At 36.5% G+C, this 71,658-nt stretch overlaps 2 protein-coding genes across 2 annotated transcripts; one reads left to right on the top strand and one right to left on the bottom strand.

The window, feature by feature from the left end:
* The first annotated feature begins 22,491 nt into the window (after window positions 1-22,491).
* LOC129281757 (neurogenin-2-like) lies at window positions 22,492-31,293 on the top strand. The gene is made up of 2 exons (XM_054917670.2): window positions 22,492-22,801; window positions 28,374-31,293. The coding sequence occupies exons 1-2, from the start codon at window positions 22,790-22,792 to the stop codon at window positions 29,352-29,354; spliced, it is 993 nt and encodes a 330-aa protein (XP_054773645.2). The 5' UTR covers window positions 22,492-22,789; the 3' UTR covers window positions 29,355-31,293.
* A 7,308-nt stretch (window positions 31,294-38,601) lies between these two features.
* On the bottom strand, window positions 38,602-47,839 carry LOC135157457 (ctenidin-3-like). The gene is made up of 3 exons (XM_064112808.1): window positions 47,645-47,839; window positions 38,832-39,000; window positions 38,602-38,606 (listed from the first exon to the last, which is right to left on the bottom strand). Exons 1-3 carry the CDS (start codon window positions 47,837-47,839, stop codon window positions 38,602-38,604), a joined length of 369 nt encoding a protein of 122 aa, XP_063968878.1.
* Between the last annotated feature and the right edge of the window lie 23,819 nt (window positions 47,840-71,658).

The following is a 71,658-nucleotide window of genomic DNA, read 5'->3' on the forward strand; positions in this document are numbered from 1 at the left end:
ATCACAATGAAAAAAGGTTGGTTTTTCAATATTTGATAGAGACAAGGGCCCCCATTCCAGAAACAGAATTCCTTGCATGTGTGGTGGCGATAATAGTATTTGTGATTATTGTCTTTTCATATTCAAGTCATTAGGTTCTTGCTTTTTGTCCATTATTATCAAATTTGCCCATTTTGAGTAACAACACCGGCCGTCGCACCGAGTTTTCGTTTTCCTAAAAAATAAACTTTCGTTTTTCTAATTTGAGCAAGACCGTGGTCATTCGGTCTGACAAGTCCATACAATACATACAAACTATGGTTTTATTATTAAGAGTATTACGGTGGTCTTTGATAAGGCCTCGGGCTTAAATTATTGTCATGGCAACCATTGAAATCCAAATATGAAGGCTTCATGACTTGGAGGGTAAAAAAATGCTTGCGGCTATTTTGAAAAGTTTGGCAGGAGAAAAAAATAGTCGATTCCGGAAAAAAAATCCAGAAATATGAATGATCAGATTAGCCTTGATCATAACTATAAACCGTGCCTTTAAAAGGTGAATCGTAAAAAAGACATTCAAAAGACTACAGAAATACTAATTGTTTAGTACTTTCTTGTTTTTAAGACCGAAAAGGGTTCATGTGAGGGGGGGGCTTAAAAGGTTAGAGTCGTTGAATTAATGATATACCATTTAAAACATTTATTTTTTCTGAGCTGTGAAATGCCGGTGGTCTTTGTTACAGAAGTCACATATAGTGCATTGGGAAATCACACATATTGCGAGTGAAATGGGCGTGAGATTGGTATAAAAGAACATGATATAAACACAGCCGTACGACCCCTGGCCGATGTCCCCCTTCTCGCCGGGTGCCACGCAATGGCGCACTGTTGCGCGCGGTACATACCGCTGTCACGAAGGGCGTGTGTCCATACGGAGAATTCACCTTGGTTTGATTAGCACTATATACTACGATTTTCTCAATTTCTAAAACATGTAAACTTAATAAACTTTTTTTTAAGTTGCATTGATACATCGCTCTCCTGTATTTGTTTAGATTATAATTGTAAAAGGCGAACCACTTCATCTATTTCATACGTTAATTAGCAAGTGCAATAGAGGAGATATTATATGAAAATTAATTACAGGCACTATAACACCATATTATTCAATTAAGGATACAAGTACGTAATTTTTCAGGTAGTAGAGAAATCAGCCAATAAAGCGTTACCTCTCAGTTTAGACTTTCCCATTTATGGTATACGACGAGGAAAACAATTGTTGAATAAGTCCTATCAATTTTTGATGAAAAATTAGATGAAATTCCATTTCAGGATAAATCAGACGATGTGTTCGTATGGACACATCCAATGTGGAAATAAAAAGAGTATATGGAGTATCGAACTTTGCTGCGGTAACAAGTAAATTAAGAACGGGCACCGCCGTTTATAAGTGTCAGAGGGATAGAAATTTATGGAAATTTGAATATCTCTAAGCGCACCATATTTGCTATTCAACAAAACAAAATTAACGTACAGATTGGCTTATTAAAGTTCTTATTAGAATCTCATTTATGACATGTCGTACGAAGAAATAGGAGAAAACCGATTTTCCTTCATTTCTCTTCTGTTCTTTTTTGGTCAGTAACTTGGGCATTGTCAATAAGCGAAGTGTCCCCCCGTGGATTGACTAATGCACGATGAACACGTATTGTATTATAATTTAGTTGATATTTCTGTTAATACAGCCCCGGGCTTGTTTAGACTGTACTTTTTTCTACCCCGGACCGACCTGTGTGTTGGCGCGGAAGCCTTCCCGTGGTTCAGAACATAACAACTATGTTGCTCTCCAATTGCGATAGCGCCGTTTGAGGTTTTCTATGAACACAGACGAGTGAGCCTGGCGGCAGGATACTGGGAGCGATGGTCTTGTGTCATGCACTTGTCGTTCAGTTTGCGACAAGTACACGGGACCATTAGAGGTGACAGACATGAACAAAGTTACACAACCTTCCCGAACTATTGATTATTAAGAAGAAAAAAATCGTAAATTAGCCTTAAAAACGGACATACTTAAGCTTTTCGACATGCCACCCTTTCACACGGTAAAAAATCGTAATTTGAATGATGATTCCAGTGAAAAATGAGGCTAATGACGAATTTTTAGCACGTGTGAAACCAAACTAGAATCACGAACGCTAATCGCTATCACGAATTCAAATTCTACTTCACTCAAATTACGGAACGAAATTTGCGTGTGAAAGGCTTGACCTTCATAACATCTTTTGGGGGCGGAGCTTACGTGCCCTTTCAAGCACTTCCGTACATAATAAAATTGTCATGAACTCATCGTAGTTTGTATTTGCGATGCAGTGCTTTGATTGACAAGTCACCAAGGACATACCGGGAATTCGAATTCAAATCACAGTTTTCGAGTGAGCGTGTGAAAGGTCCGATGATTCTAAAGACGAATTGCAATCATAATTACTATGATGATTCAATATTCACGTGTGAAAAGGCCCGTGCTCTCATCGGAATAATGTCGCAGGAATGATCAGAACACTATATTATAATGGAACCGGAAATAATGACTCTAGAATGAATAAAAATTGAATTTTACTATGTTAAGGTTGAATCAAAGTTTTGTTTTGATAAAAGGAAGAAATTTTGAACAATTCTTATGCTGAAAAAATCATCGAAATTTCATGTAAACTGATTAATTGACAACATTTTAAAATTTTGCTTTATTTCTCTTGACCTCCCTTTTAGGCTAAGGAACGCCGGTTTTTGTCAAATTATATGACATGGAGAAGGTCAGTAACTCGGCCGACAGAAAATCACATTAAGAACATCAACATCTACTGTATTATTTTAGATGTATAATAATTTGTTCGGAATGTCTAAAGATGGCATAATAAAAATCAATTAATAGGGCTCACCAATTGTATAAACATAACTATTTCAAGATTCTACAAAATGTAAACATCCATCGAAAATTTGATTCTGAAATGTAAATGTCATATAGGGTATAGGGTACACCTGCTATCTTCAAAGGGATTCACGGTATGACTACATATATCTACCATCGATTGCAACAAAAAACATATACATAAACTTAATCTTAGAGGCCTATAGGGCGAAAATAATCGGTGGGGACCTTACTGGGACTATGGTGATATGTGTATGAGCAAGAGGGCGCTTCCTAAAGACTCTGGACATAGTGCGCATAGCGGCGCATCAATCCCTATTCATTCCCTTATCTTCCAACTTGTATAGGAAAGTAAGAAGGGCTTGAACTAATTACACTATGGGTTTTCATTGCGAAATTTCACTTCGAAAATTCGGTATTTTTAATCTCTTTTTGCGTTATAGCATTGTCTGGATGTTTTTATTGCTGTTTTTTAACTACACGCAGATTTAGGCGCCGATGAAGGGGACATTCGTGTAAACACCCATGTGTTAAGTATAGGCCTACATCCTTCTACTTAGTAAGCGAGGATGAAAATAGTTCCATTCGTTTAGAGGGAAAACTTATTATTCGGGGTCGAGAATTATCATCTCCTCTCCTTTGCGGCGAGTAACTTTGCCTAATTTTTTTTTCAGACAAAATTGAATTTTCTGTGCCCCTCCCTCAATTAATTCCCGGATCCGTCTTGACAACGAAAATACAAGTTTATTCAGAATTCACATAACAAATTCAGATATTCACAATTTATTGTCATGCTCAAAGTAAAAATAATTCAACATATATAGGCATACGATTCATATATTCTGGCTGTTGGTACAATATATAATAGATAATTACAAAATTATGGCACTAATTATGATTCAAAATTATACGACCGCAATACGTGATGCTGCGAGAGGACCGCCTCAAGCAGGAGCCGGTCCAAACACCCATCCTGGTTCGACAGGACCGAACAATCACGAACACCACACTACACCATAACACACACCACACCGCACCACAACACTCCATATCACACCTCACATTACAAAATACCACACCACAACGCACTACACAATACAACAGACCACACCACACATCACAAAAACACCACACCACAAATAGTCAAACTTGTATACAAAACGAAAGAAAATCGAATATTCGAAAGGAGAGCGAAAAAAGAATTTATACAAAAGTTAAAGTACGTATATAATCGACAAAAAAATATAGGTTTTAGACTTAGGATGATTATTCGAATTAAATGGACTACAAAATAAATAACAAACGAAATATTTTAAGGTTGAAAGTAAACAATTATTCATTAGATAAAAAATACAATGGGTGGTAATAAGAAAGCCTATAGAACAAAATAATTATGTTAATCGAATAAAATAATGATACCATTAAAAGCGGTATTACCAATAACATTGTTCTTTGAGGCCGATTACCAAACTAATGGAAGCACTTAATAAAGTGTTTAAAAATGATTGTTTTAGAGTCAAATGTGAAAACTTCTGAAATATCAATCGTTAACTATTACAAAGAAAAGAAAAAATTTCACTTTTTAAATTTTTACTTAAAATCATTAAATCCTTGAGTTCATTCCTTTCCTTTGGGATCTATCTCTTATGAATCCAGAGCCATTTCCTATATTCGCCTTCTCTAAATATCTCCAGCAGCTCATTAGACTTTTTCCCCGTCTAATGGTCATTCTTTCATCATTATTAACAACGAAGATTAATATGGACACGCGTTCCAATTCACACGAATATAAGCTATATCGGAGCCTGAAGCGACTGCCTGAAAACAGACGGACCATTGGACATATACTTGTCGGCCAGTCACCCGACGGGAGGACAAGAAAGTTCCGAAACAGATGCGCACCGGAAATTGCGCTTGCTGCTATGTCGTTGTCTAACGCGGAAATCACGTCTTGTTGTCTCGCACAACGAAAAAAAAAAGTTTTGATGTTCCTTCCGCCGAAATGAAGCTGTGAAAATGTGTCCAAATCGGGTATCCATTTAAACAACGATCATGTCACGGTGGCGTAATCGAGTGGGTTATTGATTTCAAGTTCTGTCGCCCGTAGCGAAAGGTTCGACTCCCAACGCTCCCTTGTCCGCCATGTTGTTCTTGACCTCGCGCGTCATCGAAGGTCACGGAAAGCGCCCGGGGGTGACACCCTGTAAATGGAAGTCGGGTACTATTTCATAGTCATGATGTTGGTAGGAGCGAGGCAACCATTGCACCGATCTTCTCGCCACGTTTACCTCCTCTCTTCGTCGAGTTGAGGCATGAAAACGTCACCGTAGCTTTGTAACATATAGATTTAAGTCGATACGCTCGGCATGTGTTGTTCTCTGCCCCCCCCCCCCCCCCATTTTTTTCTTATTCAGCACACTTGACGGTAGATATTGCCTCTCCGCTGTTTATCTTTCCCAGGTCGCCGCGGATATATGCGCTGTAAGAACCCCCAGCTTTGAAAGCTAGAATTACAACCTTCCAGAAAGAAAATGGAAAGAAAGACGATTAGCGCTCTGAGGATTAAATTTTCACTAACAAAAGCCTTGTCATAACGAAGAGTATCTTTTTAGCATGGTATATAACCTTGGCGTTGCCCCGTAACTTATAGCTAATTAGTAAGGCGTCTTTTGGCGGCTTAGCAAGCACTTTTATTCTGGGGCTAAAACGATCGTCATATTTCCACAGTAGCAAGTAATTAAATATAGGTGATAACACTCTTACGAATGAAATAATATTAAACTGAAAAGAAATACAGAGATTCAAAGAGAATGAAATAATGCACGTGTGAGAATACAATGCCTTTGTGCCCTGTAATGTACGATTTTATACAATGATTTTTTTCAATGGAATTGATATTTCCACATAAGGAAACAGAAAGTGAAGGTTACTTACGAGCTAGGTAGCACAAAACGTCGAGGGTAGAATTGAGTCCCCATTTCTCAGCGAAAAAAAAATACAGAAATTTAGGAAGATCACAAAATTCACGGGAAAGGCATTTTTTCAGGCCAAACAGTTTGAATCAATTAAAAAAAAAAACAGTGAAAAATCCAATAAAACAAAACTGCAAAGTAAAAATGTCCATCAACCTTGTTTTCAGTGTTTATCTATTCATGGCCGTACGCAGAGGGGAGGGCCGGGGCAGGCGGGCAGGTGCCCCCCCCCCCCAGAAATTTACAAAACTTACAATTTTTAAGTGAAATTAAAATCCTAGTGCAGTATACCATTGTCCAGTGGAATATTTTGCCCTGACGAAAAGTGGTTTTGATAAAAGCAGAAAAATATAGAAAATACTGGTGAACTGATTTGATGAAATCTATCAATAATTAAAATATTTATGTTCCTTTTTTAGTTTACCATGTCATGTGAGCAGCTCCGCATGATATGTAAATTCCATAAAATCCATTTTTTATTGATAAAATTATTTTCTTTTTCATAAAGGGAATGGAGTTGTGAAGTGTTATGTCTGATGATCATGATATATCCACAACACAAATAAAATCACTTTAATTTTTTTTTTGAAAATAATGTTTTCTTTTATTTATATCACCTGGAGGATCTGATCGTCTTTGACGTCACAAAATCAAAACATTAAAAATTCCTACAACTCCGGTATTCTTTGGTGGATTTTCATCAACATTTTCTCTATATACCGGTAATATTATACTTTTTATGTACCTGTTATCCGCCTCATCCTCGTCTCTTCCGTTTGCCCCTGCTAAAAACCTTTAATTGAACTTCTTAATCGTCTTGTCTTGAACTTGTATGTAATCTAATCAGGGCATGTTACATAGAAAGATGTAATTGACGTTCACAACTAGATTTTGCACACTGTTCACTATAGAGACTAATATGATGGTTTACCTATCGGGGTCGATAAGTATTCGCATCCCAACCGCATCAGCATGATTTTATGAAAAGAAAAACTACTTTAACGACAACAAAAATAATCGTCTTACTTTCTCTTAACCCCCCCCCCCCTTGTCTCTTCCCCTCATTCCTCGCCCTCCCACTCCCTTGAATCACCCCCTCTGTCTCTCTCTCCCTCCCTCTCTTTTTCCCACTCTTTCTCTTTCTATCTACCTATCCATACATCCATCTATCTATCTTTCTATCTATCTATATATCAATCTATCTAACTTTCAATCCATCCATCTATCTATCTTTCTATCTACCTTTCTATCTATCTATCTATCTATCTATCTATCTCTATCTATCCTATATATCTATCTATCTTTCTATCAATAACATCTACCTATTTATTGATATCTCTATATTGATTTATGTTTCTCTCGCCACACACACCTTCTTACTCCAAAATACATCTCTACCATGTATCATGATCTGATAAGCTTCTGTAGAAGGAAAATGTTACCATTTCATACATCATTAATGATTAAATAGTTTCCGAATGCACCTTTGTTAAAACCGAAACCACTGGTTATTGATTACCCGTTAGAAAGGAATAATAATTTCATAAAGAATCATAATAATATTTCCTAAGTTGTCATTCATTGATGAATTAACATCCGAATGACAGGGCACGCGAGGAGTCAACCGCAGTATAACAATATCTCTTATTGATATTGAGGGATAGGAACAAAATACTGCTTTGATATGATTTATATCTTTGTGTGAAGTTGGCACGCGAGAACTTACCACAGATCAACGACGCAACTCTTGAATATATTCCGTACACAGTGTCTAATAAAAAGTTACAAAGCAGAACCCACATAAAAAATTAATGAGTCCACATCGTCAGACGAAAAGAAATATGATACCAGTGCGCCATGAAAATGATTGTAGATTAAGGTGACAACAACGATCGCTAACATGGAAAATGATTATTTTATGATCCTTACCATCATTATAATCATAATCATCACATCACCGTCATCAACAGCAACGTGATCACCTCCATTTTGGAATATATCATAAAAATTAAAACGATAGATATCACAATTAGGTTTGTTTTTAATATTAAAAAAAATCCATGAAATTTAATTCGATGACCGATTTCTGGTTTCTACAAATTAAGGAGAATGAACTCTTGGAACAAGTTAGCTTTGTGAAAACAGAGAAATTAAATAATAAGTTCGGAGATACAATCAGATATATAATATAATACAATTTCCTGAAACCTGTATTGTGTCTTCGGATTTAAAGGAATATAATATGATATGCCGATATAGATTTGATAAAAGAGACAATGTAAATGAAACATGTAGATTAAAAAATACAGAATAAAATTCAAATAAAAAAAAAGTAAAGAAGAAGTGTGCCCAGAGTTTTGATCGCACTGCCAATGGGAGAATCTACATACTATTCAAATTATCTCAACATTTATTTGCTTGTAACTCCAGATTGTTTATCTATTTTTTCTCAAACTTTTAATGAAGATTTTTTTATGTATACAATTAAACTGGTTTCGAGGGATTCATTAACGTTAGAACATAGAATTGCAAAAATGACGAAAATAATTTCGAGTTTATGCTCAAGACATTACTTTTCATATTTCGATTACCAGTTCGTGAAAAAAAACTATTTTTTTTTCTTCAAATGAATAACAATTCGAGTTCGCAAACAGGCTATAAAAGACATATTTATTTACGCGGATTTTAGAACTAGCGCTCTTGCTCATATAATTTCATATAACATATCTGCATTTATTGTATCGTGGCTGTAAACATAACAAACGATAATAAAAGTCGACGCTCCTTTTTCTTCGCTTTCTTTTTCTTATTTATTTTCGTTCGTCGGACACGCGAGAACCAACGCCATGACAAAAGGGGGTATACAGTCTTTGTATTGAGTGTCTCATAAAAATAATAAAGTATAGTTGTGTTGACGGAACCCTAACGTTCAAACTCGGAACCTTAACGTTGAAACTGATAGATTGTTCGATAATCTTTGAAAATGACTATAATTTTTAATCTGTTTGCCATCATGTCCATGTTAAGATATTGATATGTGCTATTTTATCACCTCCTAAAATTGCATGAATATGCCTATACAATGGGCGAATGAGCCTTAAGTGTATTTTGTCTTTCATTCTTTAGTCCTCTTTCATGTTTAATAGTCAGTGTTCTCCCATCTCTGTCACTAAATTGAATATGTGAATACGTTCATATTATTGTTGATACACAATTTGATAGGTATTCAGATATTATTGGACTAATGCATATAATTTGGCATGAAATTATATATGACTCAGATACAACGATGATGTCTTTCCTTTACCCCTGCCATAATCATGATAATATGGTGGCTTCTTTTTTTACGTTTTATTTTACCCGTTATACCATTATGATCCCGCATGTTTACTTCACTTGCATTTGTATGCACCGTCAAATGTATTTCTCGTGTTTTTGTTCTGGGATTTCTTTAAAGGGAGAAAATGTTCCTTTGAAAAACAACAACCAAGTTTTACATGCACCCCTATGGACTATATGGACCTTCAAGAGATGGATCCAAAATATATTCTCAGGAGGTATACCAGTAATTGGTACCTCCCTTGAAAGGTTTCTTTACTCCTAGATCTTCTTCTTTCTTTTCTGACGTAACAAAAAAATGTGTAAATAATGGATTGATGGAACAGGCACGCGAACCTCGCGAGAGTGCCGCATCAGAAATAGGCCCTAAAGAAAAACAAGAAACAAAGTGATAATTGGGTATTCAAACTTAGATAATACCGGGAGAAGATGACAAAAACCTGACTCAAAAAGTGTTGATGTTTGTTATCTCCGAGATGTAAAACCGACATAATTACGATGATGACAGCGACGGAGGACAAAATGTCTGCCAAAAATCATTACCTGTCAACAAAAACAGCATGCCCAGCGGGGGCACCCTATAATTATGACCCATTTTCAAAAGGATTATGGTAAATAAAAGGGCATTTGAAATTCTGCATCCCTCTAATAGTTTAGTCGTCTACGATTGTGTATCTAGTCTTTTCTTCAGGCTTTGCCACCATGAGCAATCAATTATGATAATTGGGATAATCCCATCGAACGGCTGGATTTAAAGGCTTTGTTTGCCCCTCTAAGAGACGTCCGAGTACATCCCTTTGTAATGGACTTATCAAGATTCTAACTGTCCTCAAACTTTATCAAGAGGATAAATGAAATTGGATAATTGGTGATTATGGTATGTGTACAGAGGAATGGACAACATGGATTAGATTCAGCGGGTTTCTTTTGCGTGGTAATATACTGAGAAATAAAAATACCTCAACACAAAATCTTCGTACAACGCAATGCAAACATGTTAGAAATCCGACCCCCCCCCCCCAAAAAAAAGGGGGGGACCATGATCATGAGCACTATTTTCAACCTTGAGTGTAAGTGTCCATGCGTGTATGTTAATTCTCAAAGTTTATAAAGCAAAATGTACTTTGCATTAAATCAGTAATACATGCTACAAAGAAAAGAAAACACTTTTTAGATCTCTGTTGTTTTAATTTGAATTGATTTTTCATGTATGTATACGTGTGAACAGGACTTCAATGAAAAACAACCTCATTGAATCGATTGTTTCTTTTTTTATCCTGTGTAAATATGTTTAAATAAATGAATGAATATATAAGTAAATAAATAAATAAATAGATAAATAAATAATCAATAAATAAATGAGTGTGAAAAAGGAGACCAATGATGCAATTATGTACCCTCCAAATGCAACTTGGGAGCTCCTTCTGGGGAGCAACTTTACACCATTAATGGCGCAATTGTTCACACAGAGGATACAGAGCCGTGCCGTTTAGCAGTTAAGGGAAGCTGCAAATTTGATTCTTGTACGGTGAAACAAGAACAGAAAGGTATATTTGTGACATTAATGGTGCAGATGTGTTCGTAGTGTGTTACCATTAGTGGAGGTGCCGTGGCCGAGTGGTCTAAGGCGCCTGGCTATACATACAAAGTCCGGGGTTCGATCCCCGGCCGCGGCACCTATGCCCGTGAGCAAAGCATTTAATGTACAGTGCTCTTTTATCCTGCTTTCAAATAAATGGAAATGCTAATTGCATTATTGGTAACTTGGTGTGCACTTGTTAAAAAAATAATAATAATACTACGTATGAAATTGATTCGAGATAAACATGAAATTGAGTGTTTGTGATTGAAAACTTTCTTGACTGATACATTATTTAACGTCCTCTTTATTACACTTCAATTAATAAATTATTCATAATTCATGCTTTCATTCAAACTATGAAGACTTTACATAAAACCTACCAAAGAATGAAAAACTTAAAGCTTTTAAAGTACTAATTTTGCGACGTCACATGCGAATATTGTCATCATATTATATTAATTGCATTAGGTACAATTTTCTCAGTGAGTCGAAAATTATATATTTTACATCTGAATTCAAGAAAGTGAGACACACGATTAAATAATTATGATAATACACCTCTGTAACAACAAGGTACTTGTATATTTAAAACCGTTATTACACAATTAATATAAACAATGTAATCAATTGGATAGAATTAGGCCTACATTAAAATGTTAAGGCCTGTATTCTGAACTCGGGTTTAAATCAAACCCTGGTTTAAAGTTGTGGTTTAACTATGGAGAGGCAATAGGGGCACGAATCCCCAACAGTAAACATTCAGTTTATTAACTCATATGACATCCAAATTGTTCGTAATTGTCTGGGAATGATAACTGAAGTATTTTTCTTCGTTATGAATGCAAAATGAAACAAAATAGTTCACATAAGTAATATACGATCAAACATAATTTTTGGCTCCCCATAAATTTAGCACAGAGTTAGACCGTGGTCTAAGTTAAACCTGACTTCTGTATACGGGCCATATAGTTTGATTAAGGAATCTCCTGGTGTGTGGGGTTTTCCTCCTAGTGCAAGATTATTGGTTTGCATTTTGATAAATAGCAAATGTGTTGTAAACTGAACTGGACATCTCACCCCTCAAAATTCGACAAGCTCACAACAGACTCGTCGATTAAATCCGATCATTTTGGAAGTGCGCCATCTATGTTCGGGTCAATGCACAAACGCACTCGCCCTTTTCGTGCGCATCAATTAACTATAGATATTGAAAGAGAGAATCAGATGAAAAGGAATAGAGAGAGGGAGAGAGTGAAATGGGTTGGGGTGAGGAAGGAAAGTCCGGTCGATACTTATTATGGGTGTGTGGCTGTGGTAATTCGCCTTCTGTCATACCAAAAATAAAAACACTCTCTAATTGGTCAATCGGATTTTACCCCTCTCCGCCACAAAGGAGAGAAGGGATTATATAAGGGGGTGAGCTCCCCTTCGTGAGGTAGAATAGTGGTGGGACATCCCCAAATATACTCTGACTTTTTTTTTCGAACCATCGGAATATTCGTCCATGCAATATTTCCTCCATGCAGGATCAACATCAACTTATATTAATCTGAATATTGGCTAGAACTTCTTCTTGTTCCCATCTCAACGCCGAGGGTATACATCTCAGACTTTTTTATCATCATTTTAGTGGGGATTTAAAACAATTATATTTTATTCAACTTTATCAGCTGGATACGCGTTTCTTGGTTTAAATTCGATTTAGCATAAAGTTTATCAGAGAGAAGGTGGCAGAAATCATTTTGTGGGGAAGGAAGACGAAACGATTTAGCAGACGATCAAAAGAGAACAAAACGAATGGGTCAACAGCGCTGTATCAAATTAGAGGTAGGTACTAATCTACAATTCTTTATTTTAATTCTGCTATCTTAAATAAAAATGCAATTTTCTTTAGTGTATGTAGGATTGTATAAACCTTTTTTTATATATACCGATTTTCAATTAACGGTGATAATAAGGGTGAAAGGTAATTTGCTTCTGTTTAAGCAATTTTGTACAATGTGTGTTGGTTCAGCTTCATAGCTCTTTTACATTCCCCCCCCCCCTCTCTCTCTCTCTTTGTATCGGAAAGGACTTTCAAGTAGTACTAATTCATTATTTTTATTTAAATGACGATTATCTTATAAAACTGCAAATTGCTACAATTTTCAGAAAGAACGAAATAGAGGGAGGGGAAAAGAAAAAAAGAAAGAAGGAAAGAAGGAAGGAAAAATAAAAGAAGAAAGAATAAAAAGACAGAGAAATAGTAAAGAATAATAAAAAAAAAGGTATATCTAAAATTCAAAGAAAGAGAGAAAGTGGGGAGGGGAATGAAAAATAAAGATAGACTCGTCGACATGAATGACGTAATTAGAAAGGAAAAGAATGGATAGAGAGCGGCAATTGAGTTCGAGAGAGAGATACACAAATTAAGAGAGCAAGAAGTAGTAAAAAGACAAAGTGGATGTTATATTGGAAAGACGAGAAAAATTGCCATTCATCTTCTTCATGTCGTGGCTCGGTGGATAAGTCTCCGAACTTTGAACCACAAGGTCATGGTTCAAATCCCACCATGGCACTCTCCTTTAGCAAGATGTTTATCTACATTTGCCACTCTCTACCCAGGTGTAGTAAATAGGTGCCCGGTACAGGAAGGAATTCCCTGAATGCTCCAGCATCCGATCAGGATAGCCGTGTTAAAGCCGGGGTAATAGTAGGCAGCGCTTAGAAACATTTGTATTAAGCTCTATATAAATGTCGCATATTATTGATATTATTATTTTAATAAAATACAGAAATCCAACACCGCTCGTGGCTCTAAAGTAAATAAAATCTATCCAAATTCTTTTCTACTCTATCAATAAGTGAAATCATGAAAATTCACCCATTTAACACATTAATTTTTTGACGTTTCCGAACATGAAATGGCGTCCAATGTAAAACTATGTGAATTGGTGTAACCTTGAATGAGAAAAATAAGATATGTTTAAAACTTAATCAATATTTTCTATATCACCAGCGTGACATCTTAGCAATATTTTTGGGGGGACCATCAACAATATTTCGATACTGCTTACCGAAATACGTTACCGCTATATTGGTTAAAACACACTTCATACGCATTGTTTGGGGGGAGAAAATGCATGTTTCAAAACACACTTTTCGTTTCTTTAACGAAATGGAAAATGATGAAATAAGTGTCAGTCCATGGCGTAACGAAGTTTGATAGATGAATATGATTTTAATCAAATTACCTCAACATTGATATCTAAATATTAATTGGAATAAAATCACATTTATCTCACTGTATCATAGTTTCCTTCCCCAGAATCAGGAGTCTCTCTTGACAAGCAGTTTAGCTTTAAGTGACTCCCGCACTTCGTGTAATATTGATTAATATAACATATATTATAATTTTTATGTGGAAATTAATGAATTCAATTAAAATTAAATGTTGTATTACACAATTGGTTATATTGCCATGCCATGAAGCATGCACTTATAGACCACAAAGAAATAATCGAATTCACGCCGACCAATCTTTTGGTGTTGACGCCCTCTAGCGGCGAAAATGCATTTCATATTTTTTGCACCGGAGATTGTGTGCGCAACTGGGACAATGGTGTTCGTGTGGATCGGTGTGTCGAAGTCGTGCCTTGTTGAAGAGAATGTGCTATTACAGTGAAAGTTTGAGTGGGGGTGCTGACATTTTTTATTTGCTGATATCGAAGTTGAAAAGACTTGTTGAGAAATCAAGTAACGGTGTCGATCTCGATAATAACCATTTCTCCATCCGTTCTTACGTACAAAATTGAGGTTTCAGCTAAGTGACTCAATCTCTCTTTATTCTAGATCTCTGTCTCTATCCCTCACTCTATCCTAACTAAAAATACACATTACATGACCTTCTGCATGTTTTTCCTTGTCTTTCATTTATGTTCGTATCTCGCTGCAGATATTGATAAATCGTTTGTTTTAAACAAAATTTTAGTGATTAAAGTAATACGTTTATTAAACATTATTTTGTATATCAGTATTATGCTTATTCTTTTTCATATTCAAATAAATCTCACTGATTTTGATTGTTTTATGCCACTCAATAAGTCAAACAGGGAATTTGATAATAAGAGTACTGAATAGCTTTTAAAAATGGGAAAGACTTGCTTTGCACTTTTGAATGTGGAGATTAGACTTCAATTCATGTTCAATTGATGTTTACATAATTTTGTCATTAATTTTTCCTCAATTATATTGTTATTATTGGACATAATATAGATATTAAAAAGTATTCATAAATAGGTGTTTTGTTCAAATTGACAACAGATTATAATATTAATCATTTTTTAATTTTCGATTTCAAATGAAATAAAACTAATACAAAGAAAGCATGAAAACAAATTTTAAACTCCATTGCAGAAATATACCAATAACTAATTTTTACATATAACTAACCGAAATAAAAATGAGCACAGTGAAAGTGAAGGGTTGAACTTATATTTAGTTTTATTATAAAATAAAATAAATAATGTGTGTGAGGGAGAGAAAAATAACATCGATGAAAACAAACAGAACATGATATGAGGGTTATCTGGGAAAAAAGGATAAAGAAATAGGTTTGCTGTTTGACATTTAGCGAGAGAGTGTGAAAATAAGATGAGGGATTAGGAGAGCTTTCTCTATTCTCAGTTAATTACACGTAAAGTGTGGCCCCCTTTTTAAGAAGAGTACCTACTGGGTGACATCAATGAGACTCAGTCGGGTAGCGCGTTATTTAGGCCGTCCACATCTCTTTCTTTCGTTCGAAAATTTTTCGCACCCTTCCTATTCTTCGTAACAAGGTGAGCGTCAAGTTCTAGTTGATCGAAACAAAAAGGAAAGCATACTTCGTGCGCGAGAGAGAAAGAGAAAATCAGAGCGCGTTCCTTTTCGCATGAGATGTGTATTGGTTGATTAGGTCGGTTTCTCTGTGACTCCACGCGACGATTAGTATTAATGAAGTGCAGTATCAAAACTCTTCCAGGGCGTGAATTTTCTGTAATTAATGCTTTGTTTGCTCTCGACTCTGAGTGCGAACCCTTTGTTGCCATTCAATTTTGGTGATGAAAATAATCGGGGAAGTCGACCCAAAAGGTGTAGCTTTTCAATCCAAAATGTCGCCCCCTTTATTCGCTCCCTTTTGACCTTTTTTCGTCCCGCATTTTGGGGATAGGTGAGTCGCGTGCAAGAGTCAATGTGTACATTCACAACATTCAGTTGACATGATTAGATGAATGGCACTCTCATGGAAGATTATAATTAACACCATTAAATCAATTACAAGGGTTGACTTGCACTACGCTTGCCTATTTTCCAGGGGAGCTCATGTAGTGAAAATGCTTAAAAAAAACTTGTTGTTGATGTCATTATGGACGCAGCCGCGGACTTTCAAACCCGAAGCCCGTACTTTTTATATCTAAAAAATCTAGAATATTAAATTATTCAAGAATTTATGTGACCCTTTCAGGAGAACACTAACATTGGGTACTGCATCAAATTAGTTTTATGTAAATCTCAAAAGAAAATAGTTCCACACAATTTCAAATCAAATATAATCTTCTAAAAGTATCTGACGACTTCCCAATTGGCCAACAAACCTGTAGATTTCTATCGAGGATCGAGGTCAAACTCTCATATGTTGGAGTTTAGGCTGCCAAGACCCTCTATTGATTACACCCCCCCCCCCTCCCATGATGAGAAAATATCCTCAAGATTGACAGTAGAGAAATATAATCGACAAAGCCTTTTTATCCCAATAAACCAAACTACTGTCGCTTAAGAAGCAACACCTGTTAAACGCTAGGTTTGTAGTCGAGCGGAGGCATAGACCTCCCCCGGAGCTGCGGGGTTAGGTTATCGTCACCCTCCCGCACCCCTTATACCCAACCTAGCCACGACTGCCTAGTCAAGCGTATTGAAATGTATACAATGTTTGTCAGGTGGAATGGCCAGGTTTCTTCGTGATTGTTGCCCAGAATTTTGACAGGCGATCGCTGAAAGTTGAGGTTTTCTGTTTCGATTTTGCCCCTAAAAAGTTTATTTGCGGCATAATAGGGATCCCTGGTCCCGTTTGGCAGCCGAGACATGACGGCTGATGGCCAACAACACACGTGCTTCTCCCTGCTTCATATCGTCTTTAGATTAACAAATACACAACGTGCATCCAGTCTTGCCCCATCCCATCGACCATTTTCCTTCGTCAATTTTCTTTTTTTTTCCGGCTAAACCATGAACAGATTAAAAAGAAAATCCCCATATAATACCCGTGATTCCTATAGGAGGTACTAGCACAGAGATCATCCTATTGTTTATATGCTAATGAGCTAATGACGTCATACTAATCTGATGTCTGTATACTCAGTTTTTAGTGTTGATCAAGGCATACAAATTCAAACAAATGCCGAATGAAATCGCCTCAAAACTTGAGTTGATATCAGCTATTTCGAATCAAATTTGTTTCGTATATGATATTTATATGTACAGAATATGGCTATATGACGACATGGGATTGATTACGTCACCCCATATGCAAATGAGATTTGACAGGTGGGTATGGAATAATTTGCATATATTTCATAAATGCAAGTATCAAAGCACGCGTATGCCAAATTTCAATCAATTTGAAAAATGTTTTCTGCTTTTTTGTACATATTTAATATTTCTATATTTTCTTCCAGCATTACATACATACAAAGGAAAAACAAAGGATTTTCCCATATTTGATCATTTATATGCAAATCGACCCCACAATTAGGGGTCAAAGTTGAATTAATTGTGTAAAACCATCTTGCACAATGTTTGGCAAAGTTTGTTTGCCAATAAAAATTTGTTTTCGAGGCAAACGCCCTAAAAAATTACCAAGATAAGTCAAATTTGTTAGGTTTTTTCGAATAAATGCTGTCTTCAACGTGAGTCTGTTTGACGCATATTACGTCATCGTCACCTGATGTAATCATTATGCTAATGAGCATTGGTCACGTGTAAACTGCCTTTAAAAGACGCAATGAAGGGTTGGGTGTGTGTTTATGATAATTTCCTGTCGATTTAATTAGAAAAAAATCAGAAAATATCAGAAAGAAATCCATCCAGCAACTACAAAATGCTGACTTTTGGATATACCATATCATTGCGTATGTGCATGCATATAATAGGGATATATTCAATGACGTCATATGTTAATTAGCTTAATTAGAATGACGTAATATATTTGTATAGGTACCATAAGCATAAGTGTGGAATTTGCCGATGTTTCCTGTCTTAAAAAAATACCCAGAAAGCAAAATTGTAGTCGCGATTTCACGGTTATAAATGTTGACGAGTGTGTGAAATCCGCAAATAACAAATTTATGACAAAGTGTATTAAAATCGACACCCTACGGTTAATATGCAAATTAGGTCGTGCTATACCCAAAACTTGGTATCATTTGAATAACGATACAGCAAAGCATGTGTAAACATTGGCTTTTGATGACATAAAGCTTAGATTTTTGTTAAAAAATTGACAACATTTTCCAAATTTGGCCATATTTTATACACTTTTGCACTTCTATATTACACGTATATTGGTATATGTGGCATGATATGACCTCATTTGACCTTTTGGTCATTCTTTATGCAAATAAATTACGTCACAATACCGTAAGATTAGTGTGATTCTGTCGTATTTGCTAAGTTTGATACATTTATTCGAAAAAATAAATAAAAATGTTTCCCTTCCTCGTGAGTTATACAATTCGTGTTGTTTGGGTGACGAGTTGCCACAAATATAGAATTTCAAAGATAAACATTAAAAAATGGGTGACGTCACCAGTTATAATAGATAACAAAGCGATATCGGATAACAACGGCAATTGTGCTTTGTTAACTACATATAGTCCGCTAGGTATGCCCGGGATTTCAATGCATTTCCACTAATTATCATCATTTTATCATTAAATCTGCAATTTTCTCCATTTTTCATGCATGAAATATCTTCAACATGGCGTCCCAAGTTAACGAGACGATTTTAACAAGGGCAAAATGCCGAGCGCAGAAAACCACGTGATTATGTAAATGAAGCCCATTGTGAAGAATGACTGCCACACTCCCATGTCTCTCGCGTCTGTCAAGAGCAAAAGTGATGAATTTTCCCCATTAATTTTTATAAAAGTGGAAGAAAAAGTTGGCTAATCTGATAAATTTGCCTCGTGAACTGGGCAGGTCGTCACACAGAGCGACCGTAGTATAGGTCTGATGTCTGGCGGTCTGCCGGGCTCGCCTATGCAAATTGTTCTTGATTCCCCCCCCCCCCCCCCCCCATCAGGCTCTCCTGGTATTATATCGCACTATACTTCAGCCGCTCTCTTTGATTGATTTCTTCCAACTTTATTGAAATAATATTTGGAGAAGAGAAAAAATGGACGACTAAAACAGGAAAGATTGGTCGGAACGACGTCCTGACTATTCTCATATTGTGAGGGACCTGCCGTGCCGTCTGCATTGGTTACCCCTGTCGTATGCAAATTAATTGTTGGCTCCGTGCACCTGTTTTCACCCATTTGAACATCGAGAAATTGTTAACATAGGAAATACAAGCTGAAGAAAAGGAACGTTGAGTTTTTTTTCTCTCTTTCTCTAATTTTTGAGGGATGTTTGATTGAAAGTCTGACTGCGGTAAGTCGAACAGATTGCGCATTGCAGGCGGCTTATTGCGCACGCGGCAAACTCTGGCAAAGTGAGGACATCGTATTTCATACTGGTCGAACCTTCCCCAGCAACGATTGACCCCCGCTCAATCAGCGGTCCGTAGAAAAAAAGCACTTTCAAAGACCGAAGCGTGCGACCACGCGGCTATCCAGTCGTTCACAGTCTTTCTGTATTCTCTTTCTAATGACAACTTTAATTAGGCACACTCACAGACTACAGATTTGATAAGTCACCATGAGTTGTAAGAGGATGTAGACTTCTTAAAGTTTACGACCGAATCACTGGTAGTATTTAATTTACTTTTGTTTCACAAAGGCAAGGCACGGCTTGATTTTAAAATCATTGCCGATTGTCAAAAGGGAAAATCAGTGCCAGAGAATTATGTGGCCGACAAGTGTGTCATGTGGCTTTGCTGCGATAAATAAGCGACAGCGATAAAAGAGAGCGATGTGATTTGAGCTTACCCCACGTCTATACGTAAGCGAGCAACTAACAGCCAATGAACACGGTGAAAAACATAAAACCGCGCGAAAGAAAAAAAAAGAAAAGAAAAGAAAAACCCTGGCATATGGCTTCGAGTCGGTTGCTCCTCCCTGACACAGCCCCGGAGTAACAAAGTGACTCCCGGCCATACACTCCGATAGCATTGTCTCGCCTCACCCTTATACTAGAGGACAATAATGTGCATGGCGCAAGCACACTGGCAAAAGGTTTGACAATTTTGTGCCTGCCATTGTTTTTGGAGATGGAATTCTTCGCACAATGGTTTGCACGGTGCAGTAAGGGAAAGGCAGATGGAGAAACGGTGTAAGTAAACAGCCTAGACTGGAGGCGAAGCAGCTTCATGACGCACGACCAGAGTCTCAGCAAGGGTAAGTAAACGCTAGATGACATGAAATTGAGCGGCGGAGGGCCCAACAAATAGACGGCTGCCATTTCAAGACACGTGCACTGAGTTTTGGGTAGGCAAGCCTCTATGCGACTACACAGTAAACATCTAGGGCACAACGCACCCTAACACTGCTAGAAATGATCAGACCGTCCTGAATTTCTCTGGCGACCTCCGCTCCTGAACAATGAACGATCCAACTCGAACGACAGGTGAAATTGTACGAAGTCGACAGATCGCCACGTGAATGATTAATGCTACCAAAGTACCCCTAATTAAGTCTAAAATTTAACCATCTTGAATGAGGAGGTGTTTATTACTCTTTTACTCCGGAGCTAAACCCCAGGTGTAGTATTGTGAGCGAACAGGCAACAGCAACCGATGCACAGATTGAGCACGTCACAAAATTGTCGATTTCCTTCCGCTGATTGCGAGGAAAGTCAATAAATATGACTTAATGTGAGTAAACTGGAGCTAACACCAACCATTTCACCGCCCCACCGCCGAAATCCACCCGAGACTTAAAGCGCCAGGCGAAAAGGGGACCAAAAGCAAGCAGCAAAGTTCTTCCATTTAGAGCGAATCCTGCCAAAACTTTTTCAAAAGGAGCGCGGAAAAAGTTTCGACGCATGCGCATGGCCAGATATAATAGGCTGTGTGTTTGAGTGCATTCTCTGTATAGTGGATCCAAACAGCTCGTGCAGTATACTTCTGTCAATAATTCCCGGACAGACGCACGTCATGGCAAAAGTCGGCAATGATCTTACATGGATAAAAACCAACACACATATTTTTTTCCATCATTTTTTCTCTCCTTTTTTTCTTTTCATCTTTCTCTGATTCTTATCTGATATTTCTATCATGCATTCCCTCCGATTGTTGACGATTACTATTTTTAGTTGCTGGGGCACGGGAAATTGGGGTTATGTCTAAAAGCGGCTGACAGTCCTTACAAGAATAATTGATTTCCCTATAGAAAGGAGGTGTAGTGGTGTACTCGCCGCGTACGCACCTTATTGCTTAATCTCTTTTGTAAGCCTTTGTAGACCAAGACGACTTTGATTGCTCGTTGACATAGCGTGTACGCCGATATGAAAACATTAGAAGGGGCCAACTGCGTCCTTTAGCAGAGACAAAAGATGAATAATGAAGATGATTGATTCGAAGCTACAACAGCGACTCCAGGAGAATATAGTCTGGGGGCGCTATAGCTTCTTATCCAGATCAAAGCTTTCTGAATACTTCACCCTTGAATGTAGATCTTTGAAAGAAATATGAAAAGCTGAGAGGTTAGTGGAAATAGGGCAACGAAGGGCGGTGTCTTCGTGTATTTAGGCACCTAATTGAGCATAACAGTTAGCCTTAGCATGGATGTATGGCTTTAGCCATCAACAAAAGGGAGTGATTATTAGTAAGATCAGACACCCCTCTCGCAAAGGCTTTAAGCTCCCCTCATAATATCAGACAACCTCCCGTCTTGAAGATCTCATGAAACTTCTAAATCCCTGCCTCACACATCATACCGTCATGTCACTTCAGTGATCCTCGCTAATCTCCACTCCATTAAAGTCACTTGCTGTAATATCCCAACTTTTCTAAATCCACCCCCTCTGCCAAATCTTCTTTCATACCGTCACTCAATCAGAAGAAAAAGGGGTCCCTTCCAGACATCTTCAGAGCAGGTTGATCAGCTTTCATCTATGTGTCATTGTCAACGTCTAGGCATTGTCTCTCGGCTAAAACGTGTGCTGGAGCAGCGCCTGTGGAAAAGATTTTTTTTTTCTTAACTCCAGAGAGGGGTAAAAAAAAAAAAAGGGGGGAGGGGTGGGGGAACTTTTCCTCTAATACATCACCTCGACCATTCCCCGCGTGCGCCAACTTACATTCAACCATCTCCTCGTCCTACCAAATCACCCCCTCTCTATTTCTCTCTTTCGCTCTCTTACCCCCTCAAAAGCATGACAACTCGTTCTCCGATCTTCATTCAGGCCCTTCTTCGGTCTGCCACGCACCGTTATAGCCATACCAGGGACCTCTCCGCCACCCTCTCGCACCCCCTCCTACTCCGCGTACGAATAAAAGAGCCCATCACAATCAGACCGTCGCATCATTTGCATCCTCTTCCTGATAACAAGTCATCTCAATTCTCTCTCTTTCTCATCATCACGTCGTTAAGGCCAGATTCTCCTCTATTGCCATCTATTTAAACCGTCTTCTACCCAACAACCTGCCACTGCTTTAGTTTCTCGCGTGGAAAATTCGCCATCTGGTGCAGATTGGGGACAAATTTGACTTTTAAACAAGTGATAGATTTAAACAGATTTCAATCCACCTGTTATATCTCTTTTGTGAAAACCTTCTGCTCTTGGACTACAGGTGCTATTAATTAAATACCACTCTACATGCTCACACAGGTAAGCTTTTCGACTCTCTTAGCCTCGAAATCTTCGAATATCTTGATTCTCCAGTATAGCTCTTCATACAATTTAGCTATTTATGAGTTTGTTTTATTCTATGAGGTTTTATTCATTTATGAGAAGTATCTTTGACTTTATTTGAATATGGGATCGTTCAATCACATCCAACTATTGTGCTAATCTCAGGCTTTTTTGCGTAGATTTGATTCCATGTTCAATGTCCATCCGAATATCAGTATTCATTAGTTTGTTGTTTCAATGTCGACCATGTATTTTATTGACCATCATCAAGATGTGATTTTTATTCCGTTGGTCAAGCTCACTTTACTCTAATCCTCGTGAAAGGGTCTTCTGATTGTAATCACAATTCGTGAGTAAATCACTTGGGAAAGCGATTAGCAAAGTAGGACAGTGTACTTGTGGTGAAAATGAATATTTCAAAAGCCAAATATCAAAACGGAATTCATCCTCAATCGGAAGTGGTCAGTGCGATGGCGGAGTGTCGAAATGACCGCGACATTCTGTAGACCAGCGCTGACCGGTGGTGACCACCAGTTAAACACTTGGCCAGTGCCGGTCATCTGGTCAGGGGATTTGCTATCCATGAGATCAGATTAAAAAATAATGAAGAAAAACGGGCAATACTCTATTTTCTATTATTTTCCCAAAATATAAGCCGATTGACTGTATACTCATTTGATTATTACTTTTGATTACTATTTATTATTCAATTATTCTTCTCATTTGGATGAAGAGGGCAATATAAACATAGGCCCATTGCACATATAAATTACAGGTTGTTATAAAACATCCCATCTCGACTTGGAATATGTGTTCCTTTGAGTGTAATCACTTGTATGTGTTTACTGTCGCCAAATTAATATTCAGACATTAGCAGTTGAAATCAAATATCATTATACATTGTAAAATACTTGTCATATACTTTCAACACGAATTTGACAATACGTCATTTTATAAAATGCTGAGTCAGGTTTATAAAATTGAAATTTTCTTTGTCATGATTGTGACACATTCACTTTGTGCAATTAGCACGTTGTTTTATACTTCATTAACCATGTACTTTTAATCAGACTAAAATGTACCGTTTCAATCTTAGGGGATTGATTGCCCAACCTTTTAGGCTAATTTATAAGGAGTCTCATTTCATGGATATATTTTCTGAAATCTCCTTTACTATTCAATGTACCTGCCATAGTCATAGATTTACGAACAATGTATTCATTTTCATCATTCATTTTTCTATATTGCTTTTCAATCTACTTTTCTTTAGTTCACTGTTTTTACATGAAACAATCGCTTCTTTTACCATAGCTTATCAATAGACGTCAACTCGACACGTCTTTCGATTGCCTCGTTCCGTTAACTCTCTAACTTACAGCCATAGAACCAACATTCACGGGCACTGCCTGTACTTTCTCACTTTGACATGTGTCAATTTTGTGACGCAAGATCAATTTCTCAATTATTTTATAGATTCGTCTTTTTTCAAAGTACTCTCGAGGAATATTGTTGATTAATGATTTGTAAAGTTCTCTTCAGAGTAAGAATGGGTGCATACACGCGCTCTAATAATCCCAAGCAGAGAGGGAAAGTGTGCGTTCTTTAATAAAAAGAAAAAAAACCTCACATTCTGTCGTCTTTTGGGGGCTTTTATTTTCATGCTAGTTGCAACATCAAGCTTTGCTACCATATGTCATTTCTCGTTGGCTAGAATATGAGCGGACAAGTCCATGGCACGAGTTTGTAAAGTACAAAGAGGGAAAAAACAAACGAGCGTCTATCTTGGGTGAATACTCGCTCCTTCTTCATTGGAATTTTAGATGCGACCGATCCGCCCTGTCACCCGCATACCCCAGTACGGCACCATCAACCAACCCGGCCGTTGCCCGTGCCAATCCCTCTACCATATGGGAGATTCCCACGCCTTGAACTGTCAAAAAGGCGTGTAAAATCAATGCGATTTTCACGGTCTGGTCTATAGCTCCCATTTATCCGCTCTTTTCTCACTTCATCAACCCTCTAGAGAAAATCACTTATGAATCTATTAGGATTGTTAACAATTCACCCCACTGCGTTAGGCCGTGTGCATGTTCAGATTTTAAAGTCGTGTTTCGTTCTTATAAGTAGAATCAGAATGGAAAAATAAACAGAAAAGACTGAACAAACAAGAAATAATCATTATCAACATGAAATGTGTTGCTATAAATATTATATATGTAAAATTTTCTTTGACATTGTGTTCCTATGGGTCCTATATCTTAAATACGAAACACTCCGAAACTCACGCACTTTTGTACTAAGAAAGTCAACAATGGCCGAGATTTGCCATATTTGTCGTTGTGATTGACAACCAACATTTGCTTCATTGTTGAAAAAAATATTTATGATTTTATTTTAATAAGTTAGTTACCTTTTGTCGATTTAATTATTTTCTTCTTTTTTTTCTTTTGGACGTCCGAAATAAAGTATTCAATCACAAGGAGCAATGTGTATTTGTCTATAATATCATCCAGCAATTCGTCGACCATAAAAGCAAAAAACCTGCTCTTTGATGAATATTGCATGCGGGATGGGTCTTGATTGGTTGATTGGATTGATGCCTATAGCCAATCACGAAACAGACAGTATTGCGCAGGCGCAAGCACTGAGAAGCTAAGGAAATCACTTGGTTGGTTGATAATTTGAGGCACGCGCGCAGCGAACACGACGAGAGATGGACTATCGTGAGGGGACCAAAGGAGAGGAAAATATAAACTAAGACATGTAAGAGAAAGAGTTAGTGGGAATGGGGTAGAAGGGGTAGGAGTAGGAGAAGAAGAGGAAGAAGAAGAAGAAGAAGAAGTATAAGACGAAGAAGAAGAAGAAGAAGAAGAAGAAGAAATGTGACGATTGTGATGATGAAAAGAAGAAATGAAACATAGAAAGCAGCTTAGAATTGGAGAAGTACAGTGATATCATTGGAGAATGAAATTAATTTCAACTAAATGATAGAATAAAGGAAAGAAAAACGTTGGGAATCCAAGTTAAATACAAACTATGACAAGAGGAATATTCTTAAAGGATAGGCGACAAAAACAAGAACGAGAATCAAGAAGAGATTCGCTTTGAAATAAAACATCCTTCCAGTAGCCACGATCGCACTTGTTTAATAAATTTATTCAAAGCAATGAATGCTTTATTGTGACAGTGATGGTTTGCCATGTTGTCTTAAACAAATCTTCTAATTGCCATGAATCTAAATGATGATATCATGACAAGGTTGTCGTCTGTATTGAGTCCTAACCACACGGCTTGTGCAGCGGAAAGGCAGGATCAGCAGAAAATTGACATGACTTCACATTATTTGCCTTCTCATCGATCAAAACCCCACCAAATCGACCAGAGTGAAGAGGTCCCAAAACAATCAAATTAAATTGATTTCAAATGCCGCTCAAGCACGCCTCTCATACCAGAGAAATGATAGAACACTTAGAACAAAATAAACAATTCTGACTAAACGCGTGTTCTGTTTGGACAGCGTCCGTTTGAAGCACTCAGCGACGGTGTGAAAAGAGAAATGCTCTTCATTAAAAGCTAATTAAATTGTCGTTGTCTCTCATTTGTTGTATTTATATATTCAATTTACGTCGGTATTGATTTGTGGATATTATTGTTTGAAATCATTGATGTGCTTGATCGCTGTCGTGCTCTGTCCACTTAATATGATTGAATGAGTGGTAACAGTTTCCATTGAAATAAATGCTGAGAATCTGATGGTAATTAAAATGTGTTTGTCGAAATGAGAGGCATCCAATGGCGTTCCTCCTGCCCCATTCCACCCGGACAATTGCAAAATGACCAACAAAAAGGATAGGGAGAGGGGCACACTTGCCTCGATACGGTCACTAGATGTGGTACCTTTAAAACTAGGAAAATGAGACTGACACAATACAAAAAAATGTAGGCTGGTGCTGTTTATTACCACTTATTATACCCGCTTTTCACGTTTTTTTATTATTTCTTTATGGTATCTTTTGAAATAAAATTGAATTAAGAAATAACTAAACAATTATGAATTAATGAATGGATGAGTGAAATGAATGAATGAATTAATAAATGTATGAATGAATTGATGAATGAATGAATTTAATAATTGATTAATTCAATAATTGATTAATTAATTCAAGAAATAACAGTCGGACGAATGAATGATAGACAGAGATTCGTATAAAATGAATAATAAATACAAAAAGAGAGAGGCAGTGAATGAAATAAAGAACATTTCGACCCTATAGGGTTGACTCATCGACATAATGCAATAAGAAAAAACATTCATAGATTCTGAGAAAAGGAAGAGGAACTGCGAAAGTTTTCTCTTAAGATTTAAAAAAGGATATAAATGAATGGGTGAGATTTAAGGAATGAGTATGATAAAAGAAGAAAAAGATTAGATTAAACAAGGAGAAGAGAAAGTGTGGTAAGAGAAGAAAAGAAAATAATACGTGTCCAGAGAGAGAGATTGTACATATTGTGGTATATCATAGGATATATATATATTCAGACTTTGTCATCCCCTTTACTCATACATCTCTTTATCGATATTTTGTTCGATATTATATTACATCATTATATCAACAAAATTAATGTAAGCTAATCACGGTCGTTTGTCGCGTCTTTGGAATGAACATTTATACATTCTCATTCATTGATTAAGAAACAAACACACAAAGATAAAGAGATAGTAACACATTAGGGACATTTTTTCTTCATTGTCTTTCCTTTTAAATAATGATTTATTCTTTCATTACTGGACCATCTTCTTCAATATTCAAATAGAGCTTTTTTATTGTGTATATTGTTCAAACTATCATTCTGTCCCCTTTCTGCTTTCTCCTTCTTCGATTTATCATTACAAAACATAATCACTGCCGTACGTACACTCTGAACAAATATTGGGTAAAACTGCTCCATGAGGGTAATTATGGACCCCATGTCGTGTCGAAAAAAATGAATATGGGCTTTCCATCCGTTTTGTATTTTTGTTTTCTTTTTATACGGAAAATAAATACTATTAATTTCCATTTCGTTTATTTCCATTTTCAACAATTACAGTTTATTTTGTATATTTTAACATATAAATAACAAAACATATTTCAAGTATTCCTGTACAAAAATTATATTCAAGATTATTACATATCAGGTTGGAAATGGAGGAGGCTGCTAAAAAGCGGAGCTTGTAGAGTGCAGCCTCCTATACTATATTATATGTGTCCAACTAACATTGCACATTTCTTTTGGGCATTTTTATTTATCCAGTATGATGAAAATTCTGCCCTTTCTAAAGTAATTGCTGCTTAATTTTTAATCTTACTGGGCAATATGCTTCCCGCATTGGGTAAAATTCTGCCCGAAATTGGTTGGACACATAATTACCCTCGTGCTGGTTAAAATGTTACCCAATGGTTTTTACAGTGTAGTAATTGATGGAATTTGACAATTAAAAACAGTGCAAAAATATGTTCTGTATATCTATCTTATTGTTTTTTTCTTCTTTTTTCCATATTTCCAGGAGAAGGGCATATCCATTATGCCAGCTTTATATCCAACCCCGATGACCCGAACCTTACTGAGGAGGGATCCCCCGTCCTGCGCACGCGCATTCACAAGTCATCCAACATATCCAGAACCGTCTTCGCTGTCCCTCTGCTCCAACTCTCGTTTCAACATAACTCCTGAACCAGCGAACAGCGCCGCAGTACCCATGGCAACAAAAGTCGCCGCAGCACCGAAGAGCGATAAACCTGCGAAAAGTCATAAACGTCGCCAGCTGAATAACTGCACGAGCTCGAAAAGAGTGAAACTTGCGCCTGATGTTCCATCCATGAATTCGTCAACGACTACAGCGATGCCAAAGAGAAAACGTTACCAAAGAAATCGATGTCGCACTCGAAGCCCAGCCTGCATTCAGAAAATTCGTCGTCATCGAAGAATCAAGGCTAACGACCGCGAGAGGAACCGCATGCACAATCTCAACTACGCTCTCGATGGTCTAAGAGAAGTTTTACCCAAGTTTCCAGACGATACAAAACTGACAAAGATTGAAACCCTTCGGTTCGCCCATAATTACATCTGGGCTCTATCTCAGATGTTGAACATGGTGGACAGCAGCGAAAACGGTTCAGGAGCGGAGAACCCGTTCTCGGCTCTTCAAGCGATGACGGGGGCTATGACGGGAGCGATGTCGGGAGGAGCGTCGGCAGCAAGTATGTGCCAGCGTGTGGCTCATGAGGCGATGAGGAACGAGCAAAAACAACTTTTGAGCTGCAGGTATGAACTTTCTACCCCTATGGTTAAGGAAGAAACAACATCTTGGGATTATCTATACCCAGAGAGTCCCGAAACATCAGACTCATCTCCTGAACCACCAATGTTTTCAAAGCATTCTCTTCTGCAGACGTCACCCTTCAAACGCTCACCTAGTCAGCCGACATACATGCAAAATCGCGATATCGTTGATCGATTAACGCCATGTGCGTGGCTCACAAATTAACAACTAACCAAACTAAACTTTTACAACTCACAGAGTAAACTTTCAAAAGAGTTCAAATTATCTTCTGCAGAAATTTATGGACTATTTTCACCTCTGAAACACTGCCTCATGAACTATGAAAACGAACGGTTTCCAGAATCAGTTCTTCGTTTAACAAATTCAATTGTGTTTCATATAAAGTTAATTAATTCTCAATTTGTATCATGGGATTGATCATAGATAACAGTACTTTTAAAGATCTCAGCTATCATAGATTACGTGTCAACCCTCAACCCCTTTTATTTTCTTAAAACAACTGCTATAACTCCAACAAAATGTGCAATTTCTTCGCTCCATAATCAGTACATAACTAAAGGTCAACTCAAACCGTCCAATTTTTTCATATACTAGCTTCCAGGAGGGGCAGGTGATCCGACTTTTTAAAATTCTTATTGTACTCATAAATTTTACCCCCAAAATAAGTCTTACGTCGAATATTTCATACAGCTTGTGCTTTATGATTGATATTTCATTTTTACAATAATTAATCATTATTAAAATGAAGAACATTTTCGATTCACCAGAACAGAAATACGAGAAGAGTAGAAAATTATTTCGAAATGAGAATGTTGATGTACACGAGCAATATTTGTTGGTATGGCATTTGCATGTCTTTTCATAGAGTATCGAATGTATATACTGTGTATTTATATTGTGCTCACACGTGTCAAATGTAATTGATTTGTACATAATGCTGGGTGCTGGATAAATTTTATAAATGATTTTGTAAATATATAGATACGTTTTCAGGTGTGAGTATTTTATATGAGAACAACCTCATCGAGGGCAAATGTTGCAATAATATCGCAAAATGAAACAAGTAAATGTTTATTTCTTATTTTCATGACAGTAGAGATACATGTATGCGTACACACTGTATATAATAACGAATACTGAATTTGACCATTTATAAACAAAAAATCGTAAAATAAGTATCTCCGCTGCACTCACAAATACATTGTAAACATGTTTAGGTGTTAGCCTAGTTATACAAATGTAGAAATTGAAACATATCATGATCCACTTTACGATTGCTATCATGTTTTCGTGTAAAATGATATACCAATAATTATCAGATTTACACAAACTATTTTTCTGTTTTAAAATAGTCTTCAATCATTTATTCGTTTCTCATGATTTTTATCCAACTGTGTTATATAATCACATTTTAATCAAAGTAATTCATTATTCACGGTCATTACACATTAATGTTATCACGTTGCGACGAAGGAATAGCCAGTCCTCTCCTAATTGACAAAAATGTTCATTTTAAAAGAGGAAGAAAAAGAAAGAATAGTGGAGAAAGGAGAAAGAAAATATGGGCAAAGAGATGGTTAGATCATGGACCTATAATGGTTAGATCATGTTCAACCCAAATAATGTATTTTTTGGTTATCTTTCTCAGTATCGCTGTCCTTACGCTCTTCAAAAAATTTGGGTCAGATTGGACATGTTGAACGAGTCTCTTCGTACCACATCCCATTCTGAGTAAAACATGACCCGTATATGTAAATATATAAATGTGACAATTTTGGGGTGAGATCTAACCCATTGTGTCACATCGGATCATTCTTTTACCCTGACCAGAGTGGGGCAACAATTAACCCGGATTCAAGGTCAATCTAACCTGGAATTTTCAAGAGTGATAACTATTAATATAAAAAAATAACAACTTATCACCTTCCTTTTCTTATCAGTTATTTTGTAACACTTACTGTGCCTTTATGTATAGTGATAACTCTTCCAATCGAACATCCCTGATTTGAATACAGTGTTCCTAATGACTGATTAATGTTTTAATCATTCTTATGAAAGTGATTACAACATACGCTTCACGACAGTGAAAATTATAACTATTGTTGTAAGAAATAATAAACAAAAAGGGAATCGGTGCAAACAATATTGAGCTTTACATTCTATTTGAATCGGTTTTTTGTGTCAATGTGTATCTGTGACTCCCTGTGAGTGGAGTAAAGACTGATGTGATGGATGGATGGAAGGATAGAAGGGTGAAAAGAATGAACGAAATAAATATATTTTAATGATTAAAAAGAGGAAAGATAAATAGATAGATATATAGATAGATGGATGAATGGATGGATAAAGAGAGAGAGTGAAATTGAGATGGATTGATATATCGAATGAAAGAAAATTATAGAAATAAGGATAGAAAGAGAGTGCGAAAGATAAAAACAGATGGACAGAATGATGAATAGATGGAATGAACGACAGATTGACATATAATAAATAAAAGAGAAGAGATACAGTGGTAGAAAAAAAAGAGAGCGAAGTTAAGATGGACAGATGGATGCATAGCATAGTGGATAGATCGAATGAAATTGAAATAGATAAAATGAGAGCGGGGGTAGATGGACAAATAGAGATGGTGGGAACGAAAGAGAAAAACGGATGGATGAAAAATTAGATGGAACGAAAGATAGATAATGAATTATATTAGAGAAGATGAGATAAAGCTAGAAGATGAATAGGTTACACGATAACGTATTTCCAATTGACGAAAATAATACTTATCCTCAAAGTACTATCAACACAATTTCTTACATAAAATTACATTATAAACGTCAGTCATTGAACGATAGCAGGGAAAATCTATCATTCACACTTTTATTGAAATAATACTTATTTTGAATGGGGAAGAGTGCGGGTTCATTTACCCTTTTGTCACAACCCTTCTAATTTAGAAAATAATATTGTTGACCCATATCCACTTAGAATACATTCAATCAGTTTACTGTGATAGCTTCATTAGACTATAGTCACACCAACGAAACGGAATCAAATCCGATCGATTCTGTGCCATTCGATACAACACGATAGCTTTGATCGGTCTGGAGCGGCTTCAATGGTGTGGCCGTAACATAAGTCAGACTAGGAACACGGTGAAATAACTTCGACTTTTTTTCAAAGTCAAAACGCGGCAAGGTCTTTTGTCGTCACGCCCAAGTCCTCCATTTTGCTCTCTGATAAATACCATAAATAAATATATACATGCCGAGAGAATAGCCCATTGTATTCGATTGTTGGGAATTTGTATGCTTTTGTAATAGTGCCGATGACCCCGTAAGATAAGCAGTAGTCTTCCCTCATACTTGAGCAGTTGGAATATTCATCATCATTATTTCCTGCGGTACAATACGACACAGACTTCGCACATAAATAGTAATTGAGCAGGGGAAAATGAACATGAATTTGACGTAATGGTTCTATTCTTGGTTAACCTAGATTTTGTTGCAGGAATTCAGAGTTTGATTGAATGATGGGTGTAAATTGTTAGTCTCCAGTCAACGTGTCATATTAATCCCGTGCAGGCAAATGCCTAGTCTGCTGGGCAAACCCTTCACTCGAGTATTAAAGGGTCTGAATTGCAGCCTACTCATGCCTTGTGTAGCAAGAAAGTAAAGAAAAAAAGAAAAAAAAAAGAAAAATAACAAGAAAAGAAAAGAAAACAGAAGAAAAGAAAAGAAAAAATAACAAGAATAACAAGCTGTTGAAAATGAATAAAAGCTGTGGCAAAAATAGTCAATCCTGACTGGTTGCCAACCAAGGAAAGAAGAAAAAGCAAGTTTTGTATGTGATAGTCTTTGCGTGGAGGCACACTTGTTGATCAAAGTTCCAATCAGGGTCTGTGCCTGCAGACTAGCAAATGCCTACGAAAGAAAATCACTCCAGAGCTATATCTGCCATTCACAAGATAAAAAATGATTAATATTATCACGATAAAAATCGACAATTCACCTAGTATGAGCTTCAGAGAGCATGTCATTTTCAGTGTTCCATAAACAATATATGACGTTCTGGACACAAAGCCATCTTCCATCAACTGACAATAATTATGTTTGCTCGCTTCATTTTCTCGCACATCAATATGCATGGCTCATCGTTAGGAAGCGTTTGAATGATATAAAAGAATTACCTGTTAACTTTTCATTGCATTTCTTTTATTTCAATTTCCAACGTTTGCAATTAGTTTGGTACATTTGATGTACATATATAAGCAATGAAATATATATACTAGCAGATATTCTAAGTACAAAAAATATAGTCAAGAATATCATACAAGCAGGTTGGCAATCGAGGAGGCTGCTAAAATCGGGGCTTGTAGAGTGCAGCCTCTTTTGCTTGCCATAGGATGCTATTTCTTGCTATTTGAATAAGAACCTACCAAGAATATTGATATTATCGAATACATTTTATTGAAATTCAATTTTCTCTTCCTAATTACATCTGCAAAAATATATTTCCATTATTCATCTTTTTCTTGCTTCATCGTTGTTAATTTAATCATTTTCATCCTAGAATATTTCAAAATACGAATATACGGTAAATGTACAAAACAAAGTCTGGTCCTTAGATGTCTGGAAAAGTGCACAATTTTTGTGTTTATTTATCTGTTATCATGGTTATCGCAATTATTACATGAAATACGTGATTAATCACATAATCATTCATTAATGATATGTTCTAATATACTTTCACCATCGAGAAAATGAAGCAAGTTAGAAGAAGTGACGAGGCCCATTGTCCACAAGCTAAAAAACATAAATGAATTGCAAACGAGCACAATGGCATAATGAGCCCCCCCCAAAAAAAAAAAATGGGGGGCATGATATGGCGTATCGGGTCAAAATTATAAAAACTTGCGAGCGAGCGAGCAAAATTTTTGACATTTCTAGTACAAAAATCAAATTTTGTGATAGATTTTGACATAATATTCAGAAAATAATATCATAATTCACCCTTCTCTCTTTCCTTTTTTTTTCTCTTACTCATGAAAACTTTGGGTAGGGGCACCCCCCCCCCCCCCCATCTGTACACCAATGAATGAGCGGGCAAAATTTGTCTACTTTCTTTCAAATGTACACTGTCATGAATTTAAATTTTCCCGGTGCAGATAAAAAAAAATGAAGTAAAAATTGTTATACTCAAAGAAGGCAAAAAGGCACGACTTGACATGTGACTTGCGGAAGTTCTTTTTCTGATGGCCCATTTACATCCAAGGTTCATGATAATTTTTAAGAAATTAAGTTGGTTTCAACACCATGAACACGGAAGCGGTAATGGTAGCATGCTCTAGTTTCCTCTTTTCAAATCTTACCACAGATTAACATCAATTAATCCCATCTAAACACGTGATTTCTATCAGATATCACTTTATCTCAATCAAGTTTTGGATCATTATGTGAGATCTAAGTACATACGATCAACAATTGATAACATTCATATCAACGCAGTATTCGACCTTGTGATGTTTTCATCAGAATGATTTTGAAAAGCATATCGAGTCATTGTATTAATTGCTTGTATGTTGTTTATGCATTTTTACTTGGGTCAATGTATCTTTGAAACTTGAGGTAACTTTAATAAACATGATTTATCAGAAGTTGTCACTTGATAAAAAAAAAGAAATGGAAAAGTGAGTTTTGAGTAATATTAGACATCTTCCTTTATATATGACCAGGGAAGCATGTAAAGGCCTGGTCAAACCGCCAGAACTTTGACTGAGCGTTCCTGGAGCGGTGAAAAAAATCATCACCGCTCGTTACAGTTCAGGCGTTCACCACCGTTTAACAGAAGTTGGTCCCGTTGAGGCAACGCCGTATACGCTCGGCCACCGCTGATGGTCCCTCCTACCGCTCCGAAAGTTTTGAGTTGCACAAATTATTGCGAGCGGTAGGGAGCGGGCAATTTTCCGCTCCGGCAATGTTCACCACCGCTCCAACAACGCCCGGTCAAAGTTTGGCACCGCTAGACGTAAGTTCGTTGACGCTTGGCTCCGCTAGGCCAACACAGAAATCTTGAACGCTGGACCACCGCTGCTTCCCCAGCTTTGCTGGGCAGTGATTAAACGTTGCACTAACTCTGGTGGAGCGGTTGTAAGCGTTTTACGAGCGGACACGGGATTGCTTGAACGGTGTCGGGCGTTGAAGCAGCGATTCATTGCGATGATGAACTTTGGTTTGGCGTTGGTATGGAGGTGTCGGAGCGGGACCAGCATTTGACTATACATACGGGGGAAAAGGGTCCTGGAGCCCATTTGTAATCTATCAGAACTTCTATCAATGAGGTCCCTTCAACTCCGTAGTCAAAAGCGGTATGCCGCTAAAAACAACTTTAAACCCCGCCGAGCCAACGCCCACATGCGCACAACGCCGCTCTATCAACGCTCGCGTCACTGCTAAACCAATGCTCGCTACCGTTAAATCAACGCTAAAGCAACGCCGGCTTCAGCGGTGCAACGCTAAAGCAACGCCCGTGTTTTCGATTTTTTTTCCCCATTTTGTGCGTGGTGACGAGCGTTCAAGAAACGCTCCAACAAAGTTCGAGCGTTCAAGGAACGCTCCAACAAAGTTCGGGTGGTGTGACCAGGCCTTAAAAGCCTTAATGTATTAGTTTAAAACATTATCTCCATTATCATGATTATATGGTCAGGAATACAGAAGTAGATTCACTGGTCAAGATTTCAAAGGTATTTCTTGCTCGGTCACTGCACTCCCTCAAACTCAACCCCCTTGCAATACATAATGTATTGAAGTTAAAAAAATGCTTGTTTTACTGGGTATGTTTTTTTAGCTCGTTCGCTACATTATCTTGCATATTTGGGGTATGTTACTCTTACAACATCGTCCATGAAAAGAGATCTCTACCAATGCTTCCAACACATCTACTTGTTTTTTCCTTCGTATAATTTGTGTTTCCATTTCATTCAATTTCGTTCTACTTTTCCGAAAACGAAAAAAAAACAGGATTTTCTTATCGTTTATGAAGGACCTTCAATGATTTTGACCTATAACACTGCATGACATTGCTAATTACGCAAATCAAACGTAGTCCAACATTAAGAAAGTTATCTTTTTGGAATGGTGGCGTGACCGAAGCTGGGAAGGCACTGCGATGTCATGATTGATAGATGAGTTCAAAGTGAACAGAGAAAGGGAATTGGTCTTTACCACTATTAACCACAACTGATGAAATCACAGGTGAAAATGAAATTAATTGTAAAATAAAATATTGGAAATCACTGAAACTGGACTAATTTGGAGAGGATAAAGAAATCTAAAAACAAACTTTATTTTTTTCAATCGAGAGAGAAAGTGCTCTTCAGAGTCACGAACCTACTGGCCGTGGTCTATGAAGTGAACAGCCCCTGACTCTGGTTCTAGATCAATTAAAATGAGTTGTCTTTAAATGCAAATTTAAAAAAATCAATCATAAGTCCCGATACACGCATCTTATTGGTTGAGTATTAAGCTACGATTGATTTCTTTTAGTTACGTTTGATTGCAACATTTACTGTAACAGATCCCATAGGGAGTTTTTACGATCGTTTTGGGGACTGATTCTACAACAAAGAAAATCTAAATTGTCAAAAGCCCTTCATGACAAAGCAGTCTTTGTCGAAAATCAGTGAATCAAAACAGCGGTTTCGTCTTGGACTCTGGACAAACGACATATTTGTGATTTTTCGTAAGTTGAGAATCTTACCAAGATCAGCTGTCCTGGTACACCAATTTCCGACAAAGACCTCTCAGCTGTTCATTGTGATTTGACGGGCATTTTCAATAGATTTACTATGTTGTAGAATCTGTTCCCGTCGTGATTGCGAAGTGACTCGCTTATATCACCTCGATGCATCGAGGCTTCATGAATACTTTGTATCTGATTATTTTATAAAGCTGTTCGTACAAACATCTTTACGCACGATCAGTGATCTTTTCTTGCGCTAAGCAATGAGATCTCGCATTGTGGGAAAGAATAACCCTAATCAAATATTGGCAAATTATAAGATATACGTTTAGATCCTTTATAGTACTAGATTTATATCTACAAAAATCAATTTTCAACTTTAGCTGGTGACAATGAAAGTGATTGGAACCCACGAACAGGTCACCGGTCGTCCGTAAAGTTCAACTTACGAACAACTTTATTTAACGGTCCCAGGAGTAGATATGCTCCCATAATCATGATCATCATCATAAAGAAAGAGACCAAGAACGGAGTCAAGTTTTGACCTGTATATTTTTAAGAATCCCCGTCCATTTTTGGGAAAAACGATAACGAAATCACGATGGCTTGTAGCATTAGATAGAAGCGATAAGACTTGGATTAGTTGGATGATACTGAATGGATACTATTATTTTGAACAATAGATTCTGATATAAGCCACACAATACTACACTAACAAGTTGAGATAACAGATCTTAACGCCCATTGGATTATAATAATACCCTGCAAATATATACTTTTGATCTTTGTCACTCATTTACCGCCCATGCTCTACTAAGTCTTTTGTTGTTGCCTGAAACGAAAGGTAACAATTCATACTACCGATTGGAATTTGAATACGATGAATGTCGACCAACATTTCGCAGTGCTTGTCTTTTTACCTTTTCACTTCTTGGAATAAGCCTAAGCAAATACAACTAATGTGAAGTAAGAAGTGAATGCAGTTGAACATGAAAAAATTATAAATATGTACAATCAAATAAAAAATAATGCAAGGGAAAATATTTTTCTGAAATCCCAAAAGTATTCCTACTGGCTACAAATCACCAGGCATAACCCATCATATAACGTCATCATTAATAAATATCGAACACTCTGTTCAGTTGTCAATCACTGGAACATAACAAGGCACTATAGTTTATTTCCATTTAATCATGATTTTTACGTCCACAATTTACAAAACATACATTTTAGTAGGTCTATATTAACAAAAAATTACAAGTAACAAATATATTACCAATATCATTAGTTCTTTCTCCCTCAATTGTAAAACGAATTATATATATATATTAAAAGCAAAATTTCTGGAAGTAGTACAAAGACAAAAACATATATTTGTTACATAAATATCAGAAAGAGGAAATGTTATAAATGAGACATTTTAAGTTAGGTTGGTCCATTATAAAAGTCAATAATCTATAGTTCATTTTGTTACACGGACAAAGTTGCATGACAATGATGATTGAAATAAGATAATAATGCCAACAAAAATACTGCATTAAAAGGAAACTTGAATTATTGAAAATCCCATCCAAAAAAATTTCAGGATTTGTAAATGACGGCCATTGAAGGAGATAATTTGAATAAATTATGCATAAATTAGCAAACATAATGTTTGAGACCAAGTTAAAGGATTACCTACCACCAGTATAATGCTATCGGATAATATAAATAAAGATCAAAATTAGCCTAGATGTGAAAGAGAATAAAATAATGTGTTACGTTTGAATTTCGTATAGATCGTAAGTATACGTCATGAAGCTCTGCCATATGAAAGAAAAGAAAAATGGTCGATAAATGAACTGGGAGAAGGAGTATTTGTGATTTTCGAATAAATGGACGACCTGGTCAGTTATCAATATGTGAAGAAACAGCACTGCACATTTCGGCAACTGCACATTTTGGTAACCTTACCAATGACGAATGCCAGACGAAAAACGATGGACGTCAGACGACGGACGACAAATGACGGACGACGAACGACGGATGTCAGACGACGGACGACGGACATCAGACGACGAACGATGAACGTCAGACGACGAACGACAGACACCAGCTCATCTGCCCTATCGGGCTGGACGAGCTAATAAAACAAATATAAAGTATAATGAATGAGTTGGCAACATGCGCTCTAGGTAGATCTGGGTAGACCTGGGACTAACTGTAATGTACTAATGTGGCTGTCATACAAACAAAATCGATACCTATAACCTATAAAAAAAAATATCGTGTTATTTTTAAATGACATACCGTCCGTTGACATCTATAGTCGGTTTCATTCCTGTGATTATTACATGACCAATGTTAAGTCGAACAGACTTAATTGATTCATGACATTAATCAATCCCACCATGCACATTTTTTTTCTGCACATGGGTAAAGAGCGTTCATTTTAGACACTAAAAGAATACACATTGTACGTACTGCTTTGATTTTAATCTGAAACTATCGTTCTTTTGTAATTTCCTTTATTTAACCATGACACTGCTCCCACCTAGCCACAGATCTGTATGCTTCTGCCTTCCGTTTGTCTTCTATTCTTCTTTATTATTCTTCTTCCTCCATAAGAATCCCTTTCTCCTTGAATCTCTTTCTCCTCCTGTGTTGACAAGTCCCTATAATTTCTTACACTTGAAGTATTCTTTAGTCCTCCATCTCTTTGATGTTGGTTTTTCATCCAGCTCGGTGAGCAGTATCCTTAAAATCCTTATATCCAATTAGAAGAAGGAAATTTAAATCCTTGTTAGTAAGTCTCTAGACACCCTCTTCTAGAAATACCACTGATGCTTAAATGAACCAGAGCAGGTGCTTTCAGCCCACATTTATACCTACTCAAGAAAATAATCTCAAGATCTACCTTCAATAATATTACCCTCGACAAAGGCCATCAAGATATCTATCAAAGGAAACCTCGCGGGCAGGTGCTTAACTAAATGGTTTAACACTTTGTCATCAAACTGTCATACAAAGCCAGAGGTGAGAGATAGTTTTGTTTGATTGTAAAAGGGGGTGATTAAATGCTCATCAAAATTTTTGGATTAATTGTTGCTGATGTAAATCTATATTTTGGTTGTGAGGGCAAGTCTTAGATGGATGTGGACCTTTCTTTGACTATTCCGCCAACGCGAGATGTTGTCGACAGATAGGTCGCGGTGAACAGGTTTCTGCAAATATTTGCCCCTCACCTCACCTTCCCGATCTCATTCTCTCTCCAAGCTCAAACGCTATGTGATCTTTCGATTGCAATGACAATTGATGTTTAAATAATTTCTAGCTCTAGACTCCGATTCACCTTCCGTGCGTTAATCCGCTAAATGATTTTTGCTTTCAAGTCGGCCCTATCTGATTTTCTGCCATTGTGTGACGAATTGGCAACTGCTGGGTGACGATTTTTTTTTTCTTTCGCGGTGTTCCAAAGAATTCGATTAACACATTTAAGCATAATATTTATTTGATACCTATCGTGATTCGTATGTATCATTAAACATTGCATTCAAAGTTAAATAAACGTGGCAGGGTGTGCAGGAATTACGAAAATCTAAATATAATGTCAAGTTGAAACGAAGGGAGGAAATGAAATGAAAATGGTCCACCGTGACGTTCATTACAGTCACCATTTCCCAGTATTATTATTGTTAAATAAAATCCGGCTTAATAATAATAATAATAACATAGATTGTCATTTGTAAAGCGCTTTATCAATCTACGACTGCTCAAAGCGCTTCACAATTATTATTACCCGGTGACTGGATTCATAGCATTTCAAGCAGCCTGTTAGGCGCACACTTGCTAAACCAACCACAATGGCGGTTGTTTCCTACCGGTACCGGCTTAATAATCATTGACACCCCCAAACAAAATCAAGCCAAAAAGATAACGATATTTGCTTTCAAATTGATCAATATGAAATGAGATTTCAGTCAGAAAGATCTGAGATTTACTTTAAGCTGTTAAAAAACATTTCGGTTGTCAGAAGTGTGCCTAAATTGATTTGGAAGCTTCATTTAAATTATATGACGTCCAAGGCCCTTGCATATTTAGAACTCAATGCCTGTGCTGGTAACTAACAAAATATAATGTAAAACTTATAGTACGAAGTTCTCTTTGTTTAACATAAAATATTCTTGCACAAGGTCATCTGACATGTGATTTCCGATGGATTTTCGTGCGGTTTTTTTTGACGTATGGTCAATTTCGTCATACGTTGGCGCACTCTATGCCGAACATTCGGCTGATGTAACCTGGCTGCGGTTATCACAATCTGTGCTGTCAAGGGGGTCTTTCTTTGATTTTAAACTTGGAGTTGTAAAACAGGGGAGGAAGAGTTTTCTATATTTATTATGTACTTCTTTGGTTATTATTCATGAAGATGACAGAAAAAAGTTCATTTTATTTTTTTCTTAAGATATATATTTATTACACACCAGCTAAATGTATGAATTGTGTGCTTTAATGTAGATATTATCAGGTTGCGGGAAATACCCATTCTTGTTGAAGACGGTTTCTTCTTTAATAAAAAAAAAATATACAGTGAATGCTGTATGATGATGCAAAGTTCGATTCCTAAAATTTATAGCATTTTTTGCTTTCCAAACCTAAGTTTGCTTAAAATTCTAAAATCATTCATTCTTGAAAATGTAATGAATACTGATACGTTATATCATCATCTAAATATGTTGGTAACTGTGATTTGATAATAAATTTCCTTTTAATAGATTGAAAATTAATATAAATGAGTTTTTAATACCGCATCTCAAAATAAATTGGTCACAAAAAACAGACGGTCTTTTGGGCAACCTGTCGTGAAATTTAGGTCGTATGCTACATTGTCTAAATATATCATCATGACTGCCAAGGGATAGCCGCTTGACAAAATTTGATACCACCATTTCCTACATAGTTAATCAATAAAAGGTTTTTGAAATATCTTATATTTATTCGTCGGTTCCCTTCTTGCACTTTAAGTCATTCATTATTGCTTTACCTCTCATCCATTCTACGTCTTTTTTCTTTTTTAAATAAATCACAAGACACCTAAAGTAAGTCGTTAATAAGTGAGACCTATCACCACTGATATATACAACAACATTTGATCATTTCTAATAAGATGTTCATTGGTGATTTAAGCCATATTCATGAAACAAATGTCTCGAAGGGTAATAACCATTTTTATTCAATTGTTCATTCGTCTGACCATGCATTTATTGTATTTTGAGATTTTGACAAAATATATCATTTTGTTATTTTTGTATTGACAAAAAAATAAAATCATCTACGGTGTTTAAACAAAGTGAAAAACAAATCGTCACGAAGTAGACAGGGAGAGAACAATTTTTTTTCTCTCCTCCCAGACTTTGATTGATCTTTACTATCATGTCATTTCTCTCATCACCATATGTGTGTCATAAGATATCCATCTCGAATCATCATTTATCAGTCTCATCTCATAATCATCTTTCTATTCAGTCCTTCCAATCAGCTGATCTACGCGAGCGCCATTCATAAAAAAGACACAGAACTCAGACATGTCTGTTACCCGCGTGTATTAAAAAAAGAGGCAAATTTGAATTGTGATTTTTTTTATTTTTTACTCATTTCTGACACCAGTTTATCCATCAATTCTTGGTAACAGAAGGTCTGGTGTATTTACTGGATGATGGGAGCTAAAGACAGGTGGACAGTGGTGTCGCGATTATTTTCTTCAATTCCAAGAGAGTTTTTCTTCCTGTTTTTGTAGTCCTCAAACGCTTCCCGATGCGCGCCTTCTTTTGTAAAGCCATTCACAAGATCACGATTTGTACGTTGTTTGTTGGTTTTGCGCGAGTTTGCTGACATCCGTCAAAGATCTTGTTTTAGAGAATCTTATCTGAAATATCTTGACCATTTCTGCCACGTGCTCGTCTTATGTTCTGACTTTAAAAAATGAACATCAATAAAATAATTACTCTCTCGAACTGATCAATCACATTTGATTGATATTAAATTGTTAATATTTAATTTTAAATTTTGATAGATGTTATACAAACAAGGGACTACTACGTGAAATATTATATCAACTTTGTTCAACGTTCATCAAAGTACTACCTACTTAAATTCATTCAAAATAAATAAGCAAACAACCAGTATATCGCCTAAAAATTAGCCTTAATACCACAAACTCATACACATAAGTGGTATGGAATTTATCACTCAAACTACACTTTGCTTAATTCAGAAATTATTTTAATGGTTTTTAACAAAATGTCAAAGTCACAAGAGTGTGTATGTTTAACAGACTATTCTTTATTTTGTATCTAGGGGCTTTAAATAAAAAAAACCGAAAGAGACCAAGAGTTGGTTATAATTAATGATAACCAATGCATCAGTCTATTTTTATGATTTATCATTAATCTTTTAGAGCAAAATGGTTGTAAAATTGAATTCCATTATCTCTGACCTGAATCATTGATACATGGACCATAATGGGTTAAACCAACTACCTAGTATTAATAGTGAGGTATAATTATTGCTTTAACGAAATTACCATTCTGCCAAATCCAATTTCATTTCCAATCGATATCTATTTTATTGATAATGGCCCTGTAATTACTCGTATAGAGATTATCAAATAAACTGATTGATATAACAACAATTGGGGCAATGGTATCTTGTAATTTCGCTGTAAAGAGTTTGATAAGTAGTAGCGTCGATGTAATTCTTATTGAGTACAATTGGGACATTGCTCAATGCGGTTGCTTTAAAAAACTATTTAAATTCCAATCTGCGACTAAAATAGAGAGGTCGTCACCCTTTGTGACTATTAATCAATGGAAATTCCTTCCTTAACGTATTTTATTCAAAATTTGATTTATTTTTACAAGAATTGATGAAGCAATTAGCCTGACATGTTCCTGTTTGATAAACTGTCTTGAAGGATTGACTTTAGAATAATAACAGACATTTGAGGGATGACGAAGACGTATTTCCACATTTCTTTTCTAATATCAAGTTCAGTTTGAATTAATGAAGCCCCACAATGTTACCAGGATTGATGAGACAGTTCGATTCAGAACTTGGAAGTTTGTGGGGAGACCGATAAAATCTAAGACACGCTTTCGTTCTGAAGGGGTGACGAGAACATGGAATTAATTAAGATCTCTTGCGATTAGTTAATGATCCCTAAACATCACACTGGTTTGACTACCTAATGTAGCGATTGGAATTGTTCAATTTGTCGTGATTTATTTCCATGAATAGGTGCATAGGATCCAAGCATAAACAAACAAATCTGAGTCGGAGAAAAGCTTTTATTGAGTACAAGGCCATGTCGCCGAAGATTGAATCAGAAGATATGATTTTACCCGGTTTTTCTGGCACATTTAGTCAGTCAGTAATGTGGAGCTCCCAGGTCCGTGCTGAAAGACTGACCTGGAACTCGTTGCATAAAAGATTGCGGACAATGGTAGCTCTGACATCGATCGTAAATTAGACATTGCAACCAATCAAAATTACGGTTTCAATATAAATTTGAGCGTTTAAAACGTTTATACAATATTGGGTTAATGTTTTTGGGGTAAAATAATGTTGTGTAATGTTGTGTAGAATTACCCATGAAATGTGTTAACCAACAAATGTGCATGTCCCTTTCAACACAGAATTTGACGTGGTTTTGCTCAACTTTTTTTTAAAGCGATAAAGCAAATATTTATACGTGGAGCGTTGTGGCCCAGTGGATTAGTCTCCGGACTTTGAAACAGAGGGTCGTGGGTTCGAATCCCAGCCATGGCGTAATTTCCTTCGGCAAGAAATTTATCCACATTGTGCTGCCCTCGACCCAGGTGAGGTGAATTGGTACCCGGTAGGATTTATTCCTTGAACGCCTATTAAAGGGGAATCCAGCCTTGGCCATAAAATGTTGTGTTGGGAAGGAGAAAAATAAATTAAACAGAATGGTGAAAGTTTGAAAGAAATCGGACAAGCAATAAGAAAGTTATAGCTGCTTTAAAATTGAGATCACTAATACTATGTAGATTTCAAATTGGCAACTGGGTAAGTAAATTATGACAAGGGGCAAGGACAACTTTCCCATAGGCCATGTACTTTATTATCAGGGATTTGTGGTTTTCTCCAAAGTACCCATTCCCCTGGGGCAGTAATCTAAATATAACCCAGGTAGCATCATTTCCTCATGAAAGAAAAATATAATTTGAAATAAAACTTTTGGGAAAAATTACATTTTAGCCATAATATGTATTGGAGTACATGGAAGAGTAGTCCTTGCCTTACATCACTATTACATCATATATGCGGCCAATTTGAAGTCTCCATGGGTACAGTGATTACCAATATTTACAACTTTTAAAAATTCATAACTTTCTTGTTGTTTGTCCAATATTGTTCAAACTTTCACCTATCAACTTGTCTGATTTTTCTTTTCCTTATAAAAACAATTTTCTATTTGGGTTGGATTCCCCTTTAATATGGCGGCTCAGCTACGGCCGGGGTAATAATATGATACCAAGTATAAAAGCGCAGTTGAGTATATGCACATAATAACTGCGCTATATAAATGGACATGTTATTATTTTTGTTATTTAAAAATGTCATTACAATATAATTTGATATTTCTTTGATTTATCTTGATTTAATCAAGTCAGTTTGTCACTGGGGTTGGTTTGACCTATATGGTATTAATTCTCATTACCATGTCCCTTGGAGGGGACCTAAAGCCATCCGTCATTTGGTTACTAACGAACATGCACCCTCAACACCCGGGTTAAATGACTCCATAAACCACTAAAACCACCCTGACCTCGTAACCATTACGGGTAATGATGATGAATTCTTTGACTGGAGGGGTAACAAAAATCTATTCTGATGTCATTAATGAAATTATTACTTTTTTCATTAGTTCATTTTGTTCGTACTTGGTAGTTGTAAGATTCTTCGGTACTTATTTTGTCAAATGTCAGTACTTGTTGTGGTTTCTGTTTGTTGTTTTGTTCGTTTGTCTGTTAGTTTTATTTTATCCATGTATCGTTTTTGTGAAAAAGACACAAGCTAACAATCTTTTAAATATACGCTTCTTGGCGGTAGAATGTTTGTCGTCTCTCTATCCAACATGTCCAGTGGCGGTACCAACGGGGGGGGGGGGCATTATGGCATTTCCCCCACCCCGTCGGGGTCGTTGCCCCCCCCCCCACTCCCGAAAGTTTGAAAACTAAAAAAAAGTATACAAAAATGCGCGTCTGCCCCCCCCCCCCAAAAAAAGTCTCCCACCCCGCTAACCCCCTATTTAAAAAAATCCCGGTGCCACCACTGAGCATGCACCCCTTGGTGTCTTTGCTAGCACCATTTGAATCATTGGTACTCAATAGCACCCTGTGTGATGATACCTCTATAATGATTGTGTTATCAAACACAACACCCTGTTTGATGATGGTGTAATGAAGCACAACACCCAATATAATGAACGCAGGTTCCTTTCTATCTCTACTCGTCGCCTATAGAATATTTTTTAAACCATGTTTTCTTTTCGATGATGTCGGTAAAAATGGACAACAATCACCAATTTTAAAGGCCATTGATATTGACCGATCGGTATGACGGATGGCACACTTTACCATTGTCTGGAACCATCCCCCGTATCACCAGTTTGATAATATTTTCTTTTTGAAATTTCACGCTTTTTCTTTCAATAATGAAACTATGAGGTGAGGGAAAATAGGGCAGATTAAAGCCAGACAGATAAAAGTTGGTGCCAGCCTACATCTCTTATACCCATGCCTAAAATGTGTAAAATATCTCCTCTTCAAGAGATTCTGTTTTATATTTGAATTTCAATAACTCATTGCTATCGTCGCGCCAATCAAAATATATTCGTAAGAGATATAAAAGGCTTTATTCGAATCGATTTTGAAAGGTTCTTGGTTTAACAAGGGCGTATCAAAAGTGAGATTGATTTTGTTGATTTTTTATATAAAATTTATCGATATGAAATAAATATACATCAAAGATTGTGGTTAGAGTAAATAAATATTTTGAAATAGGTTAACTTTTCAATATGATATGCACTCTAAAAAAGATTGAGTAAAAATTTACCCAACATTAGGTAAAAAGCCTGTGTTTTGGATAAGATTTTGTTCCATATTAGGTAACATACATGATTTAAGCAACATTGGGTAAAATGTACACAGTTTTTGGTATCGTTTGACCCAACAAACATACATGTCAAATCTTTACCCACTATTAGGTGAACATCAATGAGTGAAATTGAATAATATTTGTTTTATTGTCCGTAATTGATTTATTTTTTTCTGAGTTTAATTTTAATCTAAGAAAGCATGCAGGTCGGTCGAGAGTGAAATATTGTCTCAATTTGAGGCACATTGATAAGTACGAATTGCACATGAATGATCATGTGTCTAATTACTGTGTGAATATTTTGTTTTTCTTTTGAATCAATTAAACAATAAAAAAACGAAATAAATAGAAAAAAATGAAGATAGAGATAGCGATCGTGGGTTTGAGAAATACATGGATATAAAGAAATGGAGAGCTCTGGAGATAAAAGTAAAGAAAACGAAAGAGGGTGGAGAAAGACAGAGAGAGAAAGATGCGAACAGAGAGGAAAGAGACAGGGTGATTTTTTCTCTTCCTTTTTTACAACACCTTCATAAATATTTGTGATTAGTTTGCAGAAGTGTTGCATCCACCTTATGTCATATTTACCCCTCTCCATATCCAACTCCCCCACCACCACTACGACCATGACCACAACCACCACCACCGCCACTATCACCGCCACCACCACAAATATCATCACCACCATGAACACATCCACCATGACCACCACCACCACCACCACCTCCACCACCATGACCACAGCCACCACCACCATCACCACTAACACCACCACCCCCAACACCACTATCACCAGTCATCTTTCATACCCGGTTATGGGAATCTATTTTAGCTGGATTGAAAACACAATCGGTCGGCAGATCTAAGATATACCTTGATAATTATCTACTCTGATTATCTATACTTCGAACAAAATAAAATGGGTTTACGAGCCTGTGTCACGAGTATCTACACGATCTAGAATAAACTGGGTGGTTTTAGCGAAAAATAAATTATCTGATTGAGACTTTTGTGGCCAAGAATAATAAATACGTTACAGCATGACTTTTTAAACAAATCGGTCAACCAGATATATTAAGAGGTCGAAAGGTGACAGAAGAATAAATCATGGATGATGATAAGTGGATGAATATTTACAAAAGGTGTGTAGATAATGACTTTTAATATAATTTCTATAATTGAAACACGGCAGGGGAGATGGTAGTGATACAAGAGGGTAACACAAGGAATAAATCAAACATGAAAATAGGGCATTTAAGTCAAGTTTTAGTTTGACAAATTTGAAGAAAAATTGGACTGATTGTGTGAATGGTCAAGAAAGAGAGAGAAGGATCGAAAAGGAGAGAGAAAGAGAGAAAGACACTTAAAAGTATTTATTCTTTGTACTTATTTATCCTTCGAAGTTCACAATAAAAAACATAAGTGTACATAGGAACATGTAAAAGCAAGATATAAAATGATTAGTAAGAAACAAAAATTGAAAAAAAAAATACAATATGTATACCAAAAGAGACATGAGGATAGTGAAATCGGAAGGACACCCAGTTCAGCTCTGCCCATAGACTGTTCTTCCATGGCGTCCAAGGATTAAATCACAAAGTGATAGAAGAAAAGTCTTACAAAAATCTTTTGGAACAAAGGGGGGGGGGATTGGGGTATGGGGGAGGGGGAATCCAGTATCAAATTAAAAAATACTTCATGTATCAGAGAGGAAGGCACTTTGATTTGCAGGGAGGTTGTTGAACTGAGAAGCATCTCCGTACGAGAATAAACGTTCACAATAATTTTTTTTTTAGGTTTTGCCTATATTAAATTTCCGTGGGACCTGAAAGAATAATTATATTGGCTACTGGTATGTTGGAAAAATACTTTTGAATATTAAGGAGCAAGTTCATTTAAGGCCTTAAAGACCATTGTATTTAGATGACAGCATCGTCTAGTTGATAAGGTATTCCAACCCAAACGAACATGTAACTCACGCATAGACACCCAACTGTATAGACTAATTCCAAAAGTGAAGGCTATAGAAAAATAGATGAGGCAAACAACCACAGATATTGTAAGTGTGTCCCATCGCCCCCCTAAAAATACCCCATGTCAACCAATATTGGTATATTTCAACCAACAATGCAGTTGTAATAATACTACCATATCAATAAAGCTTTAGCGTGATCGTTTTGGGGAAGGGGGTCGGACACGTCTTCACCAATTGTTGGGTTATTTTGATGAATCTTTTTAGATTGAATGGACCGTATTCTGAAATTGGGTTTAATTTAAAGTCTGGTTTAAAGTTGTGGTTTAACTATGGACAGCCAATAGTTGCATAAATCTATAACAATACAATATAAATGTATCAGCTCATTTTTCGCTATAATCATTCTTAACTGTTTCGGAAAGATGAATACGATAACTTTCTTCACGATTCACAAGTCAGGAAAAAGCACAGTAAGCATAAGAAACATGCAATGTTAGGAAAGTTTTGACATGTTTGGCTTTCCATAATTTTAGCACAAAGTTAGAATTCAGAATACCGGCCTATGGGTATCAGAATGGTCAGGGGATTATTTGCATTTATTGGTTACACTCCGTCTGGTCAAACATCGTCCGCTGCCCGATATGCCTCTTCCATCTTCTTCTTTCTTCCTTTTATTAACTTTGTTTTCTCGTCATTTCTTCTTTTATCACTGCGCACCAAAATTCATAATCAATTAAAAGGCCATTATAAATTGGAGCAGTACCCAACCAATTGCCTAGGCTCATAAAATGACATCCTCGGACCATTAGTGTCTTTAAATCCTCATAAGCGACAGTGATGTCGATGCCGTGAGCGACACGGATCACCCGTCATCATCGACCAAGAAACAACAGTGGCCTAGAAAAGCGTGGTAATTGCGACTCATCGGAACGGATCAACGTCCGAGATCTTGACGGCTATTTCGCGCCGATATCCGCGGGCAATCCGAACCGAGTAATCCATGGATACTGCGTGGTCGAGTAATCTTCTTTGCGCTCTCGAGGCAACGTCTATCCCTAATGTTGCATCGCGAAAAGAGTACTTGTTCCAATATTCTTTAGTTTAATTGGTGCATTCAATATTTAGATCATCACACCAGCGTATTTACGATCTTCTGAAAAGGTTGATAATCACGTCAAATTATTTTCAATCGAAATGATGAGAACAGAAAAATTAGACAAACAAAATCCACCAACGAAGAACAAAGAATTTTTACAATTTTTCAGAGTCGACTTTGTGACTTTAAAGTTGATCAGCTTGCACGTGATCATGTCGTGTAGCATATTTTCAAACCGTATATAAGAGAGATGTTTTTCAGCACGTATATTCAAGCAATTTTTAATATTTTTGAATGACGTAAAGTAGCGATAAATCAAAAGATTGTATTTAAACGTTTCTTTTTGCGAGGTTCATTTTTTTCTCCCGTTGAATATCGAATTAATATAAATTGGCACCAATAGTTAACAAAATAAAAGAAGAAGAAATTAGAGTTTGCCAGTGCCAGTGTACATATTTTAGCTATACATGTATATCGGTCTTATATAATGCGTTTAATTTGATGCAATGATAAGAAATTCGTAATCGTGCTTGATGTTAGTTATTAGGATCAGTTTAAATTCCAGATTTTAGTAAGTGTATACTATACACTGTAAAAAATGAAGTGCTATTTTAGCACTTAAAGTGCTTGTATAGTGACTGCACTATACGAGTGCTGATTTTCTAGTTTAAATTTGAACTAAAAAATCAGCACTTGTATAGTGCAGTCACTATACTTGAAGCACTGTAAGTGCTAAATTAGCACTTCATTTTTTACAGTGTAGGACTTCCCTTTTTACAATTCTGAAATTGACTTTGATAATCCTATATGTGTATGTCCAGTGGCTATCAGAGGAAGAATTGGACTAATTGCCAGCTAATCATCTAAATGACCCTTACCCTTTGGCCAAGTGTCCAAACGGGGGCTCAATAAATCCGTAATTTACTTGAATTCAGCTGGGATTAGACTCAGGGATGTGTATAATGTAAATGACTCTGAGCAGTCATATTGTAGCTGAACACGTGGTGATGGTGATTATAAAATATATAATATATGCCTAGGTTTCTGAATTAAAGGAGAAAATCTTTGGGATGAGAATATAATAAGTAAAAATGGGTTGAAAAGGGACAAAGAAAAAAGTGGGAGCGAAAAGGACAGGAGAATATGAACGGATTCAAGTAACATTCAATTTTACATCTATTATTTTCATGTAAAAATACATCTAGTATTACAAGAAAGTTATCAACTGACGACATAAAATTAACGATTTGAAAACAAACACACAGAGTTATTTTACCAAATTTCTTTAACATGTTTAAAGTGTGTAGGGTGATTTTGAACACCGATAGCGGTCATGTCTGTGGTGGACTTTGAAATGTATGATGTAAAAAATGACTCGCGGAGATATAATTTTTATTTACATAATTATACTAAATGAAGCTTTGGTGTAAATAAAAAATAAAAGTATATATGAAATAGTCTAAAAAGCACTTCATGTGAACGGACAATGATGGACATCGGTTACAAACTTTGTTCAACTTTGCACATTGAAACATGTGAAAACTTGAATAGGTGGATCTGAGAGCACCTTTACAGGTGCAATTATACACACCTGTGCGTTGGAACACCTCTATGTGCGAGTTTTCAGCGTAAATGTATTCCTACAATTGTAATTGTTGCGGGGTAATTTTATGTATTAAATCAATAATAAGGTTATCACCCTATATGCCTCAGCACACTGTAAAATGAAGTGCTAATTTAGCACTTACAGTGCTTATATAATGACTGCACTACGAGTGCTGATTTTCTTGTTCAAATTTGAACTAGAAAGTCAGCACTCGTAGTGCAGTCACTATACAAGCACTGTAAGTGCTAAATTAGCACTTCATTTTTACAGTGTATTGGTAAATAAGATTCCTTGAAAACGACTTCTAATTTTTAACCACTAGGCCTATAAATAAGCCTTAGGTGGCTGACCCCACCTACCCTGTCAAGTTCTGTTAGGACTAGAATTATCCTTCTTATTTTCCCGGCCCCCTTTTATCGGTTCACGCTAACATGCATTTTTTAATTGATAAAAAAAGAAGAAATCCATCCCGGGAAATGGAACTCCTTAGAAGAAGAGCAAGGAGGGAATACCCCCCCCCCCCTTCTTCATCCCATCTCGTCATACGGGCAAAGACAGGTTACGATGATAGCATCGAGTTCGCAGCCGTAGCCGGCGGGGGGATTAGAACCCCTACGCACCGCTGAATGCTACGGCAAAGCGAAGGCAAAAGAACCCCATACCAAATTCACGCTTCAACACGCAATCAAGTACACAACACGGGGTTGTGGGCACGCAGCTGAAGTCCGGGTGCGTTGTCCGTTCGCCGCCCGCTATGCCCCCGTGGCTATATGCCCGCTAACCCGCTAAGGTCTGCTGTACTCTAAGCAGTAGGATTTCGGACCCCTTCCTTTTTAATTTATCATTGCTTTGTTAATCTCCTTTCCATTTTCTTGTTTCTTAATTTCTCTTAATGTGCCAAGCATGTGTTAGATATTAATTGGTCTGGATACTTGAAGGAGAGAAAAAAAAAAGATTCGGACAATTTGAGAGAGGCGCGAGGACAGAGAAAAGGGAAATAACCACTTGGAAGAAAATCACCATAATTCAAGGAATCAGAACTTGTCTATTAATATTGCAGAAAACAGAGAGTGAAATTTAAAAAAATGTCACAATTTAACTTTAAACAGAGGCGTACAGATGGGGGCGCTTGCCCCCCCCCCCCCCTCCCCCCAAAAAAAAATCAAGACCAAGGGGAAAAGAGAAAATGAAAGAAAATGAATGAGAGAAGGGTAAAATATCATATCACTTTCTGAATATTATGTCAAAATTTGATTTTTACAATAAAAAATGTTGAAAATTTTGCTCGCTCGCTTCGCTCACTCCCACCTTCTTTTATAAATCTCCCCCGATATGCCCCCTCAAATATTTTGGCGCATTTCGCCACTGCTTTTAAAGAAATAATGAATCAATCAACGAAAGTTTTTGTCTTTATTCGTTTGTTCGTGAAACGTCTCGTTTTATGCTTTATGTTACATTAATAATAATAACTAGCATTTAGTACGCTCTCCATAGTTAACTATATCATAGCGTTTACAAACGATTTAAAACAAAAGTACATAATAATTACAATACAAATACACGCAAAAGAAATTAATCGGAAAAGAGGTATGTTTTTAGAAGTTTCTTAAATTGATCTGAAGAGTTTGATGATTTAATCAGGGAAGTACACTTCCCTGATTTAATGAAAGTGGGGATGTTGTTCCATTCTTTAGAAGCAGTAACACTAAATGTGCGATCACCTGTTTTTGTACGAGTTTTGGGTATGGCAAGCAAATATGGGTCTTTAGATGAACGGAGATTAGGGCGAGTTGGTCTATGGGAAGCAAGGCTATCTTAGATATATTTTGGCATCTGGTTATTAAAGGCTTTGAAGACAAAAAGAAGTAATTTAAAGACAATTCTCTTCTTTACAATACACAGACATTCTTTGGAGGCTTGTATAGATGGAGCATGCAGGAAATTGCTACCTGGATAAAGTTTATAAAAATGAGGATTGTATCTTAAGTGTATGAAATAATGGTTTATTATTTATAGTAAAGAGGGGTGGAGAGAGGGAGGAAAGGAGAAAGATACCTGGAACGAGAATAGCGAAATATATATGGAGTGTGTGATGAGAGAGAGAAATAATTGTGCAATATAATAAGGAATAGATTTTGAGTCATTCATCAAATGAGTTTAGAGATCGTTTGAACGGACGCTCATATCAGTTGATATAAGTATAATAACGATACACACAAGAACCGGTAAAGATAAAACAAATCCTACGTTATAGTTTTTAAGAGTTTTAAAGCAAGTTTTTATCTTCTCATACCGGTAGTTGGTGTAAACCCTAATTTTTTAGTGCGATCAAACCTTCACTTAAGAAAGTGCAGAGAGAGAGAGAGTACATAATAGAAGTTATGGCGATTCAAAAGGGGGAAAGGGCAAAGTAAAAACCAATCGTGTGCATGGGAATATATAACTGGATCACACTTGGGTGCGCAGACGGACAAATCATCCTTGATATGTTGATATTTTCCCGCCATATTGGGAATTTCCCTCCGAGCAACGAGGGTGTTGGTAAAAAATATCGCCTGCAATAAAAGATCTTTATTTTAGCTTTTAACCATTGCTGGCGAATACATGCTTTCCATTAGAATAAGGGGATTTAATCTGGGAATATGTAAGGATATACCGTATATTGGGACACTGATTAGAAATTAACCAACGCAATTAGGCCATTTATTGGTGTGTCACCATGTCATATCGCATGCATGTCAAAGGAAGGCTGGACTACATGGTGTATAAAAAAAAAGTCAAAGCATTTTAAAGAATTTCAACCCTAATCTTTTTTTCTCTGGGGTAGTTGATACTGATTTGGGGTTTGCTAATTTTTTATATTTTGTATGAACACAATAATGTAGTTCAGAGAATTTTTTAACTTCACGTAATACGACATACAAGCATAAAGTACTTCTCTTCTTTAATACGCCTTAATGTCGGAATAGAAATATTTTGCTGTTATATACATGGTGTTTATGACCATGACACCGATTGCTGTTATGACACTGTTTTGTTGCTATTTCAACATTATTTCGGTGTTAAGTTCTACTCTGGAGGTTGTCATTAATACCAAAGTTTTACAGTGTTATTCTTTTAAAGTGAGTGGCCCTGGGAAAAAAATACTCTGAAATAACACAAAATAAGGAATATCACCTTTACCTCAATGGACATACAAGTATGTTCTGGAGAATCCCTTTTTGTAACAGACAGGCAAAAGAATGATGTTTATTGTTTTTTTAATAGATAAAATGCTTCGATGTATAACTTTGTATTTAATTGTGCCAACACCAACTTGTAAACATGATTTTTCCAGCTCCATGCTGTTTTTTCATGTGTGATTATCAATAAAGACTCTTATTGAATTGAATTGAAATTGTAACAATTATTGATCACTCTAGAGTATAAAATAATAAGTTCAGTGACACCAAACACTGGCATTGTTGGGGTTATTTTGCTGACACACCATGTATATATGGGAGCTGTTTCTCGGAGTACAAGCGCTCCTTTTTAAGATGCCGGTTACATATCCGTTCTATTTATACTCCGTGATCAATACAATAGAGACCGGTATCAGAGTCTGAGAGAGACAGAATCGCTCATCATAGCAAAGAGGGCTGTTCAGATTCACTTCAGTGGAAAGTAACTCGCTTGAGTGGCTCCATAAACGGTCTTATTGAGCAAATTTATATTTCAATATTTAGGGTTTAGAAAATAGCATGATTTCTTTGTGTGGATTTCGTCACCACCAATTGAAGGGGGTGATGTTCATTCTAATTTCCTCTTACTTTGACACCTCCTGTTTCCTTCTCGTCTTCTTCTCTCTCTCTCTCTCATCCCTTCCCTTCTACCCATCTCTTTCTGTCTTTCTCTAACTTCCCCTGAATCATCTTTACTTTCTCCCCCTTATTTCTGTCTCTTTTTCTATTTCTATTAAGTCATAATTTTTAGATTAATTTGCCTATCAGTCTATCCCCGTCTTTCTTTACTTTTTAAAAAGTTATCTTCTTAAAATCACTTACCACTAACCACTTACCTTTCTCTCTATATATCTTCCTCTCTATTTTTCTCTTTTCCCTCCCCCTCTCTCTCTCTCTCTCTCTCTCTTCCTCTCACTCTTTCTCTTTGTCTGTCTTTCTCCATCTCCCTTTCTAATGTTCAATATCTTTCCCAACTTTCTCTAATTAGATAATTGCATTTCATTTTTAACTTCTCTTTCCCCCGTCTCTCAATATCTTTATTATACATCCTCCCAATTTTATCCTAAATTTCCTCTGACGCTGGTCTTTATTTCAATGTGAGACCAAAACAACTTCTTTTGTTTGTTTGCAAACAAATGATAAATGAAAACTTTAAACCCCAACCATGAACTCGCTCTCTTGTCCCTATTTCATTCCGTTCTTTGACCCTGATATAGGTCTGTTATGAGCCCTTGACCACGACCCTAGTTACCGTGGCAACGTCTACCCCCTCTCATCTCATTCATCAAAGACCTCAAACCATTCTCAAATATCTCGAATAGAAAAAATCTTGTTAGGTTTTCGAATCTCAAGCCACCAAATCTCAAAATCCCTCTCAGAATGAAACGATGACATCGTCCAAATCCTAACTCACTCATTATACCTTCACCTGACCGATCGAATAGTCTACTCTTAACTAGTTTCATCTCATTTTAAAGGCCAAATACACACTTTCATCGATATTATGTTTGATATTTATAATAAAATAAGGTAAATTGTTTATAGGTTCACCTGAAATGGCTCTCTCTGCATTATGTCTATAAAATGTTAGCGAACTTAATGAATCAGTTTGTTATAGGATGAATGAATGGAGAGCATCAAACAAGTTTAAAAACCCATTCAAACAGTTTCTGATAAGAAAGGTATAGAATTTTAGGGGGAAAATCTAACAACCTGGCAGTAGGCTACCAAAGGGTAGTGTCAGGATGCTTTGAGAGGGGGAAGGCGATCTATACGTAAGTGATGGCGTTTCTCAATGGATTGAAAGGAGTATCGCGAGCGGACCCTCTTTTTCAAGATTTTAAAAGATTATACAGGCCACCCCCCCCTTACACTCCTGTTGTGTTGCCCATGTTTAAACAAATAAGTGAATTGATAATGTCTCAACTTTTCCTCATTTATTTCATTATCAAATTAAAAAAAGATATGATCATAATTACATTCTGGAGTAACAGTGCATCTAAATTAGAATAATTACACTTTCATTTTGTCCCAACAATTTTAAATCGTAACAGGCGAGTAAAACGATAAATGTTGGTTTGCTCCTTTTCTAGAATTCATCCTCATGCTGGGGTGGTGGACTTAGTCTTTTACTTCTTTCCTCGTTTTCCAGGGCACATTTCAGTTTGATGATAGAAGGATTGACCTCTAAGTGGATGAAGGGATCAATGGCTACCATACCAGCGGATAATCAATTGAGTAAACATGAGATTCTATGATAAACATATCTATTTCTCTGCTTCACCACTAGGCACGCGAACGAGATCATATTGCTTACCACATGTGAACCGCAACGGGACAGGTATGCGAATCGTAAAGGTATACCTGTGATTTCTTGATAAATCCTCTAAAGGCTTGAGTTGAAATTGACCCAATAATGGATTTTTTTTTAAGGGGAGAAAAGCTTCTTTGTTGGGTACGATGTAAGAAAAATATTGCATAAAAGGTAAATATTCACATAACAATGCGTAAAATTTACCTCCCTTCATCTTTACCCTTTTTCTGTCCCTTTCGGTTTTTCATCTCTCTTCAGCTCTAAAATTGATTTATCGAACCTAGAAGTAGAACTTATCGCTAAAGGAACAACCCAGTCCCCTTCTTTACGAGACTTTTAAACTCCCATGGACTGTGAGGAACTTTTTTAAAAATATATTATATATATACCTTTGTCGTTTTATTTGTCGCTTCTCTTGAATTGTAACTGACTTTTGAAGTATTTTTGTAATTGTTAATTTCTGCAGTAGTCATTGAACTTTCTTCTCCGAAAAGTCACTGGCTCATAATGTTGTAACCACGTTACATTTATATTTTTTGTACAGATCATATTACTTCAACGTCCTCTTATTTTTTGTTTTTATTTCCTTTTGAGATAATTATTTATGATTATTTTCCATGACTCTTTTTCCTACAACTATTATTATTACCATCAACACAATGTTTCTTTAGAATCATTATCAAGCATACCGAGAACAATCCAAACCCAGATTACTGTTTTATTTAAAAATCTTTTGTATAGAATACATGTTTTCCTCCTCCAATTTGACCCTAATTGATAGCTTTCGTTTGTTTGCTTTCTAAAAAAGCAAGTATTATTTCATACAATTTACTCTTTAATCTATTGTTATTCTTTTAACATTGCTTAAATATATATTTATGTTAAAATGTTCATTATGTTCAAGGTATATAACTTTATTCTACTCCTAATCTTTCCCCATCCTCCTTTTGACATTACTTCTTCCTCTGTATACATTTCTCTTTGTATCCCCTTCTTTTATATTATACAGTGCGTATCAAAAAAAAAAGTTTACACTTAGAAAAAATCCTGTAAAAATTATACATTTGTAATATCCTGAAGATTTTTCCACATTTTAACATTGGTACAGATCCATTTAAGCAAATGACGATATAACTGTCGAAAAATATTTCCGCTTGAGTGAGCACCACTTACTTTTGAAAAGTTAGTGAAAAATGATTTGCGCAGAACTTTGAAATTGTTATGCGAATAAAAGTAGACCTTAATTATGAAGAACACATTGGATTTAGCTAATTAAATTGATTTGAAGATATCTTTTACCTTTTTAACTAGTTTCCTTGCCCAAAACACTTCGAATAGTGCATTGCACCCCACCCCACTCCCCCACACACCGAGGCCATCATGACGATACTTGCTTTACACCGAGGCTGTGATTTACATGAAATGGCTTAGGTTTGATTTTCATTTTGTTAATCATTGTCAAGCTTAGAAAAGGTGTGGAGAAACAAATATTAAATAAAAAAATGAAATGTAAGCCCACTTTAAATGATAAAAACTTAGTGGAAAAATGATGGAGGTGTCTGATATAAACTTTTGTTCAGATTTACTTATGTCCTCAGATCCAGCTGGCACAAAAAGGGTAAAGGTTGTGCTTACTGAGTGTTGAAATTTCAATTTGGGTGGGAAAATTGTTACAAAATGCTTGAATATATCTGTTTTATTTCAATTGACTAAAAGTGCAAGGGAAATGTATGAGAAATGTTTCGCAGGGTAACTTTGATTTCGCCCTTTCCCCTTGACACAGCGTGAAAACAAGCATTTCTGCGCAAACAGATTTCTACGAGCTTTACAAAAATGGACAGTGCTCACTCACGTGTAACATTCTGTCAAAACTTTTACTTTCATTGGATAGATGAGACCCAAACCTAAGATTATATGTGAAAAAAAATTTTAATTCCCAGGGCTTTGTACATTGATATACGTTTTTTTTTTTACTGTTTGTTAACTGAAATTTTACTATGTACAAATTCATGTAAATTCAGCCTTTGGCTGCTAATTGAATTTGTTATCACAATAAATACCATTTATCTATCTATCTATCTATATATGTATATGTCTGTCTGTCTGCCTGTTTGTAGGTCTACATGTATATCCTACTTTCTGATTCTTCTCACCTATCTCATCCCGTCCATCATGATGATATTTAGGTCAAAAGGATGCCATATTTGGAGACATCTGTAAGATTGATCGTGGTATCTAGGAGAGTGAAGACCGTTTCAAAGAAAGATGACGTACGAGATATTGAAGAAGCGCTAATAATGATGGATCGACATTTATACCGAACAAAAGAAAGTTTGCTTTGAAGTACAATAACGCACTAAATTCTGTCGCCGTCCACCCGGGGGCACGAAGACTCGGTAACCAATGTTAATTGGTAAAGTTGTATATTCTTAGAACTGAGAGGTTCTAGGTTCGATGTAATTGTAAGGGACGATGATGAGCCTATCCCCCGACCCCCTTTACATCTTTGTTTCGACCATCATCGGTGGTCTGTTTATGAAAATGAAAAATGGAAACCCATATTTCATTGTTGGAAATAAGAATCTGAGAATAGAAATATTCCGAAAATTCATTTTGCCCTATTGATCATGGGCCCGGTAGCCACTGTGTAGGACCAGGTCGACGAGGCTCTATCCCTTAAATGTTGAACGCCAAAAAGGGTAGCAGCAACTTTTCACCATTTTAACGTCTTTTGAGATGTTTGATCTGACGCGGCCGGAGTTTGAACCCCCGACCTCCCGGTTGTCAGACGGACGCTCTACCAACTGACCCAACACACCGGTTATCGTAATTACATTGTTATCATCTCAATCATCATCATCATCATCATCAACATCATCATGTTCATAATCATCATTATCACCATCATCATCATCAACATCATCATTATCATCATCATCACCATCATCATCACCATTATCATCATCATCATCATCACCATCATCATTATCATCATCATTATCATCACCATCATCATCACCATCATCATCATCATCACCATCATCATCATCATCATCATCATCATCATCATCATCATCAACATCATCATGTTCATAATCATCATTATCACCATCATCATCATCAACATCATCATCATCACCATCATCATCATCATCACCATCATCATCATCATCTTCACCATCATCATCATCATCATCATCATCATCACCATCATCATCATCATCACCATCATCATCATCAACATCACCATCATTATCATTATCATGATCACCATCATAGATTCATCATCACCATCATTATCATTATCATGATCACCATCATAGATTCATCATCGCCGTCGTCGTCACCCATTGGTGGTGCTAAAGGTGGGAGCAGTGGTACTCCTATGATTTTCAATGGGTGAGAAATGGGTAAATTTATAAAAGAAAAACAAGATATATTTAAAAGAGATAGAGAGGGGACTAGGACTGGTAACTCTACAATGCTATTATCATTATTTTGTATGTTTTATTGAAATAAATCAACACAAATACATATTTACAAGATTCCTTTGAGAACTGATAACGTCATCTTTAATTTGTCTTGCCCCCATCAAAATACCCTATAGTCCCGCCCTTGTCGTAACCATTGCCACTACCTCCACCACCACCATCATAACCACCATTCACCATCACCACCACTGACTCCACTATCACATCCACCATCACCTTATCGTCACCATCATAACCATCACCGAGGCCATGATCACAGTGGACATCGTTCTCATCATCATCAGCGTGGTCAGATTCATCATCCCCGTCACAAACGCAACTACTACCACCACGACCTTCATCATGACCACCATGACGATTACAACCGTAATCATCGCCCTCGTCGTTGTCATCATCGCGTCTTCTCCATTCACCGACATCATCACCAACCCAGCAAATACCAACAGCAACCTCTCTCTAATACTATAGTCTTCAAAAGGATTCCTAATGTACTTCGATTATTAAAAATATATATATATCTGTAATTGAACGGTAGGCCTAGGTGCGGTGTCGCAGGGGGTAGGGAACGACGCCCCTATGATTTTTCAAGTAGCGAACAATGAGGAGGGGGGATGAGGGAGACAGGGGGAAGAATGAAGGAAGAAGAGTATGAAAATAAGAAGTGTGAACCATCAAGACCATGTAACTCTATACACTCTTTACAGTGTACCCAAAATTGGGTAAACAAGGAACATGCATGTTTGTGGGGCAAAATAAAACCAAATATTGTGTAAAACTTACCCAATGTTTCGTTGAAATTTTCCCATAAAATGTGCATTTTGCATATTAAATACGGGACGAAATTTTAGTCAACAAACATGCATGTTCATCTTTTACACAATATTGGGTAATTTCTTACTCAACTTTTTTAGAGTGTAATACGCCTATAATTGAATTATGAAAAGAATATGACGACAAATTAAGGTTGTCTTGGCTCCTGCCCCCCCCCCCCGCTCCCTTATCAAAATACCTTAATGCCGCCCCTGCTTGTTCAATGCAATGTTCACAGCACTTGGTACTATCAGGTAATCACAGCACCCCTCCGCACCATTAACATTATTTTCTTCGTATCATCATCATTAACTCTTTAAAATCTCATGAAATGCCTACATTGTAATAGCGCATTAATTTGTTTATAAAAATGTATGAAAAACTATTAACCATAAAGAGCACAATCCAAACAATGTTCCCTTTCCACGTAACCGATTGTGAAGCAATGAACAAATTTATCTTAACAAATTTGTTAACTTGTTGTGCTAGCTGGTGGTCTATTCAGTCAAACCCAAATCGGAGCGAGACCTACTTTATTTCAAAGTGCACGGCATTATGTCAGCCAATTTGACATTACAGTGAGGCAGATACACTCCATTAAGCTTCCCAAAATACACAGAAATAATTCCTTTCTTTCAGAAAATTGAGCGCAGTGTCCAATATTTGGAAGAACTTTAGGCAAAGACAGAACTGTCCTTTCCGCGTCCGCATCCCTGCCGAAGAATGAAGTAGGCCGGGAACAGACCGAACAATTACTCGTAAAATTACTCCGTAATTGCTGTTCTCCCTGACGGTACACGTGTTGTACACTGTTCAACATGTACCGATGATATTCCGGGTCGATTACTAGCATCATGGGGTCATAATTATAAAAATAGAAAGAAATAAGCATATCGTATATATCTAAATTAACCAAGATTTGCTATGCCCTGTACTATCAGTTTGTTTAAGCCATGCCCTAACAGATTGGTTTATTCTACAATAGCCATTTGATAAAAAAAAACTACAGTTTCTTGTATTTTGCCCGGTTTTGCCTTCGAAAATGCAACTGTTCAAAATTCAGCTAGTCATGCCATTATACGAATAGGTAATATTTCTGAAAATGTCATTACCTAGACCACAAGCTGCTATCAAAATAATCGTCAAAATAAAGATAGAGAGGAACTTGTGAATAACTTATTGTTAAATGTTTGATGGTTTGATTTGACATTGCTTTACAAACTCTTTATTACTTGAATTTTCCCTATCTTTTTTTTATCTTTGCAGTTTTTATTCGTCACAAAAAACAATCAAAGTATACAAAACATATGGTTGCACTTCAATCAAACAGAACTTTGATACAAACTGTGTATAAGTACATACAACATATCCTTAAAAAATTGTTTACTCAGAATAATTTACAAGCAACTTGTACCCTAGTCCTGCCGACAGGACGATCCATTAAAACCGAAAAAAGGAGGCAAAAATTGATTAATGTAGATCCATTACCCCTCCATGGTTGACCATTTTTGTTGAAGAGAACAAAACATTGAGAAAGGGGAACCCCCTCTAAACATTTTGTATTTGTATTCTATTTATTTAATCACGGTTAAAAAGCCTGCTTTCAGCTACAAGCTGCTTTTCAGCAATGCCGTGAACAAATGATAATAACACATAATACCAACATGAAAATGAGCTTACAAAAATAAGAACAACGAAAAACATAATATATCAAAAATGAATAAAATACATTTGGCTAAAGTAAAATTGGAGCAAACAAAAATGAAAAATAAAGAAATGAAATTATATCCAAAGTAATGTCAAAATCAAACATTAAAATAAACAAAAATGAGGGTATATGAGTTACAACAAGGGTGGTCAAAGTGAGAAAGTGATATAAGACGTGCAAATGTAGTCGGGTAATTTCTAATCGGGTGGTTGCGGGTAGGTTATTGAATAATTTAGAAGCCGAATAAAGGGGGCTGTTTTTGTGTGTGTATCACCAAATTTGCTTTGATGATGTTAGTGATGATACTGATAGTTATGTTCTGTCACACAACCCAAACCCATTCCAAACCGATCGATGGTATGTCATTGGTAATAACGTAATATATTTGATCGGTCTACTGGGCTCCGTGACACAAAGGTTTGCATTCAATTGCTAAATACCAATGACCAATAAAGATCATCGTTGCATGCGCACTCTGTTTAAAATACTGACCGGGAACCAATCAGTGCGGTTCTTTCATAATTATTAGCAATTCATCGCAAACCTTTGTGTTGCGGAGCCCAGTAGCCTGTATCACAAAGGTTACACTCTAAATTCCAAAGATTTAAAATAAATCCAGATCAGTTGTGAATAGTGAACAGCCGAATGTTAGATATATATTTAAACCTTGTTGATTTAAATATAAATCTAAAGGATTTTAATTTAAATCTTTTGAGATTTAAAAGTTCATCCTTAAAACTTAAAATTGTTCTACGATCAATGCTAAGCTTTGTGTTACCCTGGAGTCGGTTTAATTGGTGTGACTCTGAAGGTGCCATTATCTGCATCTACAGAGCTCAAAGCTGGAGACTCATCAAAAGATAGCATTGGAGTGCATCATGCGGGAAGTGCGATTTTGTAGGGAAGTTTAGAAGTATTCAAGATAATTTCAAAATTTCATAAAGAAAATACATAAGGCCGGCAGAAATGTTAAAGTATATAACTTGTTTTCTTAAAAAAAGCCCTGACCGATAGATTGACACAACCATACCACTTCACAACACAAAAGTTAAAAATCCCGTAACTTTATCATATTTCTATATAATTTTGATGATCCTTGTTTGGATTTACACCTGTTAGTTGAAATCATGCCATCTACGGTGTAGTCTTTCAAAATTGAAAACCAAAACGTATACGAAGTAAAAATAAGAAGCAAAGGTGAACTAATCAACATGTAAATGGGGTTTAACTTTTATTTTGGGTGTCTACCACTGACGAATCTTGTAACGGGCAACAATTTTGAATAGGATTCTCTGAAAATCAATATAAACGAGAACAAATAAAAAAAGAAAAGAGAAAATGAGATGGCACGCGCGTGTATATCGATCGCGACTTAACCTAATCAATACTTGCCTTCATTTCGATCGGGATAATCTGATAATCTCGAAGCTGTGAACAATGAGATTGTTCGACATTGTATGCCAACAAAGAACTTTTTGTAACAAGACTATGTTCTTTCTAAACTTCGGCTTCATAGACAGAGGAAAAGTGACAGAAATAATGGTAATGGGAGAGGAGGATGGAGAGAAAACTAGTAGGGAAAGAGAGATGAAAGTGTGAAGAAAGAGTGAAAGGAAGATGGAATGCTTTATTGATTATTACTATCATTTTGTTTTATTTGTTGGAAATCTCTTCAGAAGTTCAAATACATACAAAATTTGCTGTTAAGATTTTAGATTCCAGATTAAGCTCACGATGATTCATTATGCTTTGTGACATTCCGAGAGAATGTGTTTGTTTGTTCGTTCGTTCGTTCATTTATTGTTAAGATTCATAATTCTCTCCCTTTTTTCGTTTGTAAAACGTAGGCCATTTTTTTTTTACTTTCTGCGCATTTTCTTGAACTGTAAATTTCAATGTTACCTTTCCAGTTTGCCTTTAGGAACAGTTCTGATAATTATTAATATTTCACATGTTGGAAAATTCTTTATAGGCGGGCAACTGCAGTCATATCAGAAACAAGAACAGATGCCTAAAATTGAAATTTCATTAGATATAACTGCATGCTCGGTGACCCATCTGTGTTGGTTAATAACGATATCTCACACAAGAACTTTAATATTATCATATAATAAATGAGAATATCTCGTGATTCGGACAGCGGTCACTCGTCCAGCGCCAGGCCGAGCCTAGCCCAAGGCTGATCTGATATCCCACCTCCATCTTTCGCCCACAGACCGTTCTAATTCAACCCATTCAGTAGAAATGACAAGAGTTAAGAAGTAGCCGACGGGATTCGAAATTTCATTCAATTTCTTCCACTTTTCTTTTATGTTCACACTTGTACACTCTCGGCTGTTGTAATCCCTTTATTATTCACTGATTATAGCCTTAAATAAGCATCAATATACCCCCAAGAGAATATTATAATGACTATCTTCCCAAATTCAATTTGACGTTTAACGTCCACAGAATTCAATAAAAGGCAGAAATGGGTGCCTAGCAAATGCACCCAATCATAAATTTTACAGGGAAGTTCGTGTAAATGTATTTGGATTGGTTTGGATTTATTTACCGTAGGAAAAAAACCAAGGTGTATAAAAAAAAAAAAAAGAATTGCATATTGAATATATATTGAACTCTTTATTGTCTGACAAGTTATCAGAGCTGACATTTTTGATTTGATTTCTTCTTCTTCTTATGTTGGTTTGAGTGGCGATTAGTCATATTTGACTATTGTCGCCATTGACTCTATTAATAAAAAATCTCACTTCTCACATAATGATATTATTACCAATATGATGTATACATATATGAAATATTATTTTTGTGTATCCTTCTAATATGAAAAAGGATAATTATGGTATGTACAAAAGTTTGTCGTACCTCTTGTCAAAATGGCATATAAACAAATCTTCACCAAAAACAAACCGCTATCTTCAGCTCAGTTCCAACTAGTTGCGCTTGCCCTGCCCTTTCAAAGATGCAATCATACCAGTCAGCACGGTACATTGTGCCGATTTTTCGGACATAAAATTGATTGACTGAGAGGCACAGGTGTCTGACTGTTACTATGGTAGCCGTCAGATGAAACAGAATTTATCAAATATAACATGCGTGAAGTTCGCTCCCATGGCCTATACGATATTGAGATTATTGGTCGTATTATATTGGCTTTAGAGATCCAACAAGTTAGACGGCAATTCTTATTTGGATGAAAAACAAAGGAGGACAACATTGTAGATTTGGAAGCCTGCAAGTAATACGTAAGAAACTAAAAATGTCAAATTTAGAACAATCGAGTCAAATTCGACAAATATGTCAACATTTAAAAGAAAGTGAAAGAGGAAGAGAGGGAGGTGAGAAAAAAGATGGAGAGAGAGAGAGAGAGAGATGGGGAGAGAGGGGGGAGAGATGGACAGGGTGGGCGGAGTCTGAAGATCAAAAGGTATTCACCTGCTGAACCAACGACAGGGAACGTCGGGATATCGATCACGGTCGCGTGCGGATATCGATTTCCGTGCTGGTCACACCCAACAATAGCCAACGATGTTTTCAACCAAAAGAGCGACAACGTTAGCTGGTGCACCATAGATAAAACAGATATAATGAGGCAAAGATTGATCACTGGTTATAAAATCAATTTAAAACGGACCAAAACAGCGTAGGTCTATACTCTTGAGACAATATCTACACTTTTTGAAGTTGGTATTGATCAATAAATTAAGGTTCTTTGGGCACTTCGAAAAATCAATGTTATGAATAAATGATAAATTCCTTTGTTAGGTCGCGTGGCCCTAGTTTTTAATTGCTAAAGGGTTAGTGTCCAGTGAAAATGAATATTCGATACTGTACCTGCATTGTTATAGACTCTGTTAGAATGTTTGATTGATTTATAAATCTTCTTGTTTGTCTATAAAAATGCAGCTGGACGTTGAAATCTGTTCTCTTCCGGTTTTGTTGATTTTCTATCGTTTTGTGGAATGGAATGTGGTGTTAAATGTGTTTTGAAAAATGACTGGTTGTTGAAGTATAAATCGAAGGCTTTGTCAGAATCCTCCATACACGTGCCACCTGGAATTTCATTGTTTTCTTCTTTTTTTTCTTCTCTGATATCATAGTCGATGATGATAAAAAGTGTGACATCCCGTACACCTGACGGACTGAGCCGAGAGTAGACTTCCCCCTCCCCAACCCAAAATTATATAGGCCAGTCTCGAGAAGGAGCAAACATTACTTTGACAATCATAATTTAGTTTCTGATGATTATTATAGGCCAGACTTCATGGAAAATCAGTGATCTTTATGTCAATTCCTTCTATGTAAATGACACTTATGACAGACATATTTTGCAGACACATTTTTGGTACTGGTCTCCTTACCGTCCAATCATTTGAAAACTTTTCTTCGTCGCAAGGTGGAGCCCTTTAATACTCCTTCATCTGACGTCGCGGCTTGGATTCAATTCCCGCACCCTCGCACACTTTCAGATTTCATTTTAGTCTAGACGAGCGTTCCAAAACGTGACAGATGGTCACCAAGCGACGACAATTATTCTGACGATGGTTTTCTTTTTCATTCCTCATCATCTTGGTTTCTTTGTTTACGGACGTTATCAATTATAACACTTCACAATCAGAGACCATTTTCAATCTATACTCTTAAAGGGAAAGTCAGTGAAGTCACGATGGTATTAATATGAGTAGACACATTTTGAGAGATATAAGTTAATGACAGTTTAATGCAAAAAATATCAGATTAAGACACTGTAAAACTAGGGTGTTAAAACTTACAACAGATGGTGTCCCTCGATAACCACACATTAAGGTGTTAAATTACCCCCTAGGGATTGAACACAACACCAAAGAGTGTAAAAATATAACAGCCATTAGGTGGGTCTGAATGAATATCACAAACACCGTAAAACTAGGGTGTTAAAACTGACACCAATTGGTGTCCCTCGATGACCATACATTGGGGTGTTAAATTACACCCTAGATATGGAGCATAACACCAAAGAGTGTAAAAGTAACAAGCAAAGGTGTTGTAATAGCACCCACATAAGTGTTGAACTTACACCAAAACATTTACACCGGAGTAAAATAACTGATGTAGTCAGCTATGTACACCCATCAACATCACAGTTTTACTGTGCAACATTATTTGTTATATGTTTTAACTTTGTGACGTCACATGCTAAGCTCCCCACATAGAATCAATAAAGTGACCTTTAATAATGAATTATTTTTTTGTCAACTTTTTAGCCCTCCATATAGGCCTTTTATTGAGTCAAATAATATCAAAATATACACAAGCAAACATTAATCAATAATGAACCCAAACAATAATACTTCACATTTCTTTCAAGCAAATAAAGGATGAAGTGACATCCATTAAGTATCAAATTTGTTAAAATTTTAATTAATATTGATTGCTTTGGTCCAATATTGCTGTGACTTGTTGATGTCATCACTATTTTCAGATTTTATTTCTGTTTCCTTGTTTCATATTTACATCTTCAGGGTGAGCCAAATTCCTTCAAATAAGAAGTACTTTTGAAGTAGATATGAATTTTGCATTAAAGGTTTTAATTTCCACCCATATTCTAATATGTTAGATTTTAAAAAGGGCTTCACCTGTGGCCTAACGAAGTGGGGCAAAGGGGTGGTTGTCCCCTCCCCCGACACTTTTGACATTTACAATTTTTTGTACTAAAAATTTTCACAAAATTCTCAAAAAGTGAGCGCGAAATCATTGGAAACTGCAAAAGCGCCCCCCTTCGCTCTCTCACTTTTGAATTTCTCCTTAAAAATGTTATGCTCCTTTCCCCCCCCCCCCCTGGGAAAAAAAAATCTGCGTATGACCATTGCTACAACGATGAGCGATGATAGTCAGTTTACACGGCTAATGATTCCAATCGCCATCCAATCCGTAACATTGATGAGCATTATGCCTTCCATCATTTTCAAAGTATTTTGATTTTCATAGATTTACCCCATGCAGGAAAAATCAATCGACCAGCTCCCCCCCCCAAAAAAAAAAAAAAAAACTATCGACATCGTCGCCCTTCCTCTCTGTGTCAAGTGGTTTCATCTCGATTTTATTTTCCATTACACTTCTAAAAATAATATTTCATCTTCAAGTCTTGCCTTTCATAGACCCATCGACACTTCCAATCAGGATGAGAGATTGTGTACCCTTCGCGATGACATGTAACTGACACTTTCCGTATCCCTTACACATACACCAGTGAACACAAATTTGCATAGCCTCACAAACCACACGTGTAACATTATAAACTTGAGCGTTTTATTTTGATGGAGTCATGTTATGCTTGCCGGGTTGTGATAATGATATTGATGATGTCACCGTTGACGTAACCTTTGAGATTTGGAGCCTCTAGCATGTTTAGGGTTTTGATTCAATTAAGACGGTGTCGGCAATCACTTTGAGTTCAAGTTCATGGAGAGCCTGGATCCATGCTTTGTTTTGATTTACCATGGGGTTAATGATGCCGAAGTCGCATGGGGAGGGATGTTGTTATAATATGTGGAAGATTTATTTTTTTCTCTCTTTTTCTTTCTTTCCATTTCCCTTTTTCATACATTTTTCCTGTCCTGTGTCCGTTTTGTCTTCATTCATTCATATTTTGTTTCTTTTCATTTTCATATTTTTCTTGGGGTGATAGGCCTACTACTAACTTTTTAATTGAAAAACATGACATCCTTTCTTTCAATACCATAAACACTTTCATTTTTAAATGCGCCAAAATTCATATACACACAGCAAAAACTGGGGTGTTAGCCGGTGTACATAGAGGACCACACCACACGCTAAATTGACAGTGTTAGTTTAACATCTATAGGTGTTATTACAACACCTTCGGTTGTTACATTTACACTCTTTGGTGTTATGTTCAATCTCTAGGGTGTAATTTTAACACCTCATAGTGTGGTCCTCTATTAACACCAACCGGTGTCAGTTTTAACACCACAGTTTTTACAGTGCAGTAATAACGATGTATATAACGAAGGCCCTCCGCGATCTACGTTCTCTGTTTTTTCGGATATAGTTCATATAAAAGATGTATAATTTAGGCATGTTATGAAAATAAATATGTTCTGTACTTCTGCAACATTGATCCTATCAAAATCTATTAAACTGACAATGACTTGGGGTCACGTTTACATTTTGGTTGTTATCCTTCAATAATATTGATACCAAACTACAGACTGAAGCCGAATGATCCGTAACTTCCGCAGACCATGCACTCTAAAATCAGTCTATATATTGAAAAGTAGACACCTTGTTATCAAAGGGGCACTTGATATCAAGTTTTTATTCAAACAAATAAAGGGTTTTCGTCAAAATGAGAATGAATAGATTATGTGTTTTAACTGGCAAGAAACTTGTCTCTAATGAAGTTATAATTTTTAAACAGGAATTCAGTATAACCCTATAAATAAGGTATCCTAAAAGTTATAGAATGTTTTAAAGTGTACACTAGGTTTGTAATAACCTGCATTGTTTTTGTTTTTTACCCTTTTCCTGAAATATTGTTTCCCTTTACCTATTTCGGGGGTCATGTTATCCGTCATCTTTTACAACACTATGAGCAATACCTCTTCAAAATCGTGACCAAACTGATTAGGATCAAACTCAAGTCTGTGCTGCCTCAATGTAGTTCCATGTAAAAATAGCTGGTCTTGCATGTCTTGGTGAAGCTCATTTTCTAATATATGGTATCCAAAACTCCACAGGCAACTTCCGTTTTAACTCTTATGTCAATAATTAGCGAGTGCTTGGCCATTAATGTTATAATTAAGATAGCACTTTTACTTTTAGCTACCACCATAATTTGGCGATCTTAATTTTGGTGTCACACTATATACCACACTCGTCACCGGCAAGTATATTGGCAGTCAAAGTTAAATACAAGAGAAGCATGCACATGCTAGCAATTTCTTGTCCTCCGAATGAGCGCGGCTAATCCCCAAGATTAAGAAAGCTCTATGAATTAACTGAGAATACAGCTAAAAGCCGCCCCTGAAGATCCGGGCACCTTAATTAAGATTACCGCATGGGACGTATGCCCCTCTATTCCTTGGCTACGCTATCGGCTGCAACGAGACCCTCTCCGCATCCACGACTTCTTTTCTTCCTTACATCGTATTGATACCGAGAGTAAAAAAGATGATACCGGGTAGTGAGTTTTAATCCTCGAACGAGTGGAGGTGAAAAGGGTGTTTCTTTTTTAATCGCACTTCAGAGGATAAAAAGGAAAGGAGTCTCTCTATTTTGATAACCATTCTTTTCGTGATTCGCGCCAAGCGAGAGTCATTATCTGGCTTAGGAAAGTGAACCCTATACGACGCATTCGCCTGCAGCGGCTCAGACGGTGTACGCGACGTCAACGAAG

The sequence above is a fragment of the Lytechinus pictus genome, chromosome 18, assembly GCF_037042905.1.
Source record: "Lytechinus pictus isolate F3 Inbred chromosome 18, Lp3.0, whole genome shotgun sequence".
Taxonomy (NCBI): domain Eukaryota; kingdom Metazoa; phylum Echinodermata; class Echinoidea; order Temnopleuroida; family Toxopneustidae; genus Lytechinus; species Lytechinus pictus.

What these genes read in the sequence shown, in the direction of transcription:
- LOC135157457 (XM_064112808.1), bottom strand. Translation starts at nt 47,839, where the DNA reads ATGACTGGTGATAGTGGTGTTGGGGGTGGTGGTGTTAGTGGTGATGGT. An exon ending in GTCGTAGTGGTGGTGGGGGA is followed by an intron (nt 39,001 to 47,644) that starts GTTGGATATGGA and finishes TTGTTTTATTAG; the next exon opens with CTCGTCCAGCCCGATAGGGC.